At 45.6% G+C, this 71,189-nt stretch overlaps 1 protein-coding gene across 1 annotated transcript; it reads left to right on the forward strand.

Moving 5' to 3' along the window:
* The first annotated feature begins 5,576 nt into the window (after positions 1-5,576).
* On the forward strand, positions 5,577-38,410 carry TMEM260 (transmembrane protein 260). The gene is made up of 16 exons (XM_084207076.1): positions 5,577-5,731; positions 10,776-10,807; positions 11,621-11,769; positions 24,058-24,235; positions 26,153-26,266; positions 28,068-28,247; positions 30,511-30,551; positions 30,876-30,959; positions 31,328-31,445; positions 31,685-31,860; positions 33,071-33,242; positions 34,239-34,387; positions 35,250-35,426; positions 36,140-36,193; positions 36,588-36,678; positions 37,763-38,410. Exons 1-16 carry the CDS (start codon positions 5,590-5,592, stop codon positions 38,033-38,035), a joined length of 2,130 nt encoding a protein of 709 aa, XP_084063202.1. The 5' UTR covers positions 5,577-5,589; the 3' UTR covers positions 38,036-38,410.
* Positions 38,411-71,189: the final 32,779 nt, after the last annotated feature.

Below are 71,189 nucleotides of genomic sequence, written 5' to 3' on the forward strand. Positions count from 1 at the left end.
GATGGTCTGGGAAATGGTGGAGTCACTGTGCAAATCAGACACTAGACTTGAGTCTGCCAATAAGGCATGGGGATAAACAATATTAGTTCAAGGAAATCAGGTGTGAAAACATAGAGATGACTGTCAGAGTTCTGGGGAAACCAGCTGAGACAAGTGGGATCTGTGACTGCTCAGTGTGACAGAAAAACAGCTGGGAGGCCACTGAGACTGGTGCAGGAAGAGATTGGAGTCTTCTACAAGTCAGCAAAGTCTTTCTGACAAAGGTGCAAAACTGTGGGAAACAAGAAATGGGGAAACTAAAATTAAAAATTTGAAACAAGAAACATGGGGAAATTAGTTCAGTCCATTTTCCTATCTGGGGAATGAAATGAAGCTGAGCTTTGAAACAAAGAACACTGCTGCTGTCGGGGCAGCAGTGGAACCAAGTCTATTTTCCTGTGGAACTGAGTCCCTGTCTTCTCCCAGACCTCTGACCCCTTCTCACATGGGAGAGATTTACCTTTCTTTTGAGTTTTGAGGGGTTCACAAGGCACTGGGGGTTTCCTGGTGGATGTGCATGAATCTGGGTCCCTTGGATGGCCAGGGAGAACACAAGGAACCAGCACAGAGCTTCCCCACGTGCTTTGGGTGACCAGCCATATCCAGGCATGTCCTTGGTGGCTGGATGTACCTTGAAAATGTGCCCTTGCAGGATGGGGCAGACAGAACCCCATGTCTGATGGTTTTTGGCTTCTTTTTTCTACCTCTGTCAAGGCTGGGATTGAAGCTCTCAAGATTATATTATGTGTTCAGGCTCAGGTGTTTATTATTTCTTATCTGTATTACAAGTCATGAGTTCTACAGCATTCTACTAACAAGCTACAAAATGGCTAACTATCTTTCTTTACAAGGTCTTTTAAGGCTAAACTATCCAAGTAAGAAATGACACCTGAATTATTTTCATTTTTAACCCAATAACTAATCACTCCAAGTCCGCAATGCAGATTTTTCTGTCCAATGACAAAATACCACCCAAGCCCCTGAAGAAGAAAGAAGAAGGTGAAGAAGTACAACCAGCCACCACCCTAAGACCTCCATCTTGCCCCACATATATTGCTATATTCTAAAACCTTAAACTCTGTTTTCCACCCAGTGATATTACACATGTCTAATCAAACTACACACCCGTCATTCCAGAGCTGTCAATCAATTCTGGAAACCTTCTTCATGGCCTCAGGTCAAATATAGTATTTTCTTGTGGGTCTGTGCCCTTCAGCACAGAAAGTTTAAAATTCTCAGCATCCAGGATTCCAACACATGTCCAGAGACAACAGGATGCTCTCTGGACCAGGTGTGCTTTTATTCCACTTTATTCTCCTTGGAAACTCCCTCTGCACCATGTCCACTGCAGCCACGTTGCTGTAGCTGGGATATGGGAGCCTGGTCTTGCCCCCTTCAACAAGCAAGTCATAAAAACCAGCTTATTCAAGCAACTTTAGAACAAATAAAAGCACCATAACCTCCTTTCTCATGCTTTGGAGGCGGCCATACATCGCCAGTGGAAATCCTGCCAAAATTCTTGTTTAAATCTAGGAGCTGTGCTTCCTTGTATTGTTGGTGGTCCCCACAAGGACCTGCTCCCCTTGCATGGGGATATTGTTTAGAATGAAGCCTGGGCTGGCTACTTTGCCATTAAAATTCCGTGCCAGCCCAGTGCTGACAATATTGAGGCTTTGCTAAATGTGTGTACGTGTAAGTTCATTAAATGGGTGCTGACTGTTGTTACATGAGCACAGCAGTTGAGTGCTTTCTGTATTAACCTTATCACCTGATGGGCAAAAGAAAAGGTTTAACTAAAGCTTAGGACTAATTGAACAGTATTTCAGTATTTTCTTATGTAAAACTGGTTCTGGTCTATTGTTTTTATTTATTTGCAATAACTGTGCTCATTCAAGTTTGTAATGACACTGCCATGGGTGAATAGAATTTGCTTTAAGTATTATTCTCCCTTTTCCTATCTCCTGCCTCCTCTAAACTGTGTCTCTCAGGAGAAAATCTGCAACAGAGCCTGGTAAAAAGACAACTCTCTAAGTACACAATCATTTTGGGAAGATATGTTCCCAAGCTGTGTTTTTAAAATTACTTCTAGCAGTTCCTGTTTATTTTCTCTGCCTGCCTTGGGTATTTCCTGTCGGGCTGAGCACTGAGCGTGGAGCTGGAGGAGATAGGAGAGGAAAAGCCTCTCGAAGAAAGGTAGGAGGTGTCTTATCATCAAGACACTGCACAAACCAGAGCACTTTCTTTGCTCGGTTGCCACTAGAGTATGCTCTCGTGCTACAAGTTCCAAGGATTTTTTAGAAATAAATCACTCTGTGTAGCACGAGGCTGTCTTTCAAAGGCTTTGCCCCAGTGGTTTGGGGTTTTTTCTAAGTAATACTTTTTTTTTTAATTGCTGTTGAGCACATACTCAAAGCTTTGAGAAAGCCTGGAGGGTTGCTCTGAGGTGAATCTCACTTGGGTTGGGACAACTCCCAGCTTCCAGAGCATGGGTGAAAACACCCAAAAAATATCTTACCTGTCTCTAAAATACAGCAAAAAAAGGAGGTTTGCATGTCCTTCCTGTCTTGGTCAAACCCCTGGGGCATGGCTGATGAAGAAGGGGAAGGCAAATCTCACGAATTAATAGATTTCTGCTTACAGAAGAAACATGTAAATTCCCCTTTTCAACATAAAGTGTGCCTGTAATCCCAGCCTTTGAAATGGTGGTAGTTATTCAGTAAGATAAAGGCTGCTGTGAGCCTGCCCTACCACATTACAGCAAAGTACTTTGTCACTGGCACCCTAAAAGTTCCAGCTTCTGCATGACAAAGATATAAAACAACTTGCAGGACAATTAAAGAACAGTTTGTCCTCACCCTATTATTACCAGCCATTCTTCCACGTTTCGATATTTGCCCGTAAATTGCTACCTCCCCCATCAATATAATTGTAATCAGCCACGGCTCACATTTGTCTTTGGATGCCTTTTCCAAGGGAAACACAAAGAAGGAAAAATACGGCAAAGAAAAAAGCCACGCTCCGGATAAAGAGCCTCGCCACCAGCCTGCTTTCACACACAGGCTGTGCACTTTGCTGCTAAAATTACATTTTAGGAGCCCCAACAGGCACAGGAACAATGACCCCGCTCATTTCCATAGTGCCAATGGCTGGAGGAGGATTGGAACGTGTCTTTTTCCTCTCCCCGATGGTGCTCAGCCAACGAGGGCAGAATCCTGCCAAGGAGTTGGGTCCTTGGAAGCTCTGGGTCACCACGGAGCTGGGAGGTTCCCTTTGGGGTGGGAGGCAGCTGCTGGGCCCAGGTGGTGCTCACACCCTCCAACACCAGTGACATCTGAGTGGGTCAAAACTTCAGCTTTTCTGTACAGCCCAGTTGAGTGCATAGAGCTTGCCTAAATTCATAAAATAACAGGATGGCTGGGGTTGGAAGGAACTTCAAAACCCATCTCATTCCACCCTAAGCCATGGGCAGAGACACCTTCCACTATCCTAAGTTGCTCCAAGACCCATCCAAGCCGGCCTTTGACAATTCCAGGGATCCGGTGGCCGACACAGCTGCTCTGGGCACCCTGTGCCAGGGCCTCCCCACCCTCCCAGGGAACAATTCCTTCCAATATCCCACCTAACCCTGCCCTCTGGCAGTGGGAAGCCATTCCCCCTTGTCCTGTCACTCCAGGCTCTTGTCCAAGTCTCTCCTCATCTCTCTTGGTGCATTTTACGTTTTGGAAGAGTCTCTGAAGTCTCCCTGGAATCTTCTCCAGGCTGAACAACTTTCCCAGGAAACTCATGGGAAAGCCAGGCTGCTGAGCCCACTCTGGGACAGCCCATTCCATGCATGGAGCACTAAGCTCCTCCAAGTACCACAGATGTCAAAAAACCAAACAGGAACGTGTGACATTCTTGAAGAACATCAAGAAAACAGTTTTGGGAAGTGCAAGCTGGAGACCACAGACCTGTCTGTCCACAGAATCATAAAAACAATCATAAAATGGCTCAGCTTGGAAGGGAACTTAAAGATCATCCTGTTCCAGCCTAAGCCATGGGCAGGGACACCTTCCTCTAGACCAGGGTGCTCCAAGCCCCATCCAGCCTGGCCTTGGACACTTCCAGGGATCCAGGGGCCCACTAAGCTCCTCTAAAGAGATGTTAAAAAACCAAACAGGAATGTGTTGCATTCTTGAAGAACATTCAAGGGATCTACACTTCCAGGGATCCAGGGGCAGCCACAGCTTCTCTGGGCACCCTGTCCCAGGGCCTGCCCACCCTCACAGGGCACAATTCCTCCCCAATATCCCATCTAAACCTACTCTCTTCTAGTTTGAAGCCATTCCCTCTTGTCCTGTCTCTCCATGCTCCTGTAAAAAGTCCCTCTCTGGCTGCCTTGGGGCCCCTCCAGGTGCTGGAAGGCCGCACTGGGGTCACCCCAAAGCCTCCCCAGCTCTCCCGGCCCTTCCTCACAGCACAGGGCCTCCATCCCTCACATCACCTTGGTGGCATTCTCCGGACTTGCTGCTGCAGGTCGATGTCCCTGCTGTGCTGGGGACCCCGGAATTCCCTGGATGCCTCCCTTGGTTTCATCTTCCAGGGGTTTTGTGCCGCTGTTTCAGCGGGACCCTGCTCCAGCCTCCGGAACACCACGCACGTTCCCTCCGTCATGTCAGCCCTTAATCCTGCTCTTTTTTTTTCCTTAATAAATGCAAACCTCATTTTCTAACGTCTCCACTTAGATCTAATCCATAAGGCTGTTTATTATCCTCGTTACCCTCTCCTATACCTTTTTCATTTGTATTCAAAAGCCTCTCTTTAATCTGTCTCAATTCTGCAGGTATGGCCTCGCCGCTCTTTCGTACAATCCCATAATGATTTCCACGGATGTGTTTTAGTCCTCTATCGATAGGTCTCGGGATGCTATTTGCCTTCCTTAACTGCTTCCCGCAGCGGGAATCGCCGCTTTTAATAATCCCTGCGCTGACACCTTCAATCTTTTCCTTCACCAGCATCTTGTGCCAGCCCATCCAGGGGTTAAATCTTTATTATTTCTATATAGGCACACTGGGGCTGTGGTGGTGGTGGTGCAGCCTGCAGCCAGCACTGTCCGAGCAGGGCTTTGATATGTCTGAGAGCGGCCAGAAGGAGCTGATCCTTAAAAAACCTCGTCCACAAGGGACGATCCCGGGAGCAAGGCAAAGGCAGGACGCGCACCGGTCCCCTCCTCCCCCCCCCGCATCTCCGCGGTGGTTTCGGCCCGTCCACCCCCGCGCGCGTTGGTCCCGCCCGGCCGCCCCGCCGTACTCACCCTCCGCCACTCCCTCTCTGGCTGTACCAACTCCTCTCCGCGGGGGAGGATGGAAGAGAGCGGGATGCCGCGCTGAATGGCCTCACCGGGTTTGCGGCTCTCTCAGTTCTCTGTCTGAGATCTGTATTAGGAGAAGCTCCGGAAGGCGCCTTGGGGAGAGGGAGACGGCGATCGGGACAGGGGTGCTCCCCCCGCGGGGCGGCGGATGGCACAGCCCGCCCGCCCCGCGCGGCCGAACCCGGAAGGTGGCGGCGCACATGGGCGCGGGGCCCGGGCCCGGGCCCGGCACCGGGATCGGGATCGGGAATGGGGCGGGAGGAGCCGCCGGGGCCCTGGGCGCTGCCGTGGCTGCTCTCTACACGGCCACGCTGCCGCCCGCCCTGCCCGGCGGGGATGCGGGTAACGTACCGGGTGGGGACCCTCGGCCCGTAGCGGCTGGTGCATGGCGGGGGGCGGCGGGGGGACGAGCCCTCAGGGACCGGGGCACCCCTGTCACCCCACGGGAGCTCGTGCATCAGTGTCACCCGTGTCGGGTTGGTCTGTCCGAAGGAGCCGGCGCGTTGGTGTCACTCACCCCTGGAGGGTCGGTGTCACCCCACTGGGTTGTCACCACAGGGAGCTGCTCACTCCAGAGGGACTGCTGCGTCGCTGTCACCCCATCGGCTTGCTGCCGTAGGGATGCTCGTCCTGTAGGGGCTGGTACTTCATTGTCACCCCGTTAGGATGCTCACCCTATAGGGGTTGGTACTTTACTGTCACCCCGTTAGGATGCTCATCCTATAGTGGCTGGTACTTCATTGTCACCCCATAAGGATGCTCACCCTATAGGGGTTGGTACTTCATTGTCACCCCATTAAAATGCTCATCTATAGAGGCTGGTACTTCATTGTCACCCCATAAGGATGCTTATCCTATAGTGGCTGGTACTTCATTGTCACCCCATTAAAATGATCATCCTGTAGGGGCTGGTACTTCACTGTCACCCCATAAGGATGCTCATCCTATAGGGGCTGATACTTCATTGTCACCCCATAAGGATGCTCATCCTATAGGGGCTGGTACTTCATTGTCACCCCATAAGGATGCTCATCTTGTAGGGGCTGGTACTTCACTGTCACCCCAAAAGGATGCTCATCCTATAGAGGCTGGTGTGTTGCTGTCACCCCATAGGGTGACTGGTGCATGGCTCTCACCCCTCTAGGGCTGTTCACCCCAGAGGGACTGGTGCATTGCTGTCACCCTGTTAGGTTGGCTGTCATTCTGTAGGAATGCTCATCCTATAGGGGCTGATATTTCATTGCCACCCTGTATGGCTGCTGTTATCCTACAGGGACTGGGGCATTAGGGCCACTGCAGGGGGTTGCTGTCACCCCATAAGGATGCTCATCCTATAGGAATGGGTGCATTGCTGTCACCCCATAGGGTTGCTGGTCCCATCAGGTCCCTGTAGCCACTGGGGCAGTACAGTCACTTTTGGGGTGCTCACCCCATTGGGTTGATGCATTTAAAGCTCCCCAGAGGGGCACTGGCCCCACAGGTGGGTGCAGCATGGACACCCTGCACTGGGGTGTGCAGTGGCCCAGTGGGGCCAGCACAGCAGGGACCCCTCTGGGGTGGTGCCCTCGGGCCACCCCATAATGGTTTGCCTGCATTTGAGCTTTTCAGAGAAGGATTTAGGCAGGAGACAGCTGGTGGCTTTAGGGGACAGATGTGCCATCCTGCCAGCTGTGCTATCCCGGGCTTGTGCAGCAGGGAAATCTTTGGATCTGCCTCTGTGCAAGTGCAGATTCCTGGCAGTGCCAGACTGTCTGAAGTTTGGTGTTTGGTGCTGCTGATCCCACAGGGGGACAGAGTTCTCCTGATTGGTCCTGCTCTGGTTTTACTGATTTAACCTGTTCTTCCTTTAAAAATACTTTGGTTTTGCCTGTGTGGTTTGGAGATGGAAGGGCTTGGTTTTTCTTGGGAATATGTTGATAATTTTTATTTCATGGAACAAGTGTCCAGGATACTTTCTTTCTGTGTCATCCCAGAACAGTTCAGTGGCTCTGCTTAATGCCGTGCCTCCTGCTCACCAGTGGTTTCAAATCCAAGTTGTGCATGAAACTCCTTCTAAATAAAATGGCATTTTAATGGTTTCATGTATTTTACAGGCTCAGGATGTGTGGAGAGAGAGAGAGAGAGAGAGAGAGAGAAAGAGAGAGAGAGAGAGACTGGCCAGGCTGGCCATGTGCATCCTGATGGCTTTTGGTTCTGCTCCCAAGTTACTGAAAGGGCTGGGTTTGCTCCTTCTGGGTGTATTAATTAGTATGTGATGGTTGATATATTTACAGTTGTTACTTTTTTGTTTTTTATTATAATTTTTGCCTTTTTTTTTTTTTTTTGCCTGTGGAAAGCACCCTGTGCTCTGAGCTGTTCATGCTGCACGAAGCATGAACAGGAACCTGGTTCTTAATTGTGCTTGAGCCTGGATTCTCCCTCTGGGATGCAAATAAGCATGAGCAGCCTTTGCAGAGAGGGATGCAGTTCTCCTGATGATGTCATGGATGGATGCTGGGATTTCATTTTTTTGTTTGATGTGAATTATCCCAGTAGACAGAGCAAGCAGCCAAACAGCACAAGGGTTCGCCCCACTTTCCCCAGGTTATTGTGGAAAGGAAACTCCTTGTGTAAAATTGTGATAGAGGAAATCCCTCAGGACAGTGTCCCCTGACCAGCCCTGTGACCTCACTCCTTATCTCTCCTTATTTCTTTTTTTTTTTTGAATTTTCTTCTAAATTTGCTGCCTGCCTTCCATGTGTTCACTAGGACTGAGCAGACACAGACTCATCCCTGCTGTCCCCTTGTGCCTGTCCCAGCCAGCATCGTGTCCCATCACAGTGTCAGGACTTTTTTGGGCATTATTTCCCTGGTTTCTCATGGCTTGAGCGTGGAGTTCCTCAGCTGAAATGTCTGTGCATGGCCCTGCTCAAGGTGTTTGATTTGCATGTGCCTGAAACTTGTGCCACCAAAAGCACTGAGGCTACTTGTGTGAGTGAAGAGCTGCTTAAGGATTTGCTGGATCTGCTTCCAGGCAGGGAGCCTAGTATTTTATTTTAATTTAATTTAATTTAATTTAATTTAATTTAATTTTTTTTTTTTTTTTTATTAGCTATCTGTATTTTTAATTGTTCCCAAAGTTTACAGTAATACAAAAATGTCCAAGGCAGTTGGTATTTCTCCTGGCAGCTTGCTTGTGTTACTTAGTGTTAGAATAAAGAAATGAATGAGGGAATAATAGGGGGAGATGGAATTATAATTCAGAAAAATCCACAGATGTTAAAACAGCTTAAAAAGGATCAGATAAAGTAAAAAAAAGAGAAACCAACCAAATGTTCCCTGTGATGTTTCAAACATCAGCTCCCAAACTTGCTGGGTATAAATCAGAGTTCAGGCAGCATTAAACATTTCAGTTTGATCCAGTGCTTGCAGATGCCACAGGTCATTCTGTCTCACAGGACACTGAAACCAAGATTGGGGGTGCTGTAGTTCTTCCTCTATGTGTTTTGTTATTTAATGTCAGTGCTCCTCACTCCTCCAGCCCGTGGAGGCTGTAAGGGATGCTCAGGTCTGTGGGTGGGAGGTGGAGAATTAACCTTATCCAAAGCAGTGGCTGTTATCTACTTATTTTGATTTTCCCACTGGAATTCAACAAGTCTGCAGCCTGTGAGCTTATCTTTTGCAGGTCTTTTTGGTTTTTTTTTTTCCTTAATTCTTACCAGGCAAAGTTGTGCTGTTGTCTTTCAAAGCTTGGTGGTGGCTTCCACCAGTGGTTTATTTATATTATTTTTGCAGCTTCCTGGTTGATTTGTGGCTGTGTTTCTTTGGGGTTATTCTTGCCTTTGAAATAAATGTCACAGCAATGTGAATGAAGTTAAATTTTTGCTTTTTTAGATGCACATATTGCTGCATCCCAGGAGGATTTTAGTGGAGCAGCATCCCTGGGATGTGGTGGGTGATGGGCATCAGCAGCTGCTGCACACTGGGGAACCCCCCCAGTGCCAAATTTAGGGTTTCTTTTATTGTCACCATCCTTTGCTGTGTGGAGGAGGATTTATCCCTTCCCAGCTTCACCATGCCTTGGAAATGTTGGAGCTGCTGGACTCTGAAGGGCTCAGAGTTGGGATGGATGGTTTTCCCACTGCATCCACTTTTTGGGAGGTGTTTTGCAGTGTAGGGTGAAATTTTCCTAAAATGGGAATAGCCAGTGTTTGCAAGTGCAGGAAACTCCATGTCTGAGAGGTTTTGGTGCAGAAGTGGCAGGTTTGGCCCCAGTCATTGCGAGCCAACAGCTTAATTCTGCAAAAGTTGCCACCAGCAGTAATGGGTTGACTTGAATCTTCATTTTAAAATGCAGCATTTACTGCATTTTGCTTTATCCTGGTGTCAGGATTTAAAGGTGCCATTTGTACAATCCCCCCTGCCTCCCTTGGCGCGGTGTGGTGAGGATGTGACTGTACAGAAATTTAAAATATTGTTAATTTAGCATTTAAAGCCACCAGTGCCCTTCATTTGTGTCTTTCCCATCTAACAATGCTGTCATGACCTTGGTGCTTGCAAAATTATTAGGACCAGTAAAATTGGATTATGAAATTTGAGGGAAAGAAGGAAAGCCAGCTGTAAATTTTTAATTTTGTTTCTCCCTGGATGCGTTGTGCTCATTGAATATATTCAATGTATGTTGCTCAGGAGAGTCTGCTGCAAAATGCTCCAGTGTCAAGTGCTCTAAAAATGCCAACTATTCTGCTAACGTGTGTCTTTTTGTGGCAGCTATTTGTCCTGGCATAAAATACAAACAAAATGCAAAATCTCAGTGTTGTTTCTATTGGGAGCTGGGTGCAGCATCCACTGACAGGTAAAAGAATTACTTGTGAAGCAGAATTGCTTTAGAATCAAGGGAGAGCAACCTTCCCAGATAAATGGATGCAGATTTGCACAATCAGTGATTATGGTTTTCCTCTTTAAAAACTGTAAAGCTCTGGTTTTGTGTTGGTTTCTATAATTTTTTTTATGACAAACAACTGGGTTGTTGAACAGACAATGCAGCTTAAGCGTTGCAAAATGTAGTGCTTGAAAGTTATTGAGTCAGATGGTTTTAAATTAAAAATACACACGCACAAATGTCTGCATTTTTAATGTCTCAGGCCATTCTTTGCCCGAGCCTACCTATATTTTCATTTATCTGTTCATAAAAGTCTCACGAAAAACATACAAAAGATATTTTGTGCAATGACATCAGAGGGAGAAAATATTCTTAGAAAATTTCATGCTGTTAAATCTCCACAGATTTACAGTTTTATCCAGTCAAATTAATGCAAAACCCCAATGCAAGCATTTGGATTTTGAAAACTTTGGAGGAGTGTCATTTCCTAATAGTAATTATTGGTTTTACATTATTTTTTCACAGGGGAGCTGATCACAGCCGCATATGAGCTTGGAGTAAGTATTAGTTTTATTGTTTAATCAATGCTCTCATTAACAGTTTTAGGAATTAAGGAAGTTTAATTAAGCATGGAGTAAAGTAGATTAATTTATTTTCAAACCACAGTTTTTACTAACTTATAAGTACAGCACGCGACAATTTACTTCAAGTTTTAAATCCAATTAAACTAAATTATAAAGCAAAGGCTTTACTGTATATACAGTAGCTGGCTTATTATCAACCCAAATTTTGTATAAGCTGGGGAGAATAAAATAAATCGGGTTAACAATTTTAATAAGTTTTATTATTTAATAAACTTTATTATGGTGCATGATCCCTTTAGGCAAGACCTTAGGACTGTCAGCGCGGTGGTAATCCGATAGCAGTGTGGTCTTTCAACTTGCTAACCAATAAAATAGTTGAGAAGCTGCTTTTTTTAAAAAAAAAAATAACGGGGGGGGGAGAAAAAAAAAAACAACAGCCTTTTGAATGACCCTAATATAGTGTGAACCCAAACAAGGAGCCCTTTAAGGCACGCTAATGAAACGTGGCACCTCCTTTTCCTCGCCGCCTCATTATTATGGGCGAGGCGTGGAGCCAGATCCACTGAGGAAAAAATCTTGGTGGGGTTGGGATGGGTATCAGGGTTTGGGATGGGCACGGGGATTTGGGATGGGTATGTGGATTGGGATGAGTATGGGAATTTGGGATGGGTACTGAGGGTTGGGATGGGCACTGAGGGTGGCTCAGGGAGCAGAGCTGCTCGGGGCTGCACCACTCCCATTCCCAGTCTCTTCTCCCTTTCCAACCCCGTGTCCCTCTGTCCGTAGGTCGCCCACCCTCCCGGCTACCCCCTGTTCACGCTGCTGGCCAAAGTGGCCACGGGGCTGCCCGGCGGCTCCCCCGCCTTCCGAGTCAATCTCCTCTGCGGCTTGCTGGGAGCAGCTGCTGCCTCTTTGCTTTTTTGCACAGTTTTCAGGTAAAGTGCTCGGGGATGCTTTTTCCTTGGCTTGGTGGTGCTTCCCTGGCAGCTCGGGACATTCCCGAAGGCTCCCTCTACTCCCTGCTGGCCTTCGGACCGGTATTTCCCCCCCCCCCTTCCCTAATTAGTTCCTCTGATTAACCTAACAGCAACTTAATCTGAATTTGACCTTCTTTCCCGCACAAAAGCCTCCCCCTCTTTTTATTCCCCCCTCCCCCTTTTCTTTTCTGTTAAATAATAATAATAGCAATAATAAAAAGTGCACCCTTTCCCTCGCCCAGCCGTGACAGGTTGTTCAGGCTCATTATCACAAATCACCGCTCGGTTTAACTAACCAGAACTAATGAAGTTTGTCGTTCTCGAAAGATGCAGATGGTCTGTTTAAATTAACAGGATGAGCTTCACCTATCGGGAAACCGTGAACTTGGTTTAATTGCAGCTCCCGGCGGAGGTGGATGGGCAGTTGCCTGCCCGTGGTACCCAAGGAGCAGGGAGAGCATCCCTGCCTTTCCCTGGAGCAGCTCCCGGCTGCGGGGGGATGTCCGGAGCCTCCTCTCCGCACCTCTAACCTTGGGAGGACAGGGAACAATCGGGATGCTCACGTGGTTGTGGGGTTTTTGTTAACCCTGCTCGTCTTTGATGTGCAAGTTCTGGCTGCTCTTAACCTCAGCCTGACCCATATTTGAGAGGATTATGGCAACCCGTATAAACAATTTCTGATGTTCTTTTGCAGGGAAAATAGGGCACGTTTTGAGGCTGCGAATGTATCGGGGCGCTCCGGGATGAGACGGGGCACTTCCCAACCAGGATTATTTTGACAAAAGCCCTTTTCCCCCACCCATTTCCAGAGCCACCCCTCAGGGAAACCTTCCCAGCAACCTAGAAATAAAAGCAGGAATAAATGGGGAGGTGGTGGGGGGCAGATTCTGAGATTAAGCAAGCCCTGAGCTCGCTTAAACTTTGTTCCACAGGGTCCATCTTTCTCTGCTGCAGAGGAGTTGCTTTCTAGCACAGCACCTCGCACGTAGCATCAGCTCCAAAGCACACCTACTGGAATTGCTTGAGTAGTTCCTAAATATTTCTGTAGGCATTTAAAGTGATTGCTTTCACTGGTGGGTAATACATGTAATTAAGTTGGCGTTATTAAATTAATATCCTGTATTTCACAGCCTATTTGGGAGGCTGGAAGTGGCGCTGCCCTCCCGTGCACAGCGCTCGGTGCAGCATCAGAGCACAACTCCATTCTGTTAAAAACTCCTGCAAGGAGTTGCTGAAGGTTTTCTATATTTGGTTCTGATTTCTTTTTTAATGATGGTTATTCCTATTATTGCAGTTATTTGGGATATCTTCCCCAGTTTTTAGTTTGTGTGTGACAGTTCCTTGGGTGCCCGCTTTGTGCTTTGGAAATGGTGCAATCGTTCCTTTAGAGAAATAAGGATGCAGGAGAGAAATGACAGGCTAAATTTGAGAATTATTTTGGGAATTACTTGAGCACTTCTGAAGGTTTAGGTGTTTTGTTGGTGTTTAATTGGATTTGGAAGACGGCACTTCTGTCAAATTTAGAATTTGCATGAAGGAACGGAAAACGTGCAAGCGAGAGATGATAAAAATTATTAAGACTTACAGAAATTATTTCACAGATACTGACAGGATCAATTATTCAGCCTAACAGTGATTGCTTCTTTTTTTTTTAAATAATTGTAAGGTCACTTTTATTTCCAAATTACAATGTTTCATTTTTCATTTCAAGCGCCTTAAAATTGATTTATTTTTTGGAACACTGATTTGGCCAAAAAAAAAAAAAAAAGGAAAAATTATTGCTTTTAAAAAAATTTATTTTAAAAGAAAAATATTAGAAAGTGTTCACTGGCACTGTCTGCTTGAAGCTGTAGCTGTCTGAGGGTGATGTGGTGTGTTTTAAACCGGGCTTGTCCGTCCCCACAAAAGGGACTGAACGGGTCTATCAAATCCCCCCTTATTTTTGTGTTTAAATAAAATTATCTGGTGGGGTGACCCCTACGAGCTACCAGTGGCAAAATCAGCACCTGCTCCCCTTGCTGTGTAAAAACGTGGATGTTAATATGAAAATATGTAGATGTTAGGAGTACAAATAATTGATGAAGTACACATCCTTCGGGAGCAGCACGGTTCAAGTGGCAAATCTGCCTGCTCAAACAATAGCCACCCTCCAGCGGGGAGGAAGCCATCTCTATGGAAATGGGGCTGACGCTGCCCTATTGATCCAGTGAAGAAGACATTATACAATGTCAGTTGGGTTGTTACGATTTCATTTGTCGTCTGACCTGAACTTAACCTCTAAAACCTTTCTTTTCTCCCCGCCAGCCGGGCAGCGTTGCTGTTTACCCTCACACCCCGTGCCTCCCTCCCTCCCTCCCTCCCAACATCCCCATACAGTAAATCTCTCCCTTTTTAATTTTTTTTTTTATTAATTAATTTCGCCATTGATTCTTTTTGTTTGAGTCATTTCCCGGAGTTTATTCCTCAGCAAGTCGGGATGATTTTATTGCTTAAGGAGCAGAGTCATAGTTCCTTCCCTCTGTGGTGTTTGGGATGTTGTGGCACGTGTGGGATTAGGGTGGAATTTATTCCTTGAGCAGATTTCTCCTTTGCCAGGTGATGGCTGGCGGGATGCTCCGTGCTGGGGTCGAGAGGAAGCGGCCGCCGCATCACGTCTGTTTGTTAATTTTAATGCATTATAATAAATGATATTACTCACTTAATTACATTATTTTTTTAAGCCTGGATTGTTGTTCTCAAAGCAAAATTATGTCGCAGCACATTGATGCAGAAAGGCTTTTTGTCATCGCTGAACGAGCCGTTTCTCCTTTGAGTTACTTCACAAGTATGGATTTTTTCCCCCCCTCTGCACAGTCTTAATAAATTGCTTGTAATTGTTGTAAAATGCCATTTACAAAGAGTTTTCTCAGACTGCTTGTAACTAAGGCAAATAATTCATCTTTGCTTTGAAGGAGGGGGGAGATGCTTTATGTTTTTAGGACTCAGCGAGTGCGGCTGTAGGATTGTTTCTTTAAACAACTATTTATTTGTTTTACTGTGGGAGGCAAAGCATAGCAAGTTTACAAAGTAAACCAATTATCTTCTTATAATATGATTGCCAAAGTGTCATTTTCTGCACAGGGGATGCATTCTTTGCGTTCTCTGCTGCAAAGAGAAATAGGAAGCTTTCCCCTGCTCTAAGTGCATTTTTTTTTCAGTCTTTACCTTTCATAGTTTGGCTGTTTTGGGGTTTCTGAATACACAAAGCTGTTTTATTGCAGAGGCAGTAGCAGAGTAGATGGTGTCATTGCCCAAATATTTGTAGGAAGTTTTTGCCAGCTTCATTTCAGCTGAGTTGGACACAGGGTGTTGAAAAGAGGGAAGATGTTACATTAAATTAAGCAATTCACATCTCTTTGGTATGCTGTTCTGGGTATCATATTAACTTTGGTATTAATACATTATACAAACATATATTTTTATATATATATGTGTGTGTTCCCTACTAAACTTTCCAGGCAAGGAACTGTGAGTGTATATAAAATCCAGAGCCTGCTCTTCTCCCACCACCAGCAAAAAGGAGAATTAGGCATATTGGATAATGAAATCATCAAAATGATTCCATCATTTTGAAACCATAGGGATGTTTTGGAAGTGCCACTTGACCCTCTTGATGGCACTGAGTTTTCTGGCTCCCAGAGTGTGTGTCCTGGAGCTCTTATGGGAAGGTCCCTAAGGAGGACCAGGAGTATCAGTGACCTTCATGGCCATCTCAGTGGGACCCTGTGGCTGATGCTCCCTTAAAACTGCCCAGTGCTGGGAAAAGTTGTGTTCTGCCCCTGGTGAGTGAGGAAATGCACCATGTCCCTGGGTACATGGGTTTGCCAGAACAGGATTCATCCCTGAGAACAGTTTGGCCCCTTTTTTTGTGGACATGATTTGGGGAGGATGGAGGGATGAGAGAGGAGTCAGTGCCTGCTCAACCAGAGTGGGAAATTAAAAAATTGGGCTTTGGGGAAGGAGGAATCTCCTAAGAGGGCGTGTTTGGATTTTTCCAGATTACAGATTATCGTAGATTATCTCTGTTGTAGCTCAGCAGGAACGTCTTGGGCATTTGGGAAGCAGCAGTGCTTAGTGAGGAGTAGTTACAAAGTTTTAGGAGGGAGAGAAGAAAGGAATGCACTCAGGTACTAACTTGCTTTCAGAAAATCTGCTGTGACCTCTGGCTAATTGATCACATATCTATTTTTTTTTTCCCACTTGTCCCCAGAATAAACCGGCGCTGAGTTCAGTCTGTTTGAAGACGCTGCCAAATCTGTTCATTTGCATTTGGCTCTAAAGTAGGCACACGAGGCTGCAGTAACTCTGCTTCATTTTGAAAAGGGTGGGGGGGTGTGAAGAAAAAGCAGGGCAAAAAAACTCTTTTTTTTTTTTTTTAAAAAGACTGAAGAGTCTTTTCTGACAGCTAGTCAGAGTTAGAATTAGTTCAAGGAAATGTTAATAATGCACTGCCTGGCTTAATCCCTTTGATATCACCAGGTATCCTCCTGTTCATGGGTTAATTGCTTTAAAAGCGGAGGCAATATTCTGAGCGGTGGGCCGCTTCACCTTTTCACAGCTGTTACCATTGAGTGACAACTAAATCCCATGTGTAAGATGAGGAAGAGCTCAATCTCCAATTGGGAGAAAATTTATGTAAACCGCAATCCCTTCAGAATGTGCGGAAGTCACAGACTTTCTTGATTTACTCTGCTTTTCCCAGAAAGCTCCATTGTTCCCTTCCCTAAGTCCCATCAACCCTTTGTAGCAGAATATCACAGCGGCGGCAGATAGCTTGAAATATATAAATGCTATCATAGCTCTGATTAATAGCGGCGCTTATGAGTCAAGTCTGATAACGGAGCAGCTCTCCACTCAATTTCAGATACCGCTAATGGAATCTGTCTCCTGCAATTGTAATGTGAGAAGGGCTAATTTGCCATGGAGCTTGGAGCTGTCACCAGCCGGGGATTGGGGGGTCAGATGGGAGCTGCCAGGTTTTTGCCCTGCAGCTTGTATCTCTCGCTTTGAATAGAGCAGCCCCCTGCCTGCCAGGGAGCTGATAGGCCGCCGGGGGGTTTATGCCACTCGTACAATAGCGAAGGGCTGCATGGGCTGACTTGGTAATTGTGAAGCCAGCTCATTTTTATTTTATTTTATATTTTATTCTATTTTTTCCCCCCTCAACTCCTTCCTTTCTGCCCCCCCCCGCTCCTTTTTTTTTTCTTTCTTTCTTTTTTTTTTTTTCTGCGGCTGCATAATTTCTAATAAGGGGTTTTAACAAATGTCAGATTAGGAAAAGTTTCTGCAATTACCCAAAAAAAAAAAAAAAAAGCCAACTTATAAAACATTTAAATAGCTCAAGTCGGCTCCTACTGTGGGTTGGGGTTTTTTGGCTGCTAGAAGCAGGCGCTGGTTATTACAGGAGCCTGGGATAAAGGTGTATCTATTTTCCAAGGATTGTGAATCAAATAATGGGTTGAACTAATACACCCTTTGCACTTGCAAAGACACCAGGAGAGAATTTCTCATTTGTAATGGCTGGAAGCACAGTTTGTACAACTCAAGTGTGAGTATGGGGTGATATTTTTTAAAGCAGCGCAGCCCTGTGTGCATTTTATAGATCTGTCATGAGCTGTTCCACTCGTTGAGCTGCTCTGGAATAGCTTGGCATGGAGGTGTTGAATTTAAATACCAAACTTCCTTGGCAAGGGGCTGCTCCAGTGGTGATGGACATCCTGGAGCATGCAAGGGGTGAGGTTGGGATGTCTCATTCCTCGCTCCCCTGACGAGTTGTCACAGGGGGCTCTTCCCATCCCTTGTGTCCAGACCCAATGTGGACCCACAGAGGTCTTTGCTGCCATCCCAGAGCAGTTTGATCCTCCCAGCAAGAGGATCCAAGGTCACCTTGGCCCCAGGGCACAAGGGATGGGGTGCAAGATGCCTCTTGCACGGGCTGGTGACCTTCCCAGGTCCACATTTCCAAAGGGATGGACAGAGACCATATCCTTCAGAGGTGATGTCCCAGCTGGACACCTCCAGTCCAGGAGGACATGTGTGAGAGGATACAAGGACCAGCTCCCCTTTGCCAAAATCCTCACTGGCTCAGCACTCCTTAACCACCCTGGACCATCCCCTGTCCAAACTGTGGTGTTTAAACAAAATAACTGCAAGAAAGAAGAGTCAGGAAGGGGTGGCAGTCCCTGGCTGGGTGTGAGGCATTCCGTGCATGTGGTGGGAAGTGAGGGTGCTGCCTGCTCACCCCCATCCCAGAAATCATGGATCTGTGGGAATGCTGGAGCTGTGGGATGCTGAAGTCCTGTTTCACACCAAGGACAGCAGCTGGTTGTGACCAGACTGGTTTGGTTTTATTTTATGGTGGCTCTGCTTCTTTGCTCGGTCTCTTTTCCCTTTGCTCCTTGTGACCATAGGACTCAACCAGGAGAGATGAGCCAAGCCCTGCTCTCCTTCCTCCTCCTCCTGCTGCGGGCAGGGCTTAAGTGGCTATTGAGCTCCAGGTCCTTGAGGAAGAATAAAATCTGGTTTGCTATTCCCTGTAGTACCTGAGCTGGCTCTTCAGCGCTGAGAGCAAGAGAAACTGCCTTTTGTCATGGAGTGTTTGTGGCTAAGAGGCAGGCAAACCCAGAGGGATTGGGGTTTTGGGGGATAATTATTGTTACTTAAGCCCTAAACTCCTGTTTGGATTTTAATTTTTAAATAATTCTTCTATTTCAGCGGCGATGCTCATGCACGCTTAAAATTTATCAGTGGGAAGCTTGGGTGTTGAGTCTTCTGTGTCCCTTTCTGTTTAGCCTCATCAAAAAAATAGGTTTTTTTAAAATTGATTGATTAACAAGCAAAACCTTTTAAATTCGAAATGTTAACTCTTTAATGCACTGCCTTGAAATACAAATACATTGAAGGAATGTATCTTTGCTGCTGCGAAGAGACGGGTTGGTGGTGATGTACCTGAAGTCTGTGGAAGGGAACAGGGAACTACTGACATCAGGATCATCATCTGCAGGTGCAGGGACAGACAGAAATTTAAAAAAAAAATCCATTATTTAGTTAATTAGTGGAGATTTTAAAAGTCAAGAGAGTTTTTCTTATTCTAGTGCCTAAAAAAAAAATAAATGAAAGATGTAAGGCTAAGATCTTCTGCCTGTAAAGTTTTGGAGGAAAAAGAAGGCAGAAATAATCAGCTTATTTCACTAGGTACAGATAGGTGTTGCCAGTGTTAAATACATCAGCTTCAAATATAAACCATTCCAATTATCTTACTTTTCTTAATGAATCCAGTGCACTGAAGATTGCATTTAACGAAAACATTTTAATTAAATTCCAGTTCCCATCCATGTGTAGCTTTATGCTGATCATTTAATACATTTTGGGGAATTATTAAATATAGAATGTCTACCATTGTTTTATAAATAAAAAGTAAAAATGCTGGTGGAGTTTTTTTGTTAAAGGCATATGACTTGTAACCTTGGCTAAAGGAAAATGTTACCAAACTTATAAGGAAAGGCTAAATTTTAAAATTGCAGTCTTGCATGTTTTAGTGATTGCCAACAAATGAGAAGCTAAAAACTTGAAAAAAATGCCCAGGTTAATATATTTAATTTCAGTTTTCCCAAATGTTCCTGTAAACCCTTAATAAAAACTTGTAGCTAAAATAGTCCTGATTAAGGCAAATTCCTACTGGCTGCATCCTTGGAGCTGAGGCCCAGCAGCACATTCTTTCACTTGCATGCTTCAAAAGGAAAACAAAATAATAATTTATTTTTTAGTCTTTTCCTTTTATGTTTAGGGATGCCTTGGGAAAATATTTCTCAGGAAGGAGTGTGTGACCTCTCCTTTGCTGACTCTTTCTGTCCTTTCTGAGTACATTTTTGGATGATGGTCATGAAGACTTTCCCAATTTTACCAGGGCTTCAATTCTTTTCTTCTTTAATGAGCTGTCCCTGATGCTGTTCTTTCTCATACTGGGCCCAAAGAGTGGGGAAACAAGCTGAATTTGGGGGAGCAGCCATCTACCCTCCCTGCTCCTCAAAATTTTGGGATAAAGCTCTCCTAAGATGTTGCTTTTCCATGAGGCCAGTCAGGGATTCAGCTGCTGGGTGTCTTTGCCATGTTTTCCAGTACCTCAACTCTATTTGAAAAATAAAACCAGTGTTTAAAGTGTTTAAAGACAGAAGCATGAGTAGAAGTTGAGTGAGGATAATTCTCTGCTACTCTCTGCTCTGCAGTCCTGATGTGCTGTCAAAAAGAAAGACAGTGTTAAGCAACTAGAAGGTATTTCCAGGAAAAAACCCAAATGTTTTTTGTTTCTCCCAACCTTGCCACACTTGGGAAGCCTCCAGCCAGTGCAGATGGCAGAGTGTGGGGCTCCAGGCAGGGTGGCAGAGCCCAAAGGCTCTGTGGTTCCTTCTTGTCCAGCAGGGCTTCACTGCAGGAAATATTTGCATTGTCAGTGGCAGGCCTGGTGTTGATTTTGGTGAGATGAGTGACCACATGCCATGGAAAACTTCTTAACTTCCACACCAGAAGTGGCCTCTTGATTTTGTTCCCTCTGTCTCCACATTGATCACTGGGTTGCTGAGCTCTTGCTGGACTTATAAGAGGTCTCCTTTAGCTCTTGAATTAACCTTCTTCCACTAAATACTCTGTTTTAACCACAAGAATTCTCTCTGTGCCTGTAATTAAGGCAGCCATTATCTTCTGCCCCCCTAATACATCTCCAGTTGTAGGTTGCACTGTGCTTCTTTGCAATTTTTTCATGCTTTTTAGAGAATCACAGAATCCCAGGATGGTTTGGGTTGGAAAGGATCTTAAAGCTCATCCCTTTCCAACCTTTCACTAGACCAGGCTGCTCCAATCCCCACCCAACCTGGTATGGAACATTTCCAGGGATGGGGAAGAAAATTTGGCTTTAAGCTTTTTGACCTCAATTTCAAAGCTCTGTCCCATCCCTTTGCTTTTTCAGTTTTTCCCATCTCTGTTTTGCTCTCGTTTTTGTGCCTTTTCTGGAGAGTTCTTTCATCTCACTCTGCCTTGCACCACTGAACACCCACCAGTGTCTTTTCCACCTTGAGGTTGGGCTTTGGTCCAAAGTGGTGTAGGTGGCTGAGCTGTCCATCCCTGAGGTTTTTTGTTACCTCCTTGGACAGTGTGTCATTTGAGGTCATCTTGGTTCTGAGGCAGGAGAAGTGTGGCACATTGTCACTCTGTGCTGGAGAATTCCAAGAGGCTGCAGAGGCAGAGGAGCATGGAGACCCTCATGTTGATCAAAATGAGCTGTATAAACATGTTACCCCAGCTGCAGGGCAGGATTGATTTAATTTATCCCAAAATCATGCTGACAATCACCTGGGATTCATTTCTACTTGTCCTGCTGGTGCTGCTTTGCAGTGTGGATTGTTGCATTTCTTCTGCCAGGTGCTCTTCATCCTCCTCTGGAGATACTTGCTCTGACTGCTTCTACTTCTGAGAGATTTCCTCTGAATCAACAAAAATCACAAACCCATCACTTCCATTGCTGGTAACAGAACCTGCAGAAAAACTCTTGGTCTCCAGCTTGCACTTCCCAAAGGTATTTTCTTCATGTTCTTCAAGAATGCAACATGTTCCTGTTTGGTTTTTTAACATCTCTTTAGAGGAGCTTAGTGGGCCCCTGGATCCCTGGCAGTGTCCAAGGCCAGGCTGGATGGGGCTTGGAGCACCCTGGTCTAGAGGAAGATGTCCCTGCCCATGGCTTAGGCTGGAACAGGATGATCTTTAAGTTCCCTTCCAAGCTGAGCCATTTTATGATTGTTTTTATGATTCTGTGGACAGACAGGTCTGTGGTCTCCAGCTTGCACTTCCCAAAACTGTTTTCTTGATGTTCTTCAAGAATGCCACACTTTCCCATTTGGTTTTTTGACATCTGTGGTACTTGGAGGAGCTTAGTGCTCCATGCATGGAATGGGCTGTCCCAGAGTGGGCTCAGCAGCCTGGCTTTCCCATGAGTTTCCTGGGAAAGTTGTTCAGCCTGGAGAAGATTCCAGGGAGACTTCAAAGACTCTTCCAAAACATAAAAGTGCACCAAGAGAGATGAGGAGAGACTTGGACAAAGGAGTGACAGGACAAGGGGGAAGGGCTTCCCACTGCCAGAGGGCAGGGTTAGGTGGGATACTGGAAGGAATTCTTCCCTGTGAGGGTGGTGAGGCCCTGGCATGGGGTGCCCAGAGATGCTGTGGCTGTCCCTGGATCCCTGGAAGTGTCCAAGGGCAAGTTGGACACTAATCCAACCTGCCCATGGCTTAGGTTAGAACAGGATGATCTTTAAGTTTCCTTCCCACCTAAGCCATTCTGTGGTTGTTTTTGTGATTCTGTGGACAGACAGCTCTCTGGGCTGTGCTTAGTTTTTGCTCCTGACCCTGCTCTGCTTGGTGAGCAGAGGTGTGCTCTGTCCCACATAGCTGGGATAACTCTTTAAGCTTTGGGTTGAATGGCTTTTGCTTAAGCCTTGCTTCATAAAACTTGACTCGCAGGTTTGAGACTTTTTGTCAAAAGGATGGGATTTCTTTCATCTCATTTAAACCCTCATGATATGTTTGAGTCTTTCCTGAGAAAGACAAGGAGAATTGGTAAATAATTGGGACATTTGCCTAAAATGCTGCTTTTCTGAAGATTTTTGGAAAAGTTGTTTCACCTTTTTTTTACCTTATTTCCCTGCAAGAATTTCAAAGGGATTTATGGAGTTGTTTCTTTATAACTAAAAGTTTGAACTGTTTAAATGGTTTAGTCAAGACAGGAATGTCATGAAGTGGATTTGTGTATTGGGGATCTGTTGGCTTTTCATTATACATGTTCCTGCTGCCCTTTCCAGGTACTTCAGTTTTTTTTCCCAATTCCGTTGATTTTTTGAGACTTTTTCCCACAGTCTTGATGTGGAACTCGCTGGCACCTTGAGCTTGGCCTGGAACACCTCAGAATTGTTTCCTTTTTTCCCAGTGTTAACTCCATACTTCTCACCCTTTGGCTACATCCTGCAGGTGCAGATCTCAAAATATTGCACAAAGGAGATAAAAATCATTAGTCCTATTTTCCAGATACCTTCAGGTACTCTGGCAAACCAAGGAGAGGAGCCCTTGTAGAGAGGGTTCTGTCAGGAGCTTCTTCATGTGGAAATCACATGTATAGCTTGATGAAGAGGTTGGGTAGATTATAATTATTTTGGCTTAAGCCTGCTAGAATTGTTAGGATTAAATGGAACTGTGTGTGTCTGGGGTGGAATTAGAAAAATACCCAATTTTTGGTGGAGACTAGCTAAGTCTTACAGCAGAACGGTGAATTTCTGGAGGTAGCTTTGACCACAGCCACAGCTATTTGTATTTTTGGATAAAGCTTGGTTGAGCATGTTGTGATGCCCTACACTGTGTCTTTTCAGGGTGAATAAAGGAGAGAGCTTCCAGACAGGCAGAGCCAGAGCTGCTCCCAGTGAAGCTGGGTGGGAAGAGCCACTCTGGTGGAATGGGTTTCCTGAATTCCACCATGGGCTGCCTGTGCTGGCTGCAGCATCCAGCTGAGCTGGGCGGGCAGCTCCGTGGGGAATGTGCCATAATCCCATCTGGGAGTCCCAGAGATGGCCAGCTTTGGGCTCACAGCCATCCCAACTGTGGCTGCTTCACCCTCTCCCTCCCTCTTGCTGGAGCTGGCACCCATTTCCCACACTCCTGACCTCTCTCTCCCTCCTGGGACTGTGGATGCTGCAATCCCCAGGACACCAAAACCCTCCCAGGAAAGCCCTGCCAATGCTGTCCATCCTGAATAGCTCTAATCCACTTTTAATTCAGCTCCTGGATGAATTGAAGGCTGCACCCTTGCTGGCATCTCCTCCAGAGTATCCCATTAAAGCCATGACTCCCTGGCTCCCTGCACCCTCTGGGCCTTCCCTCGTCAGGATTTCTGAAGCAAATTCAATCCTGGAAGTTTTCATGGCGAGAAGAAGCAGATTCTTTGGTGTTGGGTGGCTGGCAAACAGGCTCTGCTCTTCCCAATGGCAATCCTTAACTGAGTAATTATTAGGGAGATCTTAACCATATAATGTTTTGGCAGGGTGCTGGGTGGCACTCGTTGCTGCTGCTGCAGTACGTTTTTTTTTAAAAAAAAAAATTTAAAAAAGAAGGACAATAAAGTAGGCTCTTTTTTTTGTTGGAAAAGAAGATTTTATGTTATCTGTGTTTGCAGGCTTTCTGGCTCATATGCTGGAGGAATCCTTGCTGCGGGGGTGTTTTCATTTTCTCGTCTAACATGGCAGTGGTCCATCACGGCGGAGGTTTTCAGCTTAAACAATCTGTTTGTGGGGCTGCTGATGGCTCTCACTGCTCATTTTGAGGAGGCATCCACTGCAAAAGAGAGATCAAAGGTAAAACATCTCAAGCAAAGTGAATGGTTCTTTATTTTTTTCATAATTGGTTAGCACCTGTTTGTTTAATTTCCCGTTCGTTTACTGCTGATTTAGTTTTATTTAAGTAAAAAGGCCAAGTTTTGGGTCGTGCCTCAGCACCTGTGCTGGGTGGGGTCCATCCCTGACCAACCTGGGTGTTCAAAAGTAACAAACATTGAAAAAAACCTGCCCACTTTGCTTAAGGATTGAGTTGGGACCTGTTGGATGGGTTTGGGATTGATTTATTTAATACTCGCAGGATGGAAGCAGGAAAACCAAAATCGTTTCAGTCTGAACATTTTAGTTCATCCTGCATCAAAGACACAAACTAGGTTGTGAGTGTTCAAGGTTTTGTTTTAAGAATTGGTAATTTTCTTGGGGGTAAGTGGATATATTGTACAGAAACCTTCAAATAATCAGAAACCAGGTTCCAACTCAAAAACGGGAACGAGCAAATTTTCAATCAGTTTTTCTTTTGAAATTAAATGTGCCCCTAAAATAATGGCATTGTTAAACACAGAGACTTTAAATTTCATGCTGTATTTTCTACTTTATAAACAGACTAGTCAGCCAAATGATATTTTTGCTCAGCAGTCTTGTTCTTTCTACTTTTGTTTGCCCGAACATCTGATCTCTTTTCCTCCGACAGACTTGCCTGCTGTGACTCCTGTAAATTGTGTGAATAAAGGGATTTTTGTCAGGCTAGGCTAGAATTTCAGGAGTCTGCAGTGGTAGTTTACTCAGCTTCGTGAGTTCTCAAATAACATGTTTTATCAATGGCTACAGAGACCTTGTTTTACTACTGGATTTTTAAAAAATTATTATTATTATTATTTTCTAATGAGCAGCGTCCCAAGATCCCCACAACCTGAACTCCACAGACATGGAGCTGGGCATTTTCCAACCTTCTCCCATGTTTCACATGCCTGGTTTCCAATGGGATTTTCAAAATTAGATTTTCAGAAGCAGTTAAGGAGCTTGTTCCAATGGTTTTTTGAGTGTCTGGCATCCTATGCCTGGAAGAATCCAGGCTGCCAACAGCAAGCTTGCAGTGCTTTTCATAAATCAGATGGCCATACAGACATCATATTGGAGCTCATCCATGTACTTAAAAAATGACTGAGGTGGTTCTGAGCCCTGCCAGGCATCTCTGAGACCCACAAAGGTTTTTTTGAACTTATGGCAAGGTGCTTCCATGGCAGGGCAGTGTCCAGTGTGGAATGCTGAGCAGTTAATTAAAAATTACAAGGTGATCCCAGCACTACACCAAGGCAAGTGTTTGCATCTCACACACCACCCTCACTAGGGGCTGAAACAAGCAAGGGAGGTTTAGGGTGGATATCAGGAAAAGGTTCTTTCCCCAGAGGTGGTTGGGCACTGGAACAGGCTTGAGGTTTTAGAATAATGAGGGTGTCACCTTTAATTCCCTTAGCTTAGGAAGTTTGTGCAGCCCTGACTTTAGCCCTCTGTGCCTAAAAAAGAGGGAAAAAAAATCCTGCTACAAAAAATTAGATTTCTGTAGATAATGGCTTTATTTTAGGACATTTCTGAAAAATCACTCAGAGTGAAGTGCTGGGCAGCCTCCCCTGTGCAGCTGGGTTCAGAAACTGGACTCATCCCATCATTATGATGTGATGATGCTGCACAGGATCTCTGTATGCATGGAGGCATGGCTGTTCAGCTGGACACTCCTTAAAGAATGTTTTCTGTTAGACAGTTGGGATTTCCCTGTAACAAATTTAAAAATCTCCTGAGTTCTGTGTTACAACTGACCAGTGCTCACTGGTGTGTTTGCCTTTCTCCTCTAAGGATGCTGTGCTGAATCTTTTTGATCTCTGGATGTTTTTGCAAACTTGTAAAGAATAATTGTGATTTTTATTTCTTTTCCCCTTTCAGATCTCTAAATTGGGTGCCTTTTGCTGTGGGCTCAGTCTGTGCAATCAGCACACCATAGTGCTTTATGTTGCTTGTGTTGTGCCCTGGGTTCTCTCACAGCTATTCAGAAAGAGGGTATGTATTAACAGGCATTTACACACTCACACCTCTGTTTTTCTAAGGCTGGGATTGATTCTTCTCCCCCAGAACTTGTGTCACTTGTAAGCTGATGTATGTGATTAATCATGACCCACTGAAGTCACAGTCTGACACCACAGCCACTGATCTCAAGGGGGTCTGGTTTAAAGAGAGTCTACAAGAAGGCTTTTGACAAGGGCATGGAGGGATAGGACAAGAGGACTGGCTTTAACTGATAGAGGGCAGGGTTAGATTTAGGTATTAGGAAGAAATTCTTCCCTGTGAAGGTAGTGAGGCCCTGGCACAGTGTGCCCAGAGAAGCTGTGGCTATCCCTGGAAGTGTCCAAGGCCAGGTTGGACAGGGGTTGGAGCAACCTGGGACAGTGGAAGGCATCCCCGCCCTTAGCAGGGGGTTAAAACAAGATGAGCTCTTTGTTCCCTTCCAGCCCAAACCATTCTGGGGTTTTGTGATGACAGTTCAGGTCTTTGCTCATGCCAGTGATCTGTGGCCCCCTTGTGTCCCCTGGCACAGGAGGGCTCTGCCCCAGCTGCTTGCAAATACCCTGTGAGCTAAAATAATACTTGGAACTGAAAACTCAGACTTCCCCATGCCATCAGATGAGTTTCTGTGTGTTGGCTCCCTGGTGGAAACCAGCAGAAGCCACATCCACCCTGTGTGGTTCTCAGCAGTGGCACAGGGCATAACTAAGCCTGGGTGAAGCACATGAGCTGCAAGAAATGTGATGCAGCTCAAAAAAGCTTGATCCAAAATCTCTTCAGCATCCCCAGCAAGCCCCTATTCTGGCCGTATTTCCATTAACACAATCAAGAATCACTTCTGCAATATATTTGTAGTTTGTTTTGGGGTTTTTTTTGAGCAGGGAGGTCCAGAGAGACCTCTGTGATTTCCAGCAAAGGCAATGCTGTGCCAATATGATAATCCTGGGAAATACTTTGGACAGCCCAGTAGTGCCTGCTGGAGGAAACCACCGAATAAGATGGAAACTGATGGAAAACTGCCTTTTTAAAGTACAAATGAGCCACCTTTCTTGTGGAGGAGCTCTGACCACCATCATTATGAAGCTCCTTTCTCTGCTCCATAGATCATCACTCCCAGTAACCCCAAATGCTGAGGAAGTGCTTTGATTGACAGGGCAGTGGCTAACGACAAAGCAAGCGTGCAATATTCTAGGGTGGGATTTTCCAAAGCACTTAAAGGAGTTAGGCACACAAGTCCCTTTGAAAGTCTTGTCTCCCTGACCCCTTAGGCGGTGTCGAAAATCCCACCCCAAAAGTTGGCCTATCCAATTTAGCCAGCCTAATCACGATCAAGTAAATGGCAAAACTGACTCCTGATGATGGTGATGATGTGTGCACTTGTACTAGAGCAGCATTTATGTGGGTTTTTTTTTTTTTTTTTGCCAGATGGAAAACCAGCCAACTCTTAATCGCTGCAAAGTGGGTTATCTCAGCCTTGCAGTGCTTCAGCCATCTATGCATGTCATGCCATGATTTAAATGTGAAAGATGCAATGAGTATGATACTCATGAGTCCTAGCTAATATTATTTGCTTCACTTAAATTTCACCCTGCCATGCAAAGGAGATCAGTTTGATGCAGTTTCCTAGTAATCCACAAAATCGTAAGGTTTAACATAGCATTTTGTAGGGACTTACTATAAATTGAGAGATCAGCTCTGTGTAAATATATTTGATGTTTTTTCTTTATCTGTTCTTGAAGTTCCAGCGTGATTAAACTAAAATAAACATTGTTATGCAATATGACATATTTTGGTGCAGGAATTGTCCCTAGGCCATTTGCTGAAGTTGGGTTTATGCTTCTTGGCTGGTTTGCTGCCTTATCTCTATCTGCCGGCTTCGTCCTACCTCAATCGAGCCCGCTGGACATGGGGAGACCAGACGACTTTTCAAGGATTTTTGACCCACTTTCTGAGGGAAGAATATGGGACATTCAATCTGGTAAACAAGGGTCACTGCCTAAATTGCTTCCTTTTCACTTATGCAACAGCTGAGATGTTCTGTTTGTGACGATTAAGGGCTCGCGGGGAAGGAAATTGAAAATGTTTCATTTTTTAAGCATTCATTTTGGATTTCGACCTCCTGACCTGTCAGGTTTTCTGGGAATGGGTCACATGGCTGGGAAAGCAAAGAGATAATTCTCATTGCCTTATGGGGTGAGCCAAATTATTTCCTGGGAACTCTATGGCTGTCTTATGTGTGTAGGATTCCAAAGAACAAGCTGTGCCAGAGGGAGTCGGTGACATAAATTTTGTGGTGTTTTCTATTTTTAACTCAGACATTTAAAGAGGTCACAAGCAGTTTTCATTTAAAAGCTATTCCTCTTTAATTTATTGATGTTGAATTTAAGTGAGTGGTTCATTTGAGGGTTCGAAATTATTCCTCTTAACTTACTAATGTTGAATTTAAGTGAATGGTTGGCTTGAGGGCTCTCAGGAACCTCTGATCTGAGTTATTGAGGTCTCTGCTCTTGCCAAGAGAGGGAAGAATCTGTGGTTGCTTTCAGAGTGTAGGGTTTGCATCTTCCTCCTCCAGCCCTGACTTGGATGCTGGGCTCTGGCCACCCAAGGAAATCACCAGCCCATCACCCCAGAGTGTCCTGCTTCCAAGTTTTCAGGGCAGAGGGCTGGGGAATCACACCACTGGGAGGAAAACAATAAAAAGCTGTGGTCTACATGTTCTGTCCCTCCCTGGAGTCCTGGAGCCCCACATCCTCAGAAATCACCCTTCACATCCAGCCAGCGTGACACAGAATCATTGCCACTGTGCCATTCCACCCTTCTCAGAGGGCTGTGAGGCTGTAGGATGTGTGTCAAAAGACATGATAATTCCTGCTGCTGCCACTAAATGTCCAAAAACTCCTGCAGAGATCAGGTCCAGCCTCTGAAGGACCTGTGAGACTTCCCCTGTTGTCCTGTTCCCAGCTGTCTCCTGAGAATCAGCCTCCACTGGGCAGAGCAATACCAAGGCATGCAAATCCCTTAACTCCTCTCTCCATCAAATGTGATGAATTCAAGTTGATGTTCAGGAGGCTTAGGGATGGACTGTGTGTAATCCTACACCACAAATCACATTTAGGATGAACTTGTCTGAAGCAGGAGCAATAAATACAGCAAAATCCAAACGTTTGGTCCTGGTGCCAGTTGGGATAATGCCAGAGCACTGCTGGGTGGACAGACAGCTTTTACATCCCATAGCTCTGTTTTAGGGGCAGGCAGGGTCATAAAAAAAAGCCCAGAAAATATTTTGGAGAGGGTTCCACCTGTAAGCCATGGGTCAGAAATGTCATCTCTGTGATGGGGCCATCAGCTGCCAGCAAGGTGGGGCTGCAGGAGCTGTGAGTGGGCTCTCTACCCTCTAACACTTATTTTTAATAAAATCCTGGATGCAATTAGCTAGTCCATTTTTTACTAAGATTAAATATTCCTTCCAGACCTCCTGAATCTCTTCACCTTATCTTTAATCTGGCAGACACCACTTTTCCAACAAGCAGCAATGAAGGTAATTCCTTCCCTCGACACAGACATGTGCCATGGATTGCAGGTCTCTGCAATAAAAATTCCATTATCTCATAAAGATTTTGTACAGCTCTGCATTTGTCAGGGCAGAGGAGACAGGAGCAAGTCTGGTAAGCAAGGAGGAATTGAGCTTGTCTCAGGCTGTGGGGAGATGTCACAGAAAATAATTGCACCATGAAGATACAGAACATGGCCTCAAGTTGTGGCAGGAGAGGTTTAGGTTGGATATTAGGAAAAAAATTTCACAGAAAGAATGGTCAGGAATTGGAATAGGCTGAATAGGCAGTGGTGGAGTCCCCATCCCTGGAGGGATTTAAGAGATGTGTGGATGTGACACTTGGGCACATGGGTTAGTGGTGGGCTGGGCAGGGCTGGGGAAATGGTTGGACTCAATGACCTCTGAGGGCTTTTCCAACCCAAATGATTCCATGATGCAGCAGAGGTCATGGTTAAACCAAATGACATGCTCTAATCACAGGATAATAAGTTGCCAGCACCTTGAAGAAATGCTTATACAGGGGGTGAATCCTTCAGTGGCATCCCATAAAACAGGAATGTGGGGGAACACCTTGCAGTGAAGGTTTGAGCAGAGGTTGCTGCCTTTCTTGCAAACAGAAAATGGGAAGACTTTCCTTCCCCCAGTCAGTGTGTGGGTTCCTCATGGGCTTCCTTTGTTTTTATTTCAGGCCAAATCCGAGACAGGATCCAGCATGGGAGAGATGCTGCTGTGAGTAACACCTTGGCTGTGCCTTTCACCTGCTGCTGCTGTCCTTTGGGCTCCTGTCCTTCCTTTCCTCATCCTGTCCAGAGCTGGGTGTGTCCAGCCCTTGGCTTCCCCACTGAAGGAAAAACATTGAATCCCCCATCCCAGTGATTTTCCCTTCAAAATTCTACCATATAACCCATCCTTGTCCCATTTCTGCTCTGCTTAATCCCAGCAGAGTGGGAATATGTTCTGTTGTGTTTATTCCCTGTTTCTCCTGACATTTTGATTGAGTGCAGGGATGATTTGGGGATGATTTGACACATCCATGCTTTAATTTCTCCACAGTTTCCAGCTGGCACAGATGAAGTCAGAGCTCTCCCTTCCTGTCCTTGCCCTGGCACTGGTGGCCTGTGTGAGCACAGCACTGCCGTAAGTTGAACAATATTTGCTTCAATGTGCATTTTTTTGCACATTTTCCTTACTGCCTGCATGGGCAGCTTGTTTTGCCTTCTGCTTGCTGCTGCAGAAATTGCAGCAATTGGCTGTGGTCATCAATTATTAAGAGCAAAATATCCCTTACTCCTGGTTAACCCTGTGGCTTGGTTCATGGCAAGGTTAAAACTCCTGAAATGCTGATGGCTTTGTGCTTTGAAAACAGAAGTTTCATAGATGGCAAAGGTAAAGAAAGACTCATCAGCTCCTTGTGTTAAATGCATTTAGGTATGCAAGTTCAACCACATACAATTTTTGCTTTGTTTTTCATCATGTCTCAGGAGTGACCTTTTTTTTTTTAATAGGAAAAAGCAGCAGAAATCACCTGTGATCTGGCTCTTCACTGGAATGCTCTGCCTTTATTCCCTTTTCTTTGCTTGGAGAGCAAATCTGGATATTACAAAGCCTCTGTTTCTAGGTGTGGTAAGTTGCACTTCAAAGTTGCTCTGGCATGTTAATTTTTGAGTGAAACATTCAAAACCTTAAAACCACCTGACCAGCAGCAGGCAGTTGTCTTGAAACTGCAGAAGGTGCCAAAATACAGCTCCAAGGCCAGGCTGGATGGGGCTTGGAGCAACCTGGTCTAGTAGGAGGAGTGGGATGGGGGAGGATCTTTATGGTCCATTCCAGCCCAACCCCAATTCTGGGATTCTCTCTCCTAGGTGGAGCGGTTCTGGCTGCAGAGCAGTGCTGTGGTGGCTGTGCTGGCAGGGCTGGGGCTGGCCACACTGGCCAGCCTTGGGAGGGGCACTGTGCTGCAGGGCACCTGGCTGCTGCTGTGCCTGGAGTGGCTTCCTGCTCTTGCCCTCGTGGCTTCTCAACTTTGGGCAAATTACAGGTGAGAAGTTCCCTCGGTGCCACCTCGTGGGGTGACCTGGGGTGCTGCTGGGGTTTCTGTCCTTGGCTGGGCATGGGAAAGGCTCTTTTCACACCCCACCTAAGCTTGCATGGTCACAGCCTGCAGAACCCCCTGGTTGGATCTCCCTCAGAGTCACCAACTCCAGGCTGTAAATGGGAATGTCACGGAGTTTGAGGGAAAAAACGTCTGTAGGTATGTAACATCTGAAAAACCCTTGTAAATCTTTGTGCTTTGTCTCCTGAGGAGGTTTGCAGAATTCATGTGGCCCGAACTTCTCTTGCTTTCCTTCAGGCTCCTTGTGTCCTGAAGTTTTTTCTGATTTTTTCTCCATTTTTGAAGATTTAAATCTGTAGTTTGGGGCTTCCCTGTCCCATAACCCATGCAGTTGCTTGGATAGGAGTCAGTGTCCTCGTAGGGATGCTCAGGTACAGGCTGACCAAGGAAGTTAGACTTCATCCTTAGGAATCCTTTCTTTGGCACACCTTTTCCAAAGGCTTGTCCATAGGTGAGCCAAACCTAGCTCCTGTCCTCAAGTGTCATCTGAATCCATGTCTGGAGTATGTGCACACAACTTTAATGAAAAGGATCCAATCTCAGATCATGTAAACCAACTTCTGCCTGGTACTTCTAAAACTTGGGGTTTTCAATCTTAATGGAAACATTAAAGGTTAAGGAGGATTTCAAATACTCTACAGAACCATCGTTGGACTGGCACTTCCAGCACCAGTGAATAAGTTTTTAGATATTGCCCAAGAAGAAATCAGAATTAAGGTGAAGGTGTGCAGTTAGTGTGTATTTTGGCAAAACTGTAGTGGGTGGTGCTTTCTGTAGAGGGCCTGTGCTTTAAATGCTTTGTTTCTGCATCTCATTTTCTCTGGGAATGGAGATACTAAGTTGTTGTTGTGATTAAGTTGTTGACACTCTCCATCCCTGGAAGTTCAAGGCCAGGTTGGATGGGGTTGGAGCAACCTGGGACAGTGGAAGGTGTCCCTGCCCATGGCAGGGGGATGGAGTGAGATGTTCTTTAAAGTCCCCTCCAGCCTAAACCATTCTGTGACTCTGTGATGTTTCCAGCCTGACCAGGGTGGATTTCCCCTCTGGGTGCCCATTGCATAAAATTGTTCTGAATTTCTGCCAAGCCATGCAAATACCTGGTTTAAAGATTCTGTTTTCCATCTGTTCTCTTCAGCACTTGTGATCAGAGCAACAACTATGTTGTTGATAAGTTTGCAAGGAATGTGCTGTCCTCCATGCCAGTGGGGGCAGTGGTCCTGCTCAGAGGAGACTTGCCTGGGAATGGTCTTCGTTACCTTCATTATTGTGAGGGGATGAGGCCAGATATCACCTTAGTGGACCAGGAGGTATGTTCAGAAAGTGCTGTTTAGAAAGGCAGATTTAAACATCAGCTGTAAAAGTCCAGTTGTTCTTTTGTGCCCTTGAGAGAGTCTCTTTAAACTCATGATGTGGTAATAAATGAAATTGATGTTTTTTAAAGAGTTGTGGGTAACCCTGAGATGGAGTGTGGTGTGCACATTCCTTTTTCACTGAGAAATGGGAAAAGGAAAAAAAAGTTACAGGATGGGTCACATACACTTCCACTGCCACATCATCCTCACACCTGGATTTGCAAGTGCTTGGCAAACTCCAAACCCAATTCCTGGTGTTTAACCAAACCAAATCCCTGTTGTGTGTCTTACCAGCAGTGGCTGTTTTGTGTTGGAGTGAGGACCATATGTATCTGATCAGAAGGCACTGGTGAGCCAGTCTGGTGCTGTCATCTGGCCACGGTGACCCAGTCTGACCTTGGTGGCCCAGTCTGACCCTGGTGGCCCAATCTGACCCTGGTGGCCCAGCCTGATCTTGGTGACCCAGTCTGGTGGTGTGACCATGATGACCCAGTCTGACCATGGTGACCCAGTCTGGTGCTGTGATCTGACCACAGTGACCCAGTTTGACCATGGTGACCTAGTCACTGTGATTTAACCATGGTGACCTAGCCTGGTGGTGGGTGTGACCATGGTGACCCAGTGTGGCCATGGTGACCCACTCTGGCCATGGTGACCCAGTCTGGTGCTGTGGTGTGACCTTGGTGACCCAGCCTGACCATGGTGACCCAGCCTGGTGCTGTGGTGTGACCTTGGTGACCCAACCTGACCATGGTGACTCAGTCTGGTGCTGTGGTGTGACCTTGGTGACCCAGCCTGGCCATGGTGACCCAGTCTGGCCATGGTGACCCAGCCTGCTGATGTGTTTGGTGACATCCCTGAGCAAATGGCCATTACTCCTGCAGAAACCATTTCTTCTGGCTGTAAATCTTCTGATTGCTGTTCAGGTGGTGATAACAACTTTTATTGCAGATGATGACTTATGGATGGTATTTACCCAAGCTGGCAAAGCATTTACCTGGTGTTCATTTTCCTGGGAACCGGTGGAATCCTGTGGAAGGAGCATTACCCGACGGGACACTCGCCTTTAATCTCCATCGTTTCCTCAAAGTAAATAAACAGTAAGCATTTCTTTCATATGTAACAGCTTTCCTAAAATCTCTGACCTTTTTTTTTTTTTTCTTTCCTCTTGAAATTGTTTATGGAACAGCTTGGTACTGCATCCAAAAGACCAATTTTCTCCACTGACTTCCTCCCTGGTGGCGAGATTATTTTTGCAATTAAAGCAAAATATCTCTGCAGAAGTAACTCCATCCGGATATAATATTGCCTGTTGTTTTGAGGTTGGTTTGGTTTTTAGGAAGGAGGGGGAAAAAAAGGTGATCTGCAGAGTGTTTACTGATGATTTTTTTGTTGTTGTTGTCAATACAATTCATCACAGAGAATAGGAACGTTCCTGTGTTCTCAGAACGACGATGGTTGGAGAGCAAATTGCTGCTGCTTCTCCTTTGTGAACATTGTGGCCAACTGATTAGCATAGAATGAATGTATTCCAGGAATAATCATCATATAAAAATAGCTTAGTAAGAGTGGAGAAAGGATTAGATACTCACACGAATAAGAATAGCATCTGCATTTAGACTAGCTGGGGTGAGCCCTGCGAGGGTGGGGAGGCACAGGAGCACAGCCAGGTGCCAGTGGGCAGAAATGGGATTCTGCTGCAGCTTCTGCCTTGTTTGGGAGGTCCAGGAGAGGGGACAGGATGTGCCAGCTGTGCTGGCTGCTCAGAGTGGGCAGTGCCAGATGCGGAATTCTGTTTTCCAGCCTGCCCCAAAATGTGCCTGTGCTGGTGAGAGATGTGCTGGGTGGGTGTGTCCGCTGCACAGCGTGCTGTGCTGTGGTTTGGTTTGCTCAGGGACACAGGGTGGCCCACAGTCCCTGAGGTGGCTTCACCATTGCTCTCTCTGTTGGTTTTTTTGGCAGTAAGGAAGTGTTTGTCTGCATAGGTCTTCATGAAGGGGACTCGACCTGGAGAAGGAGCCACTCGCTGTGGCCCTGGGGGACATGCGAAAAGCTGGTTCCTTCTGGAGCTGTGTTTGACCCAGGAGAGTGGATTCGTCTCACAAGGAATCTCTATAACTGGACTGAAGATTATGGCAGGTACAAGGCAGAGGAGCCTCTGCTCCTTCCTGCTCATTGTTTTTTGCCAGCAGCATTGCCACACCTGCTGCAGTGTCAGAGGAATCATACAAAGGCCATAATCTCAATGTTTTGTGTTCTGGAGAGATAGCAGGGAGAAATTCTTCCCTGTCAGGGTGGTGAGATGTTGGCACAGCCCAGAGAGCTGGGCTGCCCCATCCCTGGCAGTGTTCCAGGCCAGGTTGGATGGGGCTTGGAGCAACCTGGGATAGTGGAAGGTGTCCCTGCTCATGGCAGGGAGTTGGAATGAGATGAGCTTTAAGGTCCCTTCCAACCCAAACCATTCAATGATCTGTGATTTTTCCTAGTGTGAAAAACAGCAAGGACATCTCTAGTCAAGTATGAGGTCCAATTCTGACCTTAAAACTTTATCAGGATCTAAAATTATTGAGACATCCAGAGGTTTAAATGTCATAGGCTGACCTGTGGTGGTAAAAAACATGTCTGGCTCTGAGATGTGGGATGCTGTGAAACACCTGATATACCAGAGGCTCCTTCTGTGGAGAGAGAGGCACAAAGTTTTTGGAATGACAGAGAATCAGCTGAATTCCCTGCTGTCAGAGCCACAGGTTTTCTTCTGCCTGGGAGGTCTGTAGCTGGGCTGGAAGGGTTGTGGTGGGTGAAACCCAGCGACGTGGATCTGATGGCTGAATTTTATTTCCATTCCCATTTAGTTTCAGCCCCTCTTCCTGGGAAGCTGTTGCCAATGAGGAGATGTGGCAAGCCAGGTAATTTTCCTTTGCTCTCTTCCAACAGCCAGTGGGCACTGCCAGCTCACTGGTGTGGAAACACACACCAAAGCAGGCAGCTCGATGGGCCGTGGCCTTATTGGGCTTGCACGTGCCAGGCTTTAGAAGGAAAAGGCTGGCAGGATGAGATGAAGCATGCAAGGCTGCCAGCAAAACCTTCAAAAAAGTGACTGTTTTGTTCAACAAAAGGCTCTGCTTAAAGTCTCTCAAAGGTAGTTGGGGTGTAGGGTGAGGAAATAGATTATGGAGAGAAATTTACATCACTGATGGCTTTGCTGTCCCACATGTGGACGTGTTGAAGCTGTGTATAACCCTGTGATGGGACTGGTTGCATTAAGCAGTTACCACATGGAAGTTTTTTTCCTTTTCCTAGGATGAAAACAGCTTTCTTCATCTTTGACCTCGCAGAAACAGCCAGTGTGACTGCAGAAATGAAAGCACAACTTTACACATTTGCATACACTGTAAGTCCTGGATTTGGGTTAGGAGTGCTCCCTGTATCCTAATTTTTTAGCCTCCATCACAGTTTTTTTACTCCCTTTTCTTTTAAATTTCTGGAGTCCATGGAAATACAGTGTTTCCTGTAATCTGCATTCCCCTTGTTTATCCAAACTGGGAGCACAGCCGATTCACAGAGATTTGTTCAGGGATTTTATCCATTCCTGCTTGCCCCCTCGGTCACAGAGGATGCCAACAGCAAACCAGTCAACACCCTGCTTTTGCTATAATTATGTTGTCTGTGCTGGGCTCCAAACCCATGCCAAGAGATTGCTTGTCCTGAAGTCCCCTCTATGCACTTGTCCCCTCTGTCATTACACAGTCGTGCGCTCTGAGCCAGCGAGTGTAAAATCCGACAGTCTTCTCACTGCAAATTAATTCTGCTGCATTTCACACCAAAGAATAACACCCATAAGCTGGTGTAGGTATCTCTGGAAATACTGGACTGCCCTGAGATGCCAACAGATGCACGAAGTGATCAGTGTGTGTCAGCAGAGAGGAGCAGTATTTCATACTCCAGCACAGAATCAACAAATGGTTTCCTTAATTCTTGCCTGTTTTGTTGTGATTTTTGCTGTTCTGCAAAGTTCCCAGGCACATGCCTGCTGTTGAGCTTATGAATATTCCCACTCAAGTCAACAGACTGCTTAAGTCCTGTGTAAGACGTCCTGATCTCCTGAAATATTGAGTAAATGTCTTGCAGGCACGGCAGTTAAATCTCTTTTTTCCCCCAGCTTGGTGTAACACCTCTCTGGGGGAAGCACATAATGTGCTGTGGGGTTATCACCATCATCTGTAATGTTTCTAAACAAACAGCTGCTGTTGGAAGGGAAACGTTTCAGCCCCCCTTGGATTTCTGATTCATGGTGCTGAATGGCAAACACAGAGCAAATTACAGAAATACTCCAGCTCTGGACTTGGACATCTAAATAGCATCTGTTTCTTTCCAGGCAGTTTTGAAGCATTGTTAAAAGCTGTTGCTCCCACTTTGTTCAATTAATTTCCTGCCCCTACCTTCTCTTTTTTTTTTTTTGTTCCTTCCTTTAACAGTCATACAAAGAAATTGTCAGCTCCCATCCCCATCACCCAGTGAACTGGCACAAAAACTTCGCCATCGCCTGCGAGAGGATGCTGCGCCTGGGCCGGGGGGACCCGGACCCTGAAATGCTGCTCTCCCAAACTGTGGAACATTTCCTGCTCTACACCCAGAAGGCAGAGGATGATCCCCAGCTCCAGGACATCCTGCAGGCTGTGCAGCACCTCAGGGAGGAGCTGCAGGGGCTGAGGAGGAGGAAAGCGGAGCTGAGGCGCAAAGCTGGGTAGCTCCTGGTCCTGCTGAAATGTTGAAGCTGGGACTTAAAATCTGAATTAGTCCTTGGCTGTGTGAGGGGGGTTTTAAAAGGTGTCAGAAATGGCAGCAGAGAGGAAATCCAGTGTGATCCCCTCTGCAGGAACATAGTGGTGTTTGATTTGTGTTGGCAAATGAACTTTTTTTGGGGTAGGGGAGAAGCTCACCACTAAATAAAATATCAGGTTTCAAAAAAGAGAGTTTTCTTTTACAAGAAAACTATGAGGTTGTACTGTGAATATATATATTTTTATGAATGCAGCATCCATTCTAGATGTAAAAATGTATTTAGCATTTTATTGTTTCCTCTGTTGCTGAGCCAAGAGGTTTCCTAAAGCCATTTTTCATTAGCTGTGCTGTGTCTGTGTGTTTTTGTGGTGGGTTTCCAGCAGGACAAGCTGTGGGCTGGTGCTCTCCCAGGAGCCTGGTCCTTCAGTGTTTTGGATGTGCTCTGAGCCCTGGCTGTGCCTGTGCCCAAGGGCATTGCAGAATCATAATCACAGAATCCCAGGATGATTTGGGTCAGAAGTGACCTTAAAAGATCATCTCATTCCAACCCCCTGCCATGGACAGGGACACTTTCTACTATCCCAGGTTGCTCCAAGCTCTGTCCAGCCTGGCCTTGGACATTTTCAAGGATGGGGCAGCCACAACTTCTCTGTGCCAGGGCCTCACCTCCCTCACAGGGAAGAATTTCTTCCCAATATCCCATCTAACCCTGCCTCCTTCACTTTGAAACCTTCCCCCGTTGTCCTGTCACTTCATGCCCATGTAAACAGTCCCTTTCCAGCTCTCTGTCACCTCTTTAGGTACTGGAAGGACAGGATGTCCTGCTGGAAGGGAGTGGATAGAGACCAACCCTTTTTTTCTGCCTGCCTTGCTTTTCAGGGATGCCTGCTTTCATTCCCTTGGGATTTTATGATGGGCTGGTCTTTATTGCTTTGAGTTCCAACAGTGAACTCGTGTATTTTCCCTTGCAGAGGGTCTCTGCTGGCAGCAGTGTGGCATCTCCTGCACTGGGGTGGGGGGACTGTGGTCCTGAGACCCCACATGGGATGTAAGAGCAGCTGCCCTGGAATGCTGCTCTCTCCATGGGTCATGGCATCTGTGCTGTGACCTCCATCTGGGCTCTCCTGGGGATTCCAGAACTGCAATTTTGGAGATAGCAGGGCTTTAACCAAAATAATTGGATGTGAATCCACCCTGCTTTTCAATCTGCCCCAACAGCCAAGTGACTTCTGGGGTTAACAAGAACTCAGCTTCTTCTTTTCAATAAAAAAGACATTTCTCAATATTTTGTCAGTTAACAGTACTTCAAATGCTTAAAACAAACCCAAAACTCTGGTGGTGTTCCTGTAAAGCTCTGTTATCTAAAACTTCATACATTTTTCTGTGGTTTTGTGATATCTCAGCCCAGTGTTTTGCAGGAGACAAATTGCTGCCAGGTCAGGATTTCTTTTGGACTGCTAAAATTGTCAGAGAAGAAAGAAGTACTTCTGTAAAGATCACATTATGAAACAGCATCTCTGGAGCAGATTGGGATGGGGGTAGGAGAGAAGGGTGTTGCAGGTGGATGCTCTGCTGGTCTGGAGTTTGAGGTGTGTGTAGGGACATGTGGCTGCTATTCCTAATATTACAAGGAATATTAGGAATATTCCTTGTAATATTCCTTAGGAATATTAGGAATATTGTAAAATTACAAGGCCCACTGCTATTACAAGTGGGCCACTTCTCTCTTTCTCTCCAAGTGCTGATTTTGACAACTTTCACTGAATGCTTCCCATATAAAAATCAAACTGCTGTCTGGGAATCTCTAACTCCAGTTGCAAAATAACATCCTTTACTTTTCACTCTCTCACTCTTGACTTATTTTTGTAGTATATGATTTCCATAGCAATTCCCTGCTAATTCCTGTGAGACATTCCTGTATGAGCAGCAGATGGGAAATGAGCAATAAAAAGATGGGAAACTGTGGCTTCTGGGCTGGAGAGCCACAAAGCAGAGGGGTGAGAGGGAACAGGAGCAGTTCAGGGGTGTCATTTTAACTCTTTGTGTTGTAATTGACTACATTTCAGGTCGGCTGTGCCTCACTTGAATCTCTTCCCCCCTCTCAATCCCTGCAGAAGAAGTGTTTGTACAGAGAGAGGGAATATCACACATTCCTCCGTGCAGCTTTCTCAGGGCAGGCTTTCTCCTTCCCTTCTCCAAGCCAGTCCTCCAGCCATGGCAGAAAAGCATTAGGAATCCAATTTTTGAATGCTTTTGTTGCCTGCATTATTGCAAATCCATTCAAGCAAATATACTGAGCTGAGGGTTCTCTTTATCTTGATTAGACGCCCCTCCTTAGCCGCATAGTCTTGAAATAATTGGAAGCTCTTGTGGATCCCACTATCTGCTCTGGGAGGAAAGAGGGGCTGTGCTGAGTAAAGTATCGTCCTGTATTGTGATAAACAGTGGTGGTGGCTGCAAAAAGGACTTTGCCACTGGCAAAACCCTTCCCAGGTGTGAAGAGCAGTGGGATGGTGATGCCTTTTTTAGGGAGAAAATCAGAGCCGTGCCGCTGACGTGCTCTGTGTCCTTACAAATCCTGAGCACACGAGATGCAGGGGTCTGTGCTGGGTGTTCAGCACAAGATATGCCACGGAGGGGGAAATATCCAGCACCGATGGAACTTCCAAAATTCCTCCCCCTGAACCTGTTCAAATGAGATTTGCTGGTGCTCACAGACAGAGCCGCTGCGTGGATGTTGCTGAGCCTGTTGGCTAAAAGGCGGTGCGGAGGGATGCTGGCAGAGTTTAATTTTTATCAGCTCCTCTTAGGTGGCACCCTGAAGTTTATCAAACAAGCAAAGCTGATTTGCTCTTCGTTAGTCTCAGTTGCATGAATCGGTTGCCAAGTAAACAGGATTTTGCATTTTCCTAATTACTTTCATATTTGTGTTTTACCTCTATTTGTTCTCTTGCAAAACGGGTCCTAATAATTAGTCAGGCTCCTGCTGCCTAGACCTGAAAAAAAAAAAAAAAAAAAAAAAAAGGGGGTGGGGGCAGAGGGGAAAAAAGACTTCTGAGGGTTTTTTCTCCCTTATAAATTCATTTTTGTTACAAGCATCTTTTATACATATTACTAAAGGGAGCGCACTAAGAAATGCAAATAATAGTTCTTTATTTTATTATGACAGTTAATTAATAGCAACCTGTTTTAATGAATAAAGTCACTCAGAGTCCTTCAGCACTTCCTAAGTAGAGGCCAGAATCTGTAGGGATTCTTTTTTCCCCCCCATTGTATAGCTCCAAGACTCGGAGCACTATATAGGGGCTGTATAGAAATGCTCGCTAATGAAGAGGGAGGGTGAGGAACTTGTCTGCATTCAAAGATCACTGGTGAGTCATTCAGCGAGAAAAGGCCCCTTGCTAGGAATAGTCACAGTTCCGCGGCATTGTGCTAGCAAAAGGGTTTGATCAAAGGTCTCCTGCCGAGCTTGCATGGTTTCCTTTCATACGACGACCATAATTAAAACCACTAATTCTCTTTTAAAATGCTGCAGGATGCCATGTAGGCATCTGTCTGGAGTGTCCTTTGTGCTGTCGGGAGCTGTTAAGGACCAGCACCGAGGGCTTTTCAGCGACATGCCAGTCAGGAAGGTGATTCGACATAAGGGTGCCTCTGAAGGCTTGACAGGGCCTTGACTACACAATTCCAGCTGAATTTGCCCCTTGTCAGCTGCCAGTAAATAAATCTCAAAGAAGAAGGAGGAGGGGGGGAAAAGCTGAAGTTTCATTACCTGATCCCCGGGGCTTTGTTGGTTTTGGCATCGCCCAGGGGGAAGCCCTCGCCCCTCGGCCGGGAGCTGGAGTTGGCCATTGGAGACCCCGGCGCCCGGCGTTTGAAGACCGTCAATACTTGTAACAGTTCAGCTGTTAGGAAGACAAATAAATGGAAGAGCCCATTAATCCCCTTTGGGTACTCGGTGCCTTTTGCCCTTTTATCACAGCCTTATTAGGTTCCTACTCATCTTGAACCAGGAGGGATGAATTGAAGTTGTTGAGCGCTAATTGGCAAAGACTTTTCATTGCGGGCCAAGAACTTTCACTGACTTGAAAGTAACTTCGCCACGGGGAGGATCAGCAAATTTTTGCCTCTCCGTTAAAACAAAACCCCCAAAATCCCATTGGGACTTGATGAGGTGTTTTAAAAAATTTTTTTTGAAAAATATATTAAAAAAAAAAAGAGGGAACTGCTAAATTGTTGGTCTTGTCCTTCATGAGGATGTTGTGTTTGCTCTTTAAAAGAGGGTGATGGAAGCAGATGTGGCTCAGGGAGATCCACCCTGAAATGCAGTTGGAATTCGTGTGTCCTGCAGATGTGCATTAGCCAAACCTACTCATGGGACAGGTGTCCCAAAAGCAGTGGGAGATGGTCTGTGAGGGGACACCGCTGTTCTGGGCAGGTTGGAACCACTGCAGGGTCAAGCAGAGCAGTGCTGAGGTTTCCATGTGCCAGGAGACAATTCTGGCTGGCCTAGAGTCATCCCTGGGTTTAGTGATGGGATTTATAGATGGGAAATATTTCAGTGTGGAGGCACTTGGATGTTCTCCTGTAAATTGGTTTTTAATGTTGGTTTTGGTAAGGGCTGCATGAATTTGCAGGTACTTATTGACCTTTCTCCCCATGTCCCCCACACTGCGCATTTTAAACCAAGACAAAAACTTTTGCAAAGTTGTGAAAGCATCTTGTACATGAGGAGTGAGAATCTCGTGGACAATCTCCACCTGGAAAACATTGAGTAGGGAGTGTTAGAGCACAAAATCCCACTGATGTGTCCCCCAAACTCTGCACTTGAGGAACTCATGAACCAAGGTGTCCACACTAAGGATGGTATCTCCTACTGGGATGCCAGTGCTTGCACCCTGCAAAACCCACGCTGTTTTTCCAGGGACTTCCAGGACAGGAATCTGGTGCTACCTGAGCAAAAGAGCAGCTGAAGCTCTCCCATTACACTGTGGGGAATGAAGACATCCTTGTCAGCACCCTTGGAAAGGCTGTTTGGATCTGCCTGGTGGGTTTGGAGCATTGCTCCTGCCAGGTGGCTGCGGGACACTGCCTGGCTCCAGGGCCACCAAGGGCCACACAGTATTGGAGGGTGTTGGTGGCACCACACTGTCCCTTCTAAGGAGCACTTGATTCTTCTTGGTTGTTCTGGAGCTGTAGCACATTGCTGCTGGTCAGATAGAGCAGCAGCTGGCTGAAACCTGGGGGAAAAACATGTAAGAGGAGCATGGGTTTGGGTGGTTTTGGGGGTCTTTTCTGTCATGTTCTTTGATTTTAGCAATAAAACCACTTAAAAAAGAAAAAGACATCTGAAGAACTTCTCTGCTCATGAAGCCTCATGAAGCAGGATCTTCTGCCTGCTTCAAGCCTGAAGGATTTGCCTGCCCAAATTTTTCCCCAAATGTATTATTTCTCCCTTGCTGCCTCTTGAAGCTCCTGTTACATTCAAAGTTGACTTTTCAATAAAGGCTTTTTTTGAAACAGAGTGAAAACAAAGAATCACTATGGAATCATTATTCCATATTCACTTTATTCAGATGAGTGGAGGGAATTTGTGCTGGTGGAGGGCTGGTTGGAGAGGGTGCTGTGATTGACAGCATCTGTCCATCCATCCATCCATCCATCCATCCATCCATCCATCCATCCATCCATCCATCCATCCATCATCTATCCTTCACAGCCTGCTTCTAACAAACTGGAGATTTTTACCTTTTGTTGGGCTGATCAAACCCAAGGCAAATGTACTATTTTCCAGTGAGTTTTGTCAGTAAATCCTTGATGCTCCCATTCAAAGCTGGGATTTGCTGGTGAGTGAGGACGAGACACGATGGCCTCGAGGAAGATGAAGGTCAGCCTGGATACTTCATGTACATGAGGGCTGCCATTGTTGGAGAAAGAGAAGTTCTTTGGAAGTGATTATTTCCAGCATTTGGGAAAGAACAAGTCAGAATTTACTACCGGTTTGGCATCGAGAAAGCGGGATTTTTTTAGAAATCCACAATCATAATTTTGATCTTTAAACTTAATTGAACTAATTCAATTAGACCATGCCAGTCTTGCATTTGATTGAAGACAGCAGCTTGGTTTTGCTAGAAGGTAAGAATGAACCATGGATAATTCTGACTAGATATGGAAGAGGATTTTTCTATCTTGTGGGGGCCCAGGAGGGAGGTCGGAGCCTTCTTTGGCTCAGTGTATCAGCTTATGCTGATATTTGATCAATACCTACTCACCCATCACATTGACTCTCCTCCAAACCTACCAAGACCAATTTTTTGTCACATAAAAATTGGAATATGTGACATGAGGTGAAGAGGATTCAGCTGCTTCACTTGCTGCTTTATTTAGGACCATTTTGGGCAACGGTCACCTTCAAATAAACTTATTTGCAGAAAACATGAGAAAGCTGGGCAATATGGAGTATGTGTTTTGTCCTCAATTCCTGAGGGCAGCCCCAACACATAGGTGACCTCAAATATCATTGAAATTATTGGGGTTCGTTGTGCTTTTAAATTCAATGACATCACTCACAACACTTTAATTCTTCCAGTTGTTCCTGGTGCTAAAAACAACCAGTTTGAAGAAACCCCGGGGACCCCTAAATGCCCCCTTTTTTTTTCCCCCTCTCCCAACCAGGATCTAGCTTTTTACCATTTCCTTAATGTTTGCAGCTAGAAATACAGCTTAAGTGGCATTATGCTAAGTAATTATTCTTACAGGATGTGAAATGAAACAAATTTTGCACAGCATGAAATTATTCCTGCCATGGATGGCGTTCGGCGGCAGATTTCTCCGTTTGGACCACAAACAAGGCTCGGTGGCAGCGACACAAGGCAAAGCCAGAGGAGGGGGGGGTGAGCAGGGAGGAAAACACCACCAAAGGTAAGTCCTTGTAGCAAAAAACCCATCTTTATTTTCTTTATTTTTTGTTTCTTTTTTCTTTTTTTTTTTTCTTTTTGGCTGGATCAAATATTAAACCTGCTACTACAAATTTCACGCTTTGCATTCCTAACGCAGATGCCAAGGGATGATGCCAAAAATTAATTGGGAATAATATTCCCTGCTTTTGTGTGCTGTATCCAGCAGAGGGCACAACGGATAAGTGATGGGCGAGACGCCGGATCCGCCGCCGCTGATAAGGCTGCTCGGAATTATTTCCTGCAAAAATATGTAGCAACATGCTTTGGTGCTTATTTCCATTTGGGGATGTGGTCTGGAATAGAGGGTTTAGATTTCAAACCCTTCCTCCCCCATCAGCCCCATAAAAGACTTTTGTGTTTTCCCCACTTTTATATTTTGTTAAATTGCTGGAGTTGGGTTGGTAAAGTGTGGGGAGTTGGGTTGGTCTTTGAGTGATGTCTTCAATTAAAAATTCAAATCTTGGCTGCTGACAGGATGTATCTTGTGGTAACCTGTTCTTCCAGCAGTGTTTTTATGTGGGTTTCTGTGTGTAAATAAAAATGTTACAGAGTGAAAAAAATCCCTAAGGCAGAACAGGTTGAAGACAATTGTAAGGAGGAGAATATTGTTTTACTTATGGAAAAGTGTGAGTCACTGGCTTATATATAACAAAACAGTGACTGGGAAGAGAAAGTTTCCCATTAGTTTCACACACTATAGAATAAACCTGTGATGGCACTAGGCAGGAGAAGGGTGGGGAGAGCATGTAAGAGGAGACTAAAACAACAGATTTTAAAAGAAATTTGCTATTATTTGCATTCAGTGAATTATGCAATTAGAAAAAGGGACCATTGGGGCACGGCAATGCTTTCACTAGTGCAGAGAGGGCAGTTATTCCTAAATACAGTCAGTATTCAGAAGCACATCCCTAGGAACCAGCACAACCTTTAAATCAGCCTCTCTGATGAGGGGAGAAATTTTTTTTCATAAATAATCCATACAGGAAAAAGGCCCTGTTAACGTGTTCTTCCCACCCATCCTCGTTTGGAAATCCTGATACTTCAAATTATTCCCACTGCTTCCAGTGGGAAGGGAGAAAGAGAGGGAAAAGTGTGTGAGGAGAAATACAACAGCACAGCCTTTCTCAAACAACTGGAAAATGTATTTCACACTGGTTCCTTCCAGTTTCACAACACCCAAATAGATGCTGCCCTGGAACAAGTCAACATTTGATACAAACAACCTCAGAGCTCAATCTGTGCAAGGAAAAGAAAAATCTGTTTTCATGTTCTAGTCTCTCCCTATCTTGTTTCAGGGTTTTTGTTTAAATCAACACTTTCCAACTGTGTAGATTTTAGCTGGAGGTTTTTGGGTTTTTTTTTTTGCTTGCTTGTTTGTTTTGGAGAGGAGGGGGGTTGTAATTTCCCAATGTATGGGAGATAAATGAGATGTTTAAAGCGCCTCAGTGGAGTGGCATAAAAGCTGGGAAATCAGAGAGATTGTAAAGCTATGTTTGTTTTAGAAATAAAATAAAATAAATCAAGCAAGAGCAGGTTAGAGCTGCTAATACTGAGCTGATTAAGAGCAGCAGTTACATAAAAAGCAGCTAGAGTCCATATTGTAAGTAAGCATTATTGCAGCCATGAGAAATGCAGCTCCAAAGCTTTTAAGGGCTGGTGTGACTTTTTTTTTTTTTAATGTGAATTAAGTGCTGATGAAAGTTATGGGATTGACAGCTTTGCAAACTCAGTGTTGCTGTTTAATGACAAAACCCAGGGCAGTGCCTACAAGACCTGCAGGAGCATTTTGTCTCAGACTTCTCCTGTCTCTGATTTTAGGGACAGAGATCAGAGTCCCCCAGTCCAGGCTAGGAGGATCCAGGATCTATTTGTAGATCTCTACCCAAAAAACCCACAAACAAACAACACAAAAAAAACCCCAAACAAACAAACCCCCCCCAAAAAACCCCACAAATCTGTGAAGTTGTGAAGTTGGGCAGTGGTGGAGATCTGAGCAGGAGGAAAAGCTGCTCTTGCCCTGGGTTTCACCCAATATGTTGGAATTGTGCAGCAGCCCTGGCAGGTAATTCCTTTTCCCTTTAGAGGGAGTAGAAGCCAAGGGGATTGTCTGAATGCATCGAGGGAGGTTTTGTGTCTGGTAAGAGCAGGGTGGTTGCTCTCCACAAGCTCAGGGCAGGTTGGTGGTAGTGGATATTTCTACGACTCACAAGGCACTGGTAAGCAGGAATTCCCACTGGAAAGCATGGAAATTATTTGAAGCCAGTTTAGATTAGTCCTGATCACTTTTTTTTCTGCTGTTGAAACATTTCTTTGTGATGCTCCACTCAAGAGCAGTGGAATAATTTGGCCTGTTTGGAGCATTATTTGAGCCTTTTGGTTCCAAAGGCTTATTCCTTATAGGACCATTTTAGAAAGGAAGTTGTTGAAAATGACAAGTCATACATTTTGGTTAAGAAAAACAAACAAAAAAACAAACAAAAACCCCTCACCCCTGAATTTTCAGACCTGAATTCTGAAAATAAAAAATCATGATAAATATATACTTGGTAGGGAAAAAAACCCCCACATCTCTGTGGGTTCCACTGGAATTTCCTACAATTCCCTCTGTTTCCTCAGCTTCACTGATGTCTCATGGCACATATCCTGACCTGGCTCCTGAGTGGCTCTCCAGGCTGGGGCAGCACAGGATGAAGACACCTCTCCAATTCCCCCTTGCATCTCAGCCTTTCCCAGGGAATTCTCTCCTGGAAGGGCTGCCCAGTGCCAGGTGATCTATCCCATCCTAGAGCTGCAGTCCTGGAGGATGGAGACGTTGGGTTCCCCTTCTCTCAGTCCATGCCCAGGTCAGCAGCTCAGGTGTTCACATTCACAGTGGGGCACGCCGGTGGAAAAACCTTCTGCAGCTGGAATTTGCATTTTCTGACCACGGCAAACAAGGAAATAACCCCCTTTAGCTCTCTTCCTGCACAAGGTTTTGAAAAAAAACCAGGATTTATACAGATGTGTATAAGCTAAATATTGAGATATGACTGAAACAACATTTTAGAGCTCAGGCCCACTGGTGTATTACACTCCAAGCAAATGTGCAGCATCAATTGGCAGCTGCCTGGAAGAAAAGATATGAATAGAGACAGCAGGAATAAGTTGCAATGGGCCAATTGAGCTGTTTTTAAGAGAAGAAAATAAGGGCAATTGCTGATTCATTTGGCCTTGTTCTCAAGTGCTCTGTGCCATAGCAAAGACTTGTGATGAATTTGCACAGGCTTAGCTGCTATGTAAGGAAAAGAAAAGGATCTTCCACTCTTTTATTTTGTTTTATTGGCAGGAAAAACCCATCTCTCCTGTGCAAGATGGTGCTAAGGAAGAGAAGAAAGAGGAGAGTGATGTCCCTGAGTGCTGCAAGGAGCAGCCAGAGCAGGGAGTGAGGGGGATTGGAGGGACACAGAGCCCAGGGAGCTGAAGCCTTGTCTGATGCATAGGAAAAGTGATGTGTGGCCAGGGGTTTTGTATTTGCAGGGAGCTCCGTGGCAGGGAGGAATGATGAATCTGACTCCATGTTCTCAGAAGGTTAATTTATTACAATATATTAAAGAATATTATGCTATACTATACTAAAGAATATGGAAAGGATACTTACACAATGCTGAAAAGATAATAATGAAAACTCATGACTCTTTCCAGAGTCCAACACAGCTTGGCCCTGATTGGCCAAAGAGTGAAAACAACTCACAGCAGAATGCAATGAAACAATCAGCTGTGGGCAAACAATCTCCAAACACATTCTAAAGGAGCAAAACACAGGAGAAGCAAATGAGATAAGAATTGTTTTCCTTTTCTCTGAAGCTTCTCAATTTCCTAAGAGAAAAATCCCGGGCAAAGGGATTTTTCCAGAGGATGTGAATGCTACACAGTGGGGAGGCAAAGGCAACTTGTGTGAGTCCCTCCTGTCACACAGCCCTGTCCCTGGTGGGGAATGCTTGGTGTGCTGAGAGCTGTGCAGGGTCACAGAGCTCAGCTCATGATCCCTGGGAGAAGTGCCTGGTGTGTCTGGAATTGTCACAGTGGCTGATGAGGAGGCGCTCAGGACTGGCTGTGAAAATGTGTAAATGCTCAGGTGTCTCCTCTGGAGTTCAGGTGTCACCATCAGACAAGAAGCATTTTCCACGGTGCTTCCCACTGAGGTGAGGTGCCACAGCATCATCCTGGAGGAAACTCCTCAGCTCTCCCTGCAGGGGCAGAGGGTGTCCAGAGATGTGAGGGTGGAGCAGAGCTTTGTGCCCGTGAGCGGTGTCACCTCCAGGTGACAGAAGGTGTGCAAGGATAAGCCACACCAAAAGCCACCCTGGAAGGTCTGTCCACGCCTTTGTGCATCCCTGCCCTCACATTCCTCACTCAGCTGATTGTTTGTTCCTGTGGCTGCACGGTGACAGTCTCCCTGGGCTCTCCAGGGTTTGTGTGTCTCTGAGGGGACATCCCCACAGATATCAGAAATGTCACAGAGCCAAAACATAAAGGGGATGCTCCCAAACGCAGCATCCTGGATAGAGGCATCCCTAAAGCTCTGTTTGCTGCATGCTGAGGGATGTGCTGGGGGAAGGCTGCTCTGTGCTTTTCCCCTCATTTCCAGAGTGTGGCTGGTGCTGGAGGTGGAAGAACACAACTGCTGGTCCCAAAACTGGCCCAGCAGAGATGTGACCCTGTCCTCACAGCCAGTGTCACCTTGCTTTGGTCCAGGCTCCAGACTCAGGCTTCCCTATGGGTCTGCCTGCCCCTCGTGGTGTGAGCTGTGGCAGGGGACAGCTCTCACCTTTCCCCACACAGATAAGGGGACAGCGAAGCTGTGCCTCCCATGGGGGCCAACACCTCCAATTCCAAATGGGATACCAAATTGGAAGAGCCATAAGCACATCCACCTGTCTCAAAGGTTTCTGGGCAAGTCCTGGCCAACGTGGCCACCTTCACTGGAACCCCTTGAGGGAGGGGATGTCCCTCACCCTGTGATGTTGGAGTCCTAGATGCTGAGAATTTTAGACTTTTTATGTTGATAAACTCTAACTCCAATGACAGCACGGCATTTTTGTCCTGAGGTGGTAGAAAAGACTTCCAAATTTGATTAATAACACTAAGATCACAAGTGTGTAGTTGATTAGAAGTGTGTAATATCACAAAGTAGAAAACTTAGATTTTGGGGTTTTTGAATATAGTAATGTAAATATATATATGGAGAGAGAGCAAGATAGAGGTTTTAAGATGGAAGCCAGTATTTTGGAGGAGAAGGAGGCCAACACCTCCAATTCCAAATGGGATACCAGAGTGGAAGAGCCATAAGCACATCCACCTGTCTCAAAGGTTTCTGGCCAAGTCCTGGCCAATGTGGCCACCTTCACTGGAACCCCTTGAGCAAGGGGATGCCCCTCACCCTGTGATGTTGGAGTCCTAGATGCTGAGAATTTTAGACTTTTTATGTTGACAAACTAATTCTGAAGAGAGCACGGCATTTGATCTGAGGCTGTAGAAAAGTTCTTCCAAAACTGATTAATTACACTAAGATTACCTGTGCGTAGTTGATTAGAAGTGTGTAATATCACAAAGCAGAAAACTTAGAGTTTGGGGTTTTAGAATAAATAGTAATATAGCAAGATAGAGGTTTCAGGGCAGAAGCCAGTATTTTGGAGGAGGAGGCCAACACCTCCAATTCCAAACAGGACCAGACTGGAAGAGCCATAAGCACATCCACCTGTCTCAACCCTTTCTGGCCAAGTCCTTGCCAACGTGGCCACCTTCTCTGGAAGCCCCTGAGCGAGGGGATGCCCCTCACCCTTCCCTGGCCAGGCATTGCTCCCTGGGCTGGCAGAAGGGCTGGAGCCAGGCAGGGAGCACGCCCTGGCACCGCACGCAGCCCTCCCGCTGCCGTCCCTAAGTCCCTGCCACATAATCTTGGTCCTGATTTGGTCTCCACCTCATCTGGCTTGTGTAAGCTGCTTCCCGTGACCTTTCCTCAGCGAAGGGAAGGAGGGGGAGGGATGGGGGGGCATGTGAGCAGAGCCAGACCCTCCTGCCAGCGGGCAGAGGGTGCTCTTGCCTTGCATATCCCGCTCCCTCCGGGTAGCCGAGGCTGCTCCCCTCTAAACCAGCCCTTCCCAGACGCTCGGGTCCAGGGATGCCCGAGCATCCCCAGCGCGCCGGAGACGGATCTGCTTCATTAATATTCCTGCTCGGGTGGGCGGGTGGAGGGAGCGCTGTGTCTAACCTACTTTATTCAAATAGAAAATGCGTGTGGTGGAGTGAGATGGGAGATGCAGGCTCTGCCATAATTCCAGATTTAATTGGAAATTTAGTAAATCTGCTAAAATATTTAGTGGTTTCAATTTTTTCCCCTCTTCTGTAAGAAACAAAGGATCCCGGTTTATCGTGTGTCTTTCAACAACTTTAATTTCATTTGTAGATTAAGGATGGAAGTAGCATTTCCACTCGATTGCATACTGGGCATTAAGGAGACAAAAACGTTCATTGTTTGCCCGAAGTCGGAGGGGTTTGTGCAGACATTAAGCTGTAGGTGGCATTCTTTATACCTGACATCAGGAGCTTTTGTCAGCCCTTCGGCTGACAGGATTCTCTGCTGACCCCTCTGAGGTGTGTGAAGCAGTGAAAACAACCAAACCCTTTCTGCCAGGTGAGGAGGAGAAGTGGGACAGTGTTATCCCGACCCACTGGGCAGAGGCTGCTCACAAAAATCGGTAATTCATTTTTTTTTTTTTTTTGGAGAGACTATCTGAGAGAATTAAAGAGCCAAGAGTTGGTGACCTTTCCTATAGCATAGTCAACAGCAACTCTGGCCCAAGAAGTGAGCATGAAACCCTTGGGAACATAAAAACTCATGTTCATGGGTTTGGAGCAAAATCTGTCCCATTGAGCACTTCTTGGGGCCAGAGCTGAGGTTAGAGGGTGATGCTGGGCTCACACCCTGGAGTGTCACTGGTTTGTGGTTAAAACCAGCATCAGGCCCATCTCAGGGTGATATTTGCACCCATCCAGGACAGGGGTGACTACAGATAACAGAAGTTGTATTTCCATGTATGATTATACAGGTAAGCTCCTGTTTTGGCCTTAATTGTCCAGCTTGGTCTTAAACGTCCACCATGCATGAAAATAATCTCCCAGCCAGAGATGTTTCTGGGGCTGTTTTGCAAGTTTTTGCTGTTTGCTTCCCAACCATGACCATTGCTCCCATGAAAATTAGTGGGAGTTTATCCCTCAGACGGGAGGAGGGTGCCTGTGCAAATCCAGTCTCTTCAGTTTTACTATTATTTTTTTTTTTAAATAATCCCTTGCTTGTATTTTCTCTCAAAAACTCAGCCCAGCCCCTTCTGAAACTATCTTTCTGTAATTCTCTTAACTACTGTAATGCAAACTCACCACAAAAGCTCCTCGAGAAATCAAGGCTTTTGTGAACACCAGGCTTGAAGAAGAAAATTGTCACCTAACCTTTCAGCCATCCTCATTTTCAGGGGAGCAAAGGACACTCTCTGGAGACATAGTTGGGTTGGTTTTTTTTTTATCTGTGGCAGTTAAATCAGATTTATTAACGTGCCACGTTAAAGGTGGGAAGTAACATTTGTTTTCCTGGGTCTTAAGGGAATTTATCCTGTCATCATTAAACTGGATTTTAAACCACCATTTAATGTTTTGTTATTTTTCTCGGGTGGTTGGGTTGTTTTTTGGTTGGTTTTTTTTTTGTTGGTTTTTTTTTTTTTTTTTAGCATCCAGTGTTAATCCTGCAATTGGAAACCACAGTGGATAGAAGTACTGTGTAACTTGCTTCCAGAACAAATAAGGTACAGCAGCTAATTTTAGTTTTAGGTTTCAAGGAGGGGGAGAAGAAGGGGGTAAGGGAGCACCTTCCCTTTATGCTGTGAGACAGCCTTCAAGTGCGAAAGCAGAAATTCCCAAGCTGAGATCTGGTGAATGTAGAAAAGGTTCATTTTCAAAATTGCAACAGCCTGTACTTAGGTGATATTAGAAGACACCATGACAGTAAAGTAGTTTTATGCATAGCGGCTTAGCTAACATTTTGAGAACTAGTTTAGTGAAGCTATCAGGTTTAAAAATACCAAGCCACAAAGTTTTAATGAAACTATGCTTGGATCAAAGTACCATAAAGAGCATCCAAGAACTGCTTAAAAGATCCTTGAGTGGAAATTAGAATGGATCTTCAGGATTTATTCTGTAAAGCCTGTCTATTTTGACCTTTTTTCAGTCTCATATTAAGGCAGCTGAAAGTGTGTTTTGTTTGGCTAATGCTGGGGACTCGCTGGAGCTATTAGGTCTGTTAAACTGAGGCTGCCACTAAAGTTTTAGTATGCATTAATTGACTGATAAGGACTTGGGAATCAAATGGCTGAAGGAAAGGGCTATCATAGATTTCTTTTTTTTCCCCCCTCCTTCCTTTGCTTTATTTCTCTTTGCACTTCATTTACATCCTGAGCCCTATTGGTGATCCAGATTTGAATAAAGCCACAGCTTAAGCAGCGATTAGATCTCAATAGCTTGGATTTTCAATGAAATTGTGGCATCGTTTTTTTCTTTGCCACGCGTATTTAGCGGGAGGTGTGAAAATTGACACCTGGTGCAACTTTATCTTTGCAAACACTGCCTCGTTTTATGCACAGACGTCCCCACGTGCACAAAACATTTGCAGATGCGCATAGATAGACCGCGTGTATAAAATCCTCCTGAAATTAGGGTATTAGTTGATAGGCCTTTGACTCTGTCAATGTCAGGGGTTAGTGGGAAACAAAGACAGGGCTAAGCAAAGCTTTGCAAGAATGGAGGGAGATAAGAAGACCTCCCCCTTCTCCAGGTTAATTTTTTAAGCATGTCATCCAAACGTTCAAAGCAGTGATCCTGCAAACGCTATTAGGAGAAGAAAGCCATCAGGAATATTTAATGCAGTAAGGGGGTTTTAGTTTTTACATTCTGATGTTATTATCATTACTGTTATTATTATTATTATTATTTGGAAGCAATATGTTTAAAGTTCACCTGCTAATCCTTAAGCTGTTGATACGACGATGTCAAAAATGATGGGATTTGGTGATTCTCATTATTGTTATGTATTGTTCTTCTCTAGCATTCCAAATTAATATTTATAAATGCCAGGAAAAGTAGTCTTTTTATAGACATGAGAGCTCCCCAACTCCATTTTTATTTTCTTTTTAACAAATAAACATTGTATCCAATATAGATGATTGCATTTAGGAACAAAAAATTATTTCCCAAACAATCCATTTGATGCTGATTGGAGGTTTTTTAAGTTATTTTCCTGCCAGCAAGATGACAACCTGTAGATGTGATCTCCCCTTACCACCATTCTCAACAATCTTTGTCCAAATTCAAATAAATGCTGATCGCAATGAGCGTGATCAAACTGACACAAATGCTGAAATGGGTCTGAAATTCCACCAAAAAGGGTCTTCAGGCACCAGGGAAATAAAACCAATGGCTGGGAAGGAATTTTGATTCTTGGTCACCTTAATTTGAAGTCCCTCATTTCTAGGGCAGTCCTGTTTTTCTCCTGTGTGATTTGTCCCAAGGACACAGCCCTGAGGACCAGCACCCTCCTGATGGGTACAATCATGGAATCGTGGAATATCCCAAATTGGAACAGACCCATGAGGATCATCAAAGCCCAACTCCTGGCCCTGCACAGGACACCCCAACAATCCCACCACGTGCCTGAGAGCCTTGTCTACCAGGAGAGACTAATTATCCTTTGGCTGCTCTTAGCCAAAGGAGGGATTGTTGTGCTGTTATTCCAAATTGAAGAATGGGATTGCTGGGTGGGAGAGACAGGGGCACACACAGCCTTGGTGAACAATTTTGGACTTGCCTGGAAGTGCTGAGGGAAGGACATTCACTCCCTGAAGTGGGTTTACATATTACATAGCTATTTTTAACCAGTGCCTCCAATTCAACAAGAAATGAAGAAGAAAAGGAGGGAAAAAAAGAGAAGAAACTCAAATTCCTGCTGACCTGCACAGCTGGCTTATCTGGGGCTTTGTATCCAGTGGGGAAAAAAAAAGTGTGCCCTAATTATCAGACAAGCAACCCAGATCCAGACTGCTCATGAAACTCATTTCTGAAACATTTGAATGAGAGCAGAGATCACCTGGCCCAGTTTGAGAGAGATTCCCAAAATTACCAGCTCTGCATACAGAGCACATATTCTGCAGAGGATGATGATGTTCAAGGTTGCATTGGGTTGGTGTAACTGTCCCAGGGTCTCTGGAGGCTTTATGGACATCCAACTTCATCTCTGTAGTGAAGGACGTGATCTCACTCTTGAATCACTCTGTGCTTTTGGGGATAAATCTGCATGAGCTCTTTTGGGGCAATGCCTGGGTTGAGACTGGGGACCTGATGGGAACAGGAGCAGGGGACTGGTTTAAATTCAGGCAGGAATGAAGGGATGGGCACAGCCAGGATGATTTATCCTGCCTTGATGCGTGCTGAAGGCTGCTGGTTGTGCAGACACTGATTGTGGGAGGGCTGGGGCTGCCGAGCTTTAATGGACTGTGCTGCAAATACAGAGAGACAGGAACTGATGGAGAATATATTCAGGCTGGATATCAGAAGGGAGTTTGAGACTCTCAGACAACAGAGATTTGGGAATGGCCTTGGGGCAAATGCTCCAGTTCATTTGAAGCTGAGGCTTGTTCAGCCTGTGAAATGGGATTGCATGACTTGGTTGCTGGGGAATGTGATGGGAGGGACTTGGTGATTAAAGGGGGCCCTTCTTGTCCTCAAATGGGTTTTAGGATGTTTTAGTTTCCTCTTTGGTGCTGGAGGTACTTCCCAGAAAGTCCTGGAGCTGCTGTCATGTTTTGATGACCATGGCAATTGACACTGCTTTTCAGGCTTTTGGCACATTCTGACAGACAGGGATGAAGTGAGTGCGCCCTGGCTGGAGGAATACCTCCTTGTAAGGGTTGGCACACTCTGCTTGTGGGATGAAGGGCTGTGGGTTTGGTACAATCAAACATTCCATCTTGACCTCTCGGTGGTCTGTGCTGCTTTCACATCCTCAAAAGACATGGAACTGTCAATGACTCCTTTGAGCCCTTCCCTTGACCTGGGGTCTCAAATGGAACATCATATACACTGCAAAAGACCATTTTTGGCACTTTCAGCATTTTAAATGTTGCATTTGAAGTAGCCAGTCCAGTGGCTGTCTGTTCTGCCTCTATAATGCAAACTGGCTTCTTGGCACTTGGTTGGAGAAAGGGAGCACATGACACAAGTCTGGATCAAGGGTCTGGATTCCATAGCTCAAACTGCTTGGTGCTCATTTTCTGCTGCAGTCTTGTAGGAAAATACTCATTCCTTTTTCCTCTCAGCTGCTCCCCAGCCCCTCACTTGAGGGATCTTATAAACCTTTTGCTCCCTAAAGACTCTGGGTCTTCCCAAAGGCTTATATCTTACAGTCTATTATATACAGACACACAGATGCTCTAAACCAGAAATATTTATTTCTGAACTGGTTTCTCTCTTCTTTAGACATTTGCAAAATTAGTGCCACCAGTTGAAAGAATGCATAAGTCAATGCCAGGCAAGCAGATGAAGTGCACTGAAGACTTGAACAAAGTGGGACTGACCTGTGAAATGGGGTTGCTGTCAGTGTGAAATGAACACTTGGGGTGGAACTCATCCCTGAAATGATGAAACCCTCTCCAAGAATCCGTACAAAGTTATTTTTCTGGTGGGTATTAACAAATAAGGGCATTCTTGGAAACAAAAGTGATGCTCTGCTGAGGGACACACTCTTGGCAGCCACTGCAGGATCAGACAGGATCAGATCATCTATCCTCAGCTTTTCCCCATGTCAGGGACCCCCTTGCACCTCAAAACTTTGAGTGTCCTTGGGACAGATCTTCCATGATCTGCTGATGGCTGATGCAGCCAAACCTCACCAGAAACTGGCAGCACCAGCAGGGGATTTGCTTCCCTGAGGGAGGACAGCAAAGTCATTTCATGGCAGGAGATCCATTTCACCACCTCATTTCCAGCAAAGGAATTCTTTCCTTCACTCCAGCCTGCTCCTGGAACTCATTCCCCAGCCCAGCCAGCAGCTTTGTGGCAGGTGCTGCCCTTCTCCTCCTCCCTGCTCTGCAGCCTGGTTTGTGGCACAGAATGGACATCTCAACTCACAAGCATTTCTCATGAAATAACTGAGGATCTCCTGCCAGGGTTTTTCTTCCAAGGGATGCTTCTGCCACTGCTCTGCTAAGGGAGGATGCTTGGAACCTGGGTTGCTGAGAATTTTTGACTTTCTGTGCTGACAGGCACTGAGCCCCAAGAGAACACTGCATTTGACCTGAGGCCACGGAGAAGGCTTCCAAAACTTAATAATAGAACTGGGATTATGGGTGTGTAATTTGGATAGAAGTGTGTAATATCACATGGTGTAAAACTTATAGTTTAAGGTTTTAGAATATAGTAATATATATAAAACAAGATAGAAGTTTTAGGGTGGAAGCTGGTCCTTCTTCATCTTCTCCATGGGTTTGGGTGGTTTTGTGTAATTGGATAAAAAAGTCCACATTGTGGGCACAGGTGGTTGGTTATTGGGTTAAAAGTAAAAAATAATTTAGGTGTCATTTCTTAATTGGGGAGTTTATCCTTAAAAGGCCTTGTAGAGAGAGAGATGGGGCTCCATTTTTAGTTTGTTAGAGTGAAGAGCTGTAGAACTCAGGGTTTGTGAGACCGTAACATAGATAAGAACTAAACAACATCTAAGTCCAAACAAGAAATACTGTCTTGTGCAGTTAATCCCTACCTTAGCAGAAAAGAAACAGAGAATCCACAGGAGGAGTTTTGGAAGTCAGCCCAACCACCTTGTCATTGCTCATGGCGAGAGTGTTGCAAGGCTGAAGTGAAGGAGACCTGCAAAGGAAGGGGAAAAAACAGTGAGGGATGGAGGGAACTGATGTCCAGGCTGCTCAGCAGAAGGCTCCTTCCCATCCAAGCAGGGCAGAGAGGAAGGGGAGGGCTTGGAAAACCTTTCCCATGAGGAAAACTGATGCCTCCTTTGGACAACCTTCCTTCTTTCTTTCTGTGCTTATCATTTGTTCCGCCTATTCACGGGAGGGAGTCAAGCAAAACACGGGGCTTTGTGTTCCTCCCCCGTGCCCTAACGAGGGGGGAGTTTCAGGGCTGGCACTGGGGAGTGTGTGCTCACACACCATGGAGAGGGGACCTGCCCCACCAGGCTCAGCCTCCCACCAGAGTGGGGAAAAGCGGAAAACTGGGGGATTAAAAGAAGGGAATTTTATGGCCAATCTGCACCTTCTAAAGTGGGAGTTTCTTAAAGATGTTTTTGGGAAATTCTTTCTGCTTGTGGAGCTGTTGATAACCTGAGCCAGATCAAAGGCTCATGGGTTCCTCTTTCATCAGTGTGTCTGTGCAGCATCTCCCAGGGATGCTCTGGACAGATTTGTGCCTCACAGGAGGTCAGTCCCCTTCAATCCTACAAATTAATCACCAGCATGTCCATAAATTCTAAAGGCATAGATTACCAAATGCAGGAAGCATAAATACATATTTATTGTCCTCTTTTCCTTGGCATCCCTATCCCTGGTGGGGGGGTTAGAATGAGATGACCTTTAAGGTCCTACCAACCCAAACCTTTCAAGGATCAATGTGATTGCATGATTCTGTAAATAGTGGCCAAATCATTGCTCTGGCCATCAGTTGCCTGACCCAGAATGGTTGCAGTTAAATATTTCAGGCCATCAGTCTTAGCAAATAAAGTGTTTGAAATCAGAATTGCTCTGGGTGCAGGTAGAGCTGACAATTCTATACCAGGGCATCTTTGGTGTGTTCTAGCAGAAGACCAATGTAGCATTTTTTTCCGTGCCAGTGGCTCAGACTTGTGTGGGTTGGATGTTTGCCTTGCTCATTTTGCTCCTGCTGCTGACAATGGGCATTTCAAAGAAAACAATGATGATTTCTTGGAATAAAATGTGCTTGTAAAAAGGAAAAAAAAACTCAGAGCCATTTGCTGAGCTTTTATCATTGCTCTTGGGAACAGAAAGGAAATTGGCCGCGTGCTGCCTGTGAACAAAGTGCTTTTCACGCCCTCCTTGAAATCCACCCATGTTTGGCCAAGTTATCAGTCGAATGCATGTTCTTTAGAGGTTTCTTGAAATTTGGCTGCTTCATTTCTCTGAAGACACGGTCTGCCCAAGGCTGTTGAATGGGAAAGGGACTTTTTTCCCCAAATCGTGCCTGACTTAGCTCCCTGTGTTGGTTGAGCACATCTAAGGGTAGCCAGTGAGTGAGTCAACAAGAGCCTAACACTTTGTTCCATGTGAAAAATCCACTCTCACATTTCTTTTTATTTTTTGGTAATATTAAAAAAAAAAAAGAGGTATGTTGGATAAAATCTTGCTGATTACGAATCTGGGCTATGAACAAACTTAAAATGAGTGATAAAGTTGCAATATTGAGCACTCAGTGGCTGAGGAGTTCTCAGAACCCACACTGCCTCTGCAGGCTTAATTTGCCTTCCTACTGCCTATGGCTTATGATAATTTTTAATTACCCAATCACACGATATCTTTTCCCACAGGATCCTTGCTCCTTTGCCACACAGGATGGACAAAGATCTCTTCACAGGTACCCAGTTGGTTTTTCTTTTCATGCTTATCCATCATGTTGTCCCAAACCAGATGTAAATGTGGATCTGCTAATTAAAAACATGTATATTTTAAATGGCAAAACCATTTTACTTCTGATTTATCCTAAAATGTAAACAGGGCCCACCATGGAAGCAGGGAAGAGAGGAGGCACCTGTAAAATCTGACTTTAACCAGTCTTAGCAACCATTTTTGCCTCCTTAATGCTGTTTGCCTTCAGTAATTTAACTTTTTCTAAAACTGGAATGACAATACAGCGCTATCTGTCTGGAAAAAGTCAACCTCTTTATTGCTTGAGAAGTGTTGCAATACAACGGTGATGGGGTCCTGTATAAACCAAGATAGGCAGCAAAACTCTGTATTTAATACATGCCCAGCACACAAATAAAACGTGAAAAATGTTTCATTTTGGTCTTTAAGCAACAGAAGGAGCAGAGGAGGAGGTAGCAGGAAGCTTAGAATTGGAAAGTGATAGCTTTGGCAATGCAGTGCAATGATTGAAAATGACATCTTCCACACACCCAATTAAAATTCATACCTTTTAACCTCCACAGCCATCTGAGATCTGTATCATTAAGACTGATTCAACAAGATGCCTTGATATTCTAAATTATTTGTATGCCTGGTATTCCAAATAAACATTTGTGAAATTCATTTCAAAAGATGTTAACACTCGTGAAACCCATGTGCCCCAGAGGGATTATATAAATTTCCATGTCAAATATTTGAAGCAAAGCACTTGTACAGAAACAGTGTTTTTTGTGTTTTGATGCCTTTCATTTCCATAAACTAGATTACTTTCTGAAATTACTTTCACACAGAGAACAGTTTCTATTGAATTCCAGTCAGTGAGCTCCTTGGAGTGTGATGTGAATAAAATATGACTGGGTTATGTAGCTTCCAGGATGCATATGCATCTGTGCTGTGTAAGCAGGGAAAACCAAGTTTGGATTTTATCTTGAAGTGGGTTCATACACAGAGATTTACTGTCTTAAAGTAATTGCTAAACAACTCCTTCATTTATAGCCCAACAAGGAAGCTCTCTAGATTCCAGAATCCAGTCCTTCCACCTGGCTAACAATGACATGATCTCCCTCAGTAAGCAGAGATTTGCTGGCAGGCAGCAATTCCTGGCTGTCCATGGCTCTTCAACAGAAAAGTTTTATCTGCTCCTTGCAAACACTGATTCTGCCAAAAATTCACACGCACACACACACACACACAAAAATAGATCTGAGCAAATATTACCTCCATTGTGCTTGTTTTGCCAACCCTGTGAAATGATCAAATACCAGGTATTTAAGCGGGAGATGGAAGGAAAAATTTTGCCCAGGGTGTAGGGGAGGGAAGCAGCTGTGAGATTAAGTGTTTTTACATAAACTGCACACACAATCTCCATTGTTATATAATATCCCCCACGCGGGTGTCTTAGGTCAGCTTCTGCAATTGCTTATAGAGAAGAGGGTGAAATGCCAACTTTGGGGAAAATTCAGCGTTCAGCTCTGCATCCTGCAGCAAATCCTCTGAGTGCTCCTTGGTAAGAGCACACCTAGGGCTGGGTGAGCCCCCTGGAGAAGCACCTTGCTGCTTCAGAGCTGTATTTCTGCAGCTGTTCAGAACCTGGAGCTCCCCTGTTTACATCAGAAGAAATTTCACATGTGGAAATTGAGGAGCCAGGTCACTGCAGCCAAGACTGAGCGCTGGGTCTGAGCTGTTCTCTCCTGCTGTGGCAGCTGTCCCTCTGCCCAAAAAACAGATGCCTACCCTGGTTGGGGTATGTAAAGACTCATTTGCAGCCTAGATGACATTTGGTTTGCTTTGCTTTGCCTTCTGGCAGTCCTGGGGTCAGATGTCCTAACCAAGGAAGAGATTCCCTCACTTTAATCTGGAATTGTTCTGGGTGCCTGTCAGGGGTGCAAATGCCATGGCTGAACTAAGCTTGATGCTTTCAGCTCGTGCAGATGTGGGCTCCTAGGAATGGAAATTTGCTTTCAGCTGGTGAGAGGTGTGAGGTTTTTCATGTTTTTCTGTGGGGCTCAACCAGCACTGTCCAGAGGGGATGAGGGAAGGAGTGAGTTCCAGGGCAGGCAGAGATGTGGTGATGGGAGACACTGAACCAGTCACAGCTCTCCTGCAGCTGTGGTTCTCCTGTATGAAAGGACAGGCTGCTGGGTTCTTCCTCTTTTTATTTTATAGCCAACCAGAAACCTCCTGATGTCCTTGACAAAGTCAAAACCAGGGGGAGAATGTCTTTCTCTGTCCTTTAATGACTTCTATCCTTCTCTCTATTGCCTCACTGTACAGGGGCATGGGCTCCAGACCAGCAGCATCTTATTTCCCCTCTTGACACCTGCTATTTTCTATTCCCCCACATTTGGACAGATCCTTGATAAGGAGAAGAGAAATGAGTTAATGCATCCCACAGCTGAAATCAGCAGAATACAACATTCCTGCTTTTAGGATGTTTCACACATTTTGTTAAATATGGCTTTTGTGTAGCAAGAAAAAACCAGTAAGTGTTGAAGAAAAAGGAAAGGAAAAAGCTGAAAAACTAGTGATACTGAAGTGGAGCCTCATAAAAACGTCCTAGAAGATTTCAGGTTTGATTCCCCTCTGAAGTGGCTGGTTCCAAGCAGTGCTGAGGATGCCCAAAGCCTGCCCCAGGCACAAGCCAAGGGGGTGTTACACCCACAGAGGGGAACAAGATGCCCATGGCTCTGCTGTGGTGTGGGCAGGGGCTGCTGAGGGAGGGTGAGAACAGCGAACAGGAGCAGGAAATCCAGCTCCCAGGTGTCTCCTGGCTGTGCTCCTCCTCCTGCTCCTCCCCATGGCTGCAGTCCTTGGCTCTGGTAGCAAAACCTGTTTTGCCTGAGTGGCAGCAAAGCTTGAATTGTGCTGAGACACATCTGCCAGAATGTCACTGCTGGCTGCAGCTCGGGGAGGGCAGGTGGAGAGATGTGCCTCTGCACCAAAATTCCCTTGAGGAGGCCAGGGGGAAGCCCCCTGTTTTACACACAGCCCCCAAGGCATTCTGCAGCCACCTGCGTTCTGTCCTTTTCAGGCTGCAGGAATTTTTTTACCTCAACTCTTTCCGGAGCAAAAGACACCAGGACAAGACCAGCTCTGCTCCCACTCAAACATCAGTCCACAACCTCTCCAGTAATCATTCCTCATTACCCAAGGCTGACAATGCAGGGACCAGAGTGTAGGAATAAGGGATATAGAGTTGTGAAGTAGGAATAGATGAAATACAGCCTCCTCCATCATTTTCCACTAGCACAGCTCACCTGAAGGAGCTGAAGAGAGGGAATTTTTTTCACTGGTTAGTGAAAGGTAAAAAGCTGATTTCCAGCAATTGCCAAAGAACATCAAGCTAAGTAAAAAGGGTGAAAAGAAATGGGCTGCAATATATGCTCAGTCTTTGGTGCATTTCTTTAATGCCAGTCTTTAGGGGCAGACTTTGCAAAAATCCCCAATTATTTTAGCTGGTTAATCTGGTCCAAAGTAGGCTGTTGGCCAGCCTATATGCTCTGCGTATGATCTGGCTTAGCTAATCTGATAAATTCCAGTTTATTCTCTGGGTAGGTCCTGCAAATCCAGGACTATTTTAATTAGAGAAGCTGGGCAGTGACAGTTTATTGGGCAGTGGAGGTAAATTCTCAAGTCCTTGGGTCAGCGCTCGCCAGAGCTGCAGGTCATTTGGGTTAACGAGTTGCCACTGCCCTAAATGATGGCTTTTCCTTCATCTCGCTGCTGCTAGGCTGCTTTTAGCCTGTTTTTCAGATGAGCAGGCCCCAGAACATTACTGGCTCCAGTCTTGGGCTGTGGTTCAAGCACCAAGCACTTTCTGCTCAGTCCTTTCTATTTCCCAGCCTCTGTTTTGTTGCCCCCTTTGAACCTAAACACAAAATGAACATTGATTTCTAAGACAGAGGATTTGAATCTTTGGTTTGCCTCATGTTGCTCCTTTTGTAGTGGAGCCTGCTGAGATAAACCTCCCAGGCTGTCAGTACTGTATCCTCCTTTCAGAGGAGAGTTTGACAAAGATCTGTGGTCAGGGGAGACAGGACAGACAGAAGAAGCCTCTGGACCGTGGGTCCACAAAGAGAAAGGAGGCTGCAGAGTCACTGAGTGCCTGACACGAGGCAGTAGAGCTGGGATGCTCTGCCTTCAGCCACCCTCTCTTCCTCATCACGGCACAGGAAGATTCTGCTGCACACAATACAGCTCCACTTCTGTTGTCAAAGACAAACCATTTGCCATTATTTCTATCTGATGAACTTCATGCCATCAAAATCGAGGACGAGGTGCACAGGACTTCCCAATTTCCAAGGCAGATCGCTTGTCAGAAAGCAAAAGCTTCTGTTCTTTTTCTTCAGAAGGATAAGTGAACTGTGCCTATACTGGGACAAGAGACCATAAATAAAGCTGAAATAATGGGAGATCACTCAAAAATTCTCCACGCTTTGGAAATATTTCCATTCACATTTGTAACGCTGAAGAAAGTAGAGTTTTATGTAAGAAACAGGCTGCAGAATAAGGACATTCCTATCTCTGCCCTAAACTTCCAGAAAAAAACCCCCTTTCCTCACTAGTCTTTGTCTCCTCTCCTGTGAACTGAAATTTCTTGTCCTTTTCTCCATCAGAGCCACTTGTGAAAGGTTTTGATCTATGTGTTCAAGGTGCTGGAAAAGATCAGGGCAATGCTTGAAGAGGTTTCCCAAAGAAAGGGAACCAAAATGCAGCCCAGAGCCTCAGATTCTGTAGGCACGGAGACCTTGTCCTTGTGTGAAGGATTTTAGTGGCTGTGTGGGGTGGGGGACGGGACTCATATCCCCACTGGAAGCACTCAGCACACGTCCCAGCCTTCATTTTAAGCACAGCCCAAAGGGATCCCTGCCGGGCTTTGTTTTCCTCTCCTGACTTTGTCCCAGTGCTGGGGCACGTTGCTGATGTGCTGGAGGACGCAAACACCTTGATGGGCCCCATCTGTTCCAGCCAGGCGAGTCCAGCTGAATGCTCGGGGGGTGCCCGGCGTGCGGCCTGGGAACGCGCCTCGCCTCATCCGCGGCGAAGCGGCTGGCATCGCCCGAGCTCCCCGGCGCCAGGAGGGGGGAAATCCTGAGGTAAATTCGAGTAGACGTGATGTTAGAACACAACTAACCGTTAGGGCACGCCGGGGTCGCCAGGTCTCCCAGCAGGGACAGGTGCCTGCCGCTCCGCGCCTGGCCGCCCGCCAAGGCCCGAGCGCCGGGCCCGCTGCCAGCCACGCACCGAGAGCGGAGCAGACACAAGGCTGGGCCCACACAGACAATGAGCGCTTTCCTTGGCTCTCCCCGCCCCTCCCAGCCCGGGGTTGTGCGTGGCTGGTGCCCAGGTTGCTATGTGGCATTTCCAGGGCCGGCAGGGAGGATGCCGTGACGCTGGCGGTGCCTGGAGAATGTTGTGCTTGTCCCCCGCTGCTGACGGGGGTGGGGGAGGCAGGAGCGGGGGAAAACGGGCCTGCAGAGTCTGAGGTGATTTCTGAGGTGTGTGCAGCACTCCAGGCTGGAATTTGCATATGCAAGGGTCCAGCTGTGCATCCCGACACTGCTGTGCACCAGCAAAGGCAGCCCTGTGCCCTGTGTGTGCTCAATCCCTCCTGCTCCAGCTCATGGCTGCTGCTTCTGCCTGGCTCTGAGTCCAAACATCACGGGAAGGGTCTGAAAATCCAGGTGGCACATCGAGTGGTAACTGGAAGCTTTTGCTCCAGCCCTGTACTTCCCAGGCTGTTTGTTTTCCGTCTCCAGATATTAAGAATGTGGTTTCTAGCACCTTCTGTTTAGTGGAAAACACTGAATAATTTTTTGCCAGAAAACACAGATCGTCCTTAAGAGCTCTGGAAGTTGTGCCCTGTGTGTGCAGAATGGTACAGGCAAAAAAAAAAAAAAAAAAGAGAAAAGGCAAGTCTGTTCAAGTCACAAAGAAAAAAATGAATTTTTTTCTCTTCACACCACCTCTTTTCCCCTTTCTCTGCTTTCCCTTCTCTCATCTGCTAAATGAGATGTTTCCACAGTTTCATTCAACACAGGATGGCAGTGGCAGAGCTTGGCAGCTCTGGGAGCAAATGACTTACAACCAAAGGACAGCTTGAAAGGCAAACACACGATTCACTGAATGTCTGGCAATCCAGAGCCTGTCAGTGACCCCTTCCAACTTGCAGCTAAGGAGCACTGGACAGTTCCTTAAATAAAATGCATTTTGCTTTAGCATAGGAGCTGACCACGCTGACTTCTGTCATCTCTTACATCTTCTCCTATTTTCTTTTGCATTTGCCATGTGTGTTGTTCTGCTGATCCCAGTTCTGAGGGGAAGCGTAGCAATACAGCTGCTGTGCATTTCTTTGTTGTTTCCTTTCCTGCCTTGGCACCTGTAGCCACTGTAACTAAGCACTTTACAGTAATCTTAAAAGCCTTCCAAAAATACTGTGACTCATTAAAACTGACTCAATAATAAAATCGATGGCAGCCTTCTATTCCTTCTGGAAAACTCATCTGCCCTGCAGTTCCAGACAAAAATAAACGAGATAGTTTTTAGTTCTGGGGTTTTTTTCCCCTGCAAAGCTTGACTGAAGAAATAAATAAAGTCTCACACGATATCAGGACCACCAGACTTTGAAATTTTAGGCGTTGCACCTGTGCACATACACTGCTTCTGTGCTTTCCCTCTATTGCAAGCCCTAAATTTAAGATTGAGGGGTTTGAGCACTGAGCCAGTGCTGCTGCAAACATTTAATAAAAGGGAGTGATAGGGAACAGCTTTGTCACAGCAGCATTTACCAGACAAAGAGCTGCCGTCTCTGCAGGTGGAATGTGCACAGACACATGTGTTATCCATGAACGTGCTTGCTCCTGGCAAAGACATCCTTGGAAAGCATCAGGACAACGGGATGGTGCCTTCAGCTCTACTCCTCCTCCACCCCGTGACCTGTGGGGAGAACTGAGCCGGTTGCTGGTGCTGTGTCCATGCAGAGCGGTGAGGAAGAGGAATGAGAGCAGTGCCTGGGCTCTGTGACCCACACAGGCTGCCAGGGAGGCACAGAGCATCTGCAGAGTGCTAAGAAAGAGCTGGTCTTATGGTGTCTGCTGATGGACTTAGACATGGCCAGCTTAGCTCTGCTGGGGCCCAGCTGGTCTGCCCACACAGATGCACAGGCTGGAGGTGCTGGGCTCTCCATCTGCAAGGAGCCCTGAGCACAGCCTGCATCTGCCTCCCAGCAGGAGAAAGCTGCTCCCACCCTTTCCTCACCTGGCCCTGTGGCCACAGCCCAGACCTGCACACCTGTGTGCATCAGCAAAACAGGATCATGCTGCTGACCTCCTTAGCAAAGATCTTGGAGATGAACTGAGAAAATGTTCTGTCTAAGAGCTGGAGATTATCTGGTTTAGAGTGTCTCTTTCTCCAGTCCAGAGGGGATGGAGTTATTTTAAATCTTTTTTTGTGCAAAGAAGAAACCAGAAGATTATTTTCTTTCTTCAATGTCCTGAAACTCCTCAGGGCTGCTTATCTCCAATTGTGCTTGTCAAATACGCCCTTCTGCTGTGCACTCTTCAGGGGAATGCATTTAAGAGCTTAGAAGGCCCAGCCAGGAGAGGGGACTGGTGCCCGGATGAGTTAACGTGACAAATGCACACACAGCTAAACAACATCCACAATGGTGGGACTGTGCTACTCCTAAAACCAAAGAATTTGGCTCAAAAGGCCTTTAGGAAGCTGTTCAACCCATCTCCTAGCTCCAGCACCCAACAAAACCAAAATCTTGCCAACTCTTTCCTTAACCTGTTCTTAAAGAGCTAAATTTTGGAAGGAACTGTGCCACCACCAGTCTAGTTCACCACTTCCCAAATCTCACTCTGCAGAGATTTTCCTGATTTTTAGAATTGTAAAATCATAGGATGGTTTAGGCCAAAAGGGACCCCCTGCCATGAGCAGGGACACCTTCCACTGGACCGGGTTTCTCATGCTTTCCTTTGCATCTTGATCCTGTTGCCTCTGCTCCCATCCTCCTTGGAAAAGCAAAGCAGACTGGCCCTGCAAACTGCACAAAAACACCTTGCATGGGACTGAGGCCATGTCAGTCACAGGCAGACCTGAATTCCAGAAGCAAATTATCAGTTTAATACTGACAGGGTTTGTTTGGGTTTTTTTCTGGAAAAATAAATTATAAAAAGAGCTCTGTTGCTCCCCTCTAAATTTTCAGCAGCTGCTCAGTTTGGGCTCTGAAAACACGAGTTGCTCTGACATATCAGCCAGCAGGCAGGGGTAAGTCCTCTGTCCCTGACTTCGGTGCAACTTGACCTAGCCAAAAAGCTGCAAAATCCTCCTGAAAAGTTTGGAGCAGGGAGAAATGGCTTGATCCAACAGCAAACTCAGGTGCTGCAGCTGCCAATGGTTTTTGTTGCTGCTGCAATTAGCAACCACCTACCATCCAATTGAGCGTTTCCAATAGTAAACTTTGTGACATGAGGACAAATGGGGAAATCACAAGACCTAATTACAGCTAATTGCCAATCCATGGGAAACACTCCAGTGAACTGGCACTCTACAAAGGGAGGAGACAAGCGGCATTGTTTTAAAACACAAATTTACCAGACATATAATTAGCTAAATACCCACATACTCTTCTAGCCACTTGTTTTATTCTGAATCAGAGCTCCTCTAAGCGCTGAAACTGGGGAGGGCATCCTCGAAGGGCAACTGCTCTGCTGTTAGCAGCGTTTGAAAGGGCTGTTAGCTGGTAAAGATCAAACCTAAATACACTTTGTGATTTTTTTCGAAGCTTGCTGTGAATCACACGTTTATTGTGGGCTCTCCCAGGCTCCACTGATGTGTTGTCATTAACAGAAGAGCTCAGCAAGAGCTGTTCTGGCCATTTTCAAGGAGCAGCTTGTTTCCAGGTGGTGGAGCATCTCCTCCTTGTTGGTGGAGCATTCAGGGCACGTTACTCGCCTTGACTCTCCGTGCAGTTTACAAGCTTTGGAATGTTTGTGGTTTCACATAACATTTGCCCAAAGTGGAATTTCCTGCACACTGCTGACACTGCTCCCCCATGAGCTGGTCTTAGATCCCATGGATTGCTCTGGCTGTGGGACACCACAGCTCAGCAGAGCTGATGTTTGGGGTGAGCCTGGTGGGTGAATCCAGGATTCAGTCATAGAGAATCAAGAATGGTTTGGGTTGGAAGGGACATTAAAGTTCATCCAGTCCCATTCCCTGCCAAGGGCAGGGACACCTTCCACTATCCCAGGTTGCTCCAATCCCCATCCAACCTTGAACACTTCCAGGGATCCAGGGGCAGCCACAGGGGCTCCTCTGGGCACCCTGTGCCAAGGCTTCACCACCCTCACAACCAAGAAATTCTTCCTAATCTCTAAAATAACCCTGCCCTCTGGCAGTGGGAAGCCATTCCCCCTTGCCCTGCTACTCCAGGCCCATGTCCCAAGTCCCTCTCCAGCTCTCTTGGAGCCTCTTTAGCCACTGAAAGGGACTTAAAAGTCTCCCCAGAACCTTGTCTTCTGCAGCCCAAACATCCCCATATACTTGTCCCACATTTTGAGGTTTGCTGGTGGCAGATAAGGCCCAGAAATCTCCCCAGTGAACAGTGTGTGAGTTGCCTCCCCATCTCTCTTCATCCTCATGCCCCTCTGTTTTTAATTCACAGCAAACCTGTGGTGGCACTTCCCTGTATGAGCTTCCACTGAGTGCAGGTGAGAGGGCTGAATGCCCTGGTTTTGAAATCTTAGCATCCCCATTCTCTGAATGGCACAGTTACATCTGGCTGGTTTTGCTCATTTACAGTTTAATGTAAATACCAGCCTTGGAACTCATTTGGGAAGCTTGCATATGCTAATGTTTTGTAGCTGAATTATTATTATTTTTTTTACATTAAACAATAATATTGATATTTTCAAACTTTGCATGCCAAACACTGAAATTGAATTAAGTATTGTTTAAAATAACAATAATATAAATTTGTTTTAAATGAATTTAGTGTCATTTCATTGTTTGAAATGTAATGTGGGAAAATATTACTGCTGGGGCAAGAGTAAATATCTAAGTCTGTTAATTTTATTGAAGTAGTGGATAGATCCACATGAACTATTTCTCTGTGTGTTTGGTTAATATTTTATTGAAAATTGGTGTTAGCTCTAACTAATGAAAATCCAAACTCACTTCACATATGAAGGTGTAAAATGCATCCAACAACTTAATAACCCATTAACTTCAATGGATTTTTTAATGCTAAAATAAAAAATAAGGTGTTTTGAAGAGATGTATAGAGAGTGGAAATCGGCCAGAGCAAGTCAGTTCTTATTCTGAATTAATATGGATGGGTGGATGTGCAACCAAGATCCTTTATTATCCAGCAGCCACTTTGAAAGGACACTGCAAGAAAGCCCTGAAAATAATTAAAATATTGTGTACTTCTTAAATAAACGCTTCCCATGCGTCAACACTGGAGCATTTCGCAAAGGGCAGCAGAGTTCACTCCGTTTTCCAGGTGGTGAAACTGAAGCCTGGAGTGGGGATATTATTTGCCTGGGCTCACCCTGCCAATGGCCAGGGCTAGAGCCAGGAACAAATCCCTGTCTCTTGACAGCTAATCCAGTGCCTAAGCCAAGATGGTCTCCTGCTTCAGGAAAATGCTTCCTTTGTAGGTAGCACTTGAGCACATGTTAAAGTCAAGGGGACTTAAATGTCTGCTCGAAGTTAAGCCTATACTTAAGTACTTTCCAAACAGAGGGTAAACTTAAACCCATGTTAAAGCGCTTTCCAGAATCCCAGCAAAATCTGTCCAAAGCGCTTGATTCTTCTAACTGCCACAATTAATGGTGTGGAGAAGTTGAATTCTGGAGATTCCCATCTCTTTTCATCCTTTGCTTTGTTGTTATTTCTCCAGGTTTTTCATAAAGAGGGGAAGGTAAGGAGGCTGTTTTAGATTTTTTTTTGAGTCCTTTTAAATCTAGTTCTGTGTGTCCTTCTTATCTAGATGTAATTTCAGTGTTGATTCTCAGTGTTTTATTGTGGATCCTGCCACGCTTGAGGCTCACGTGCTATTATGTAATTATCAACTCTCACATCTGTGTAAAATGAATAAATGTGTTTATTAGGAGAGGAACAAATGGTCTTAACATCACAGGGGAAAAATATCAGAAAGGCTGAAACTGAACCATGTTGGGTTTATTGACTTTACCAAGAACCACGTGCTTGCTGCTGTGGAACTCGTGAAGTTATGAAATTGCAGTCATGGCAGATCTTTTGTGACAGAAGGGGAGGGTGGATATCAAAGTGCTCTTCTTCCTTCCAGCAAATGAAAACTGTGGGGTTTACACAGGGTTCCACTTGAGAAACAGTCAAAAGGACACTTATTTCCATGGAGCACCAATAACCCCTTGGTCGTGCCGGCGTGGATTTGAGGAGAGACG

The sequence above is a fragment of the Fringilla coelebs genome, assembly GCF_963513975.1.
Source record: "Fringilla coelebs genome assembly, chromosome: 6".
NCBI classification, from domain to species: domain Eukaryota; kingdom Metazoa; phylum Chordata; class Aves; order Passeriformes; family Fringillidae; genus Fringilla; species Fringilla coelebs.

Bases quoted from the DNA above. Each gene is read 5' to 3' on its own strand.
- TMEM260 (XM_084207076.1), top strand. From the start codon at position 5,590: ATGGGCGCGGGGCCCGGGCCCGGGCCCGGCACCGGGATCGGGATCGGG. The intron at 34,388-35,249 runs GTAAGCATTTCT...TTTTTTTGGCAG, and splicing joins TTCCTCAAAGTAAATAAACA to TAAGGAAGTGTTTGTCTGCA. The intron at 35,427-36,139 runs GTACAAGGCAGA...ATTCCCATTTAG, and splicing joins TGGACTGAAGATTATGGCAG to TTTCAGCCCCTCTTCCTGGG.